Here is a 72089-nt window from a genome sequence, read left to right on the forward strand (position 1 = left end):
CATCTTGTACATTATATCTTCCAACTTTCGAAATCCATCTAAGGGCAGTGGAATCTAATATCCCTCTTTCTTCAGTACTGGGAAGCTGACTACGTCTCTGCACAGAGTCAGAGGTAGGAGTCTTAATCAGAGTTTTATAGAAGGGAGATAGAATGTTAGAGACAGAATCAGTGATTCTTCGACGAACAGAAAGTGGGGTCATAATATTAGCAGAAGCAGTAAATAGAGTAGCAGTTGGGACAGATAGATTAGAAACAGTAGGAGTAGCGGGCGAAACAGCTTGTGAACTAGCAGGTGTGAGCGATACAGGTATAGGTAAAGAAGCCGGCAACCCTGAAAGAGGGGGTGCCGAAGGAACATTAATATTGACCACAGAAGGTACAGGAACTTGATTCAGAGGAGCAGCAACACCAGGTTGTCCAGCAACCGGTACTTGAACATTCGGTATAGGTGGAGCCGTAGCACCCTGTGCATACGGTGGGGGTGATCGTAACAAGTAAGATAACAGGGGATCCTTTTCAGGGTCCTCTACTATCTTAGCTGTACTTGATGGCAAAGCAGGATAGCATTTATCTATCGCCAAATTATGCTCTCTATTGGCCACCTCCATCGCTTTCTCAGACTCATTGAGTTGCAGCTGCTTAGCAGACTGTTCTAAAGTCAACTCTTGTTCTTTCTGTTCTTTTTTCAACTTTTTAATTTCTCTCTGTTTAGATTCTTTTCGCCAATAACGGAAAGAATCAAACATTGCCGGCCGGGCTTTCTTCTTGAACAATTTCGTTTCTAAATTATCAAGAACTTGAGGTTCGAAACTACCATGTAGTGGCCAACTAAGGACACCATCTTTCTCTGTGTAGTGGATCCATACCTCGTTATAAGAGATAGGGCCCACACCAAATTTGCAATATAGATCATAAAGGGGAGTTCCAATCGGAGGAACCAAACACGAGTCCTCCAACTGGGAATCACTGTTGCAACTAAAACAAGACAACATACAATTTTTCCGACTTACCATTTTATAACCCGGAACACAAAACAGACGAAACACAAATTAAAAGAAAGGTGCGCACTTGAACCAAGAACTTAGGCCTACCAGAACAGACAAACGTATCGATACCCGAACTGAACTGAATGATTATCGTAACCAGAATAACCAGCGACAATCTTATAAAACCGAACCAAACCAAGAACTAAAAGGATTAGCAAAACAGAAACAACCCTTACGAAGTAACCAACTATCAACCACTTAATACTTAACTGAGGCACTGAAGACGTCACCAAGGAGAAACCCGTCACGTCTCGCCGTACTAAGGACTGCACCTCGGGTCCAAGACAGGGCGACGGTCAAGGCAACGAACCACTGCAGCCGTCTGAACGGGAACCCTCGTGGAAGAGAACGTCGGGCCACTTTTGCGATATGCCGGGATCGATGAAGTGGGGCGCCTCCCTCTGAAATCTTCACACGAAGCTTCTCGAACTCTTCAGGCTTTTGGACCGGTACCGAATGACGTCGCCCCACGTTGGGCGCCAATTGGAGTTCTGGACTTTTTGGTTCCGTCCAGAGGTGTCAGGGACAACACCCGAAGACCCCAGAGTTCAACCTGTCTCGGTGCACAAACAAACAGAAACACGGGCTTCTCGATGGTGGCGTCAAAGACCAAAGGTTTATTACTGCAGGGACACAGAAGTCACAGAAACTACACATGGGCAGTATCTAGGAGCCTGTTCAATTTGTACAAAGAGGGTTGTTCCTTATATACTGAATATTGGGCTTCAGGCAAATTTCTTTACATGTTAGCACATTCCAAAACCTTTGTATCTTAAACAATAAATATTTGGCGTTGCACAGGAATCGTCATCAATATCTGATGTCAAAACATTACGAACGAGGGGTTCCCACTATTCCATCATAATCCCATGTCAACTTCTCATTCAAGACCCGGACCGCCTCATCGTAAATTTCGTTACCTCCCCCTAATAAAGGCCCAGAAGGAAAGGAGCAGAGCCAGGTGCAGAAGATAGAAAAGTAGGATAAGAGATGTTTGTGGGTCGTAAATGGGCACGGCTACCAGCTTCGGCCGCCTAATCATGATCAGACCAACGAACACGAGAACCAGTATAGCAGGACTGGCCTCAGGCTGGGGAGGCAGCTCTTGCCGAGTCATGCTGCCACAGCGTTGCTGGCCTAAGGTGCACGTGTCACTAGCAAGGTGAATTGCCGGCTAAAGCCTACGTGTCCTTAAATGAAAAAGAGGTCATTGCGTGTCCATTGACTATGTGAGGGCAAGGAATACAAAATGGCTTCCTTGTTCTAAGATGGATGCCACGGGTAGAACAGAAATGTGTTTGTAACAGGAGTGCTCTTGCTCGTAGCATAGCGAAAACACCAGGATATACTAAATGGATCATTTGCGGTTCATTGATACCAAAATTATGTATTTGCGACTATGTTACAAACACGGGTTAAATCGTCACGGAACCTCAAGGCTGTGGAATATTCTTCGGATTCCTGACGCTCCTGTGGAACCAACCTGCAATCCTTACAGAACGTGAAGCCCACGTGGTACGTTCTGCCCGAGCGTCATGGATCTCGAAGCAGTAACTTTGGCAGATTTAGCGGGTATGTTAGGTAGTCTGCAGGTAGAGACACAAACTCTAATGGCAAGGGTAGACACTATTCAGAGGCACCAACCTTCGGGGGCTACAGGTGGGGGAACGCCAGTAGTACAAGTAACCACTCCCCCTATTATTCTGCTGGCACCCCCTGAGAGGTTTGCAGGAGACGCAGCACGATGCGCTGCTTTCCTTAGCCAATGTCAATTACATTTTTCATGTAAAGCCGCCTGTTTTCCCTCAGACCAGGCCAAGGTAGCTTTTGTAATCTCATACCTCAGCGGGTCAGCGGCTGATTGGGCCATTCTATTAGTAGACAGGGATGACCCTTTATTACATAGTTACCCGTCTTTTCGGCGAGAATTCCGCAAACTATTTGACAGACATATGTATACTCATTCAGCTGATACTGAGTTACTAGACCTTAAACAAGGTACCCAAGATTTAGTGTCTTATATAACTAAATTTTGCAGCTTAGTGGTTGAATCCGAATGGCCTGAAGTAAAACAGAGTACTATCTTTTACAGGGGTTTGCGGGATGAATTGAAGGACGCTCTATCTCAAATAGTCGACCTTCCCACCTCCTGTCCGGCATTGATTGATTTGGTAGTAAAGATTGATCATCGCTTCTAAGAAAGAAAGAAAGAGAGAGGGAAGCATGAGTACCGATACGCTGTCACAAAGGAGAAAAAGAGCGCTCCTGAGAAAGCCAGTGAAGACAGTGAACCTATGCAGATAGGTATAGTTAGAGGTCCTTTGACTCCAGAAGAAAGACAGAGGAGAAGAACTCTTAGGCTTTGCCTCTATTGTGGTAAAGCAGGTCATATTTTGCGAGAATGCCCGGTAAAGCCCAAGCCCACACAATCCAAGTTTTCGGGAAACTAGTAAGCCTGGGTTCTTGTGAGACGAGGAACCCAGGTAGATCTGGTCTTACAGTCTCTTCCTCTGACCTTAGCACCACTCCTACGAATCATTTATACATCTCGGCACATCTGACTCAAGGTGCACTTGGTTTACACGTATTGGTAATGATTGATTCTGGGGCGTCAGGAAACGGTATACAACCTTTACCACGCAACTTTTACCACGACCTACCTTTACCACGCAACTTTTACAACGCAGGACCCTTTACCACGCATACCATTACAACGCTGGTATTTACAACGCAGATACCTTTACAACGCATACCATTACAACGTAAGTATTGGTAAGTATATAATTTTATTTAAAATATTTTAGGTTTGGGTTTTGGGTAAATGGGTATTTTTAGGGTTCAGGGTCAGTTTTCAGTTTTTGGGTAAAGGGGTATTTTTAGGGTTCAGGGTCAGTTTTCAGTTTTTGGGTAAAGGGGTATTTTTAGGGTTCAGGGTCAGTTTTCAGTTTTGGGTAAAGGGGTATTTTTAGGGTTCAGGGTCAGTTTTCAGTTTTTGGGGTACAGGGGTATTTTTAGGGTTCAGGGTCAGTTTTCAGTTTTTGGGTACAGGGGTATTTTTAGGGTTCAGGGTCAGTTTTCAGTTTTTGGGGTACAGGGGTATTTTTAGGGTTCAGGGTCAGTTTTCAGTTTTTGGAGTACAGGGGTATTTTTAGGGTTCAGGGCTGGGTTTGGGATTTGGGGTACAGGGGTATTTTTAGGTTTCAGGGTTGGGTTTGGGTGTTGGGGTACAGGGGTATTTTTAGGGTTCAGGGCTGGGTTTGGGTTTTGGGGTTCAGGGGTATTTTTAGGTTTTAGGGCTGGGTTTGGGTTTTGGGGTACAGGGGTATTTTTAACATATATATTTAAAAATTAATAAATAAATATTAATATAAATAATTAAAATATTAAATATTAAAATAATAATTTATTAATTAAAAAAAATATTATTAATAATTACATTATTTTACCATATTATTTACTTACCTATACTTACGTTGTAATGGTATGCGTTGTAATAGTACCTGCGTTGTAAATACCAGCGTTGTAATGGTATGCGTGGTAAAGGGTCCTGCGTTGTAAAAAATGCGTGGTAATGGTCTGCGTGGTAAAAGAACGCGTGGTAACGTCATATATCCTCAGGAAACTACATGGACCAAGAGTGGGCAAAAGAGAATATGATAACCTATACAAAGAAGGAGATAGCCAGTACCGTCACTACTATAGATGGCATTTCTCCTATTTCTGGCCCCGTAACCCAACGTACCACTCCAATTCACATGACTATAGATCCTGATCACCACGAAGAAGTGATGTTCGATTTAATCTGTTCACCACAATTTCCGGTGTTGCTGGGTATCCCGTGGTTGAGGTCTCAAAACCCTATTATCAATTGGGAAACCTCTACAGTGACATTTCCTTCTGTCGTTCCTCCACCCGTAGTGGGGGCAGCTGCAGAAGACTTACGTATAGACAGCGACAGTAGTAAGTCCAGTCCTGCCTTACCGCCCTGTTACCAAGACCTACAGGCAGTCTTTGATGCTAAGGAAGCGGAGGTTCTTCCCCCACACAGAGTATATGACTGCCGTATTGATCTCGAGGCAGGAGCTAGGATTCCTTGCAGCAGAGTCTACGCCCTTACGGAAAAGGAGAATGTTTACTTAAGGGACTATCTGGATTCTATGCTTAAAAAAGGGTTTATCCGACAATCTCGGTCCCCGGCCTCTTCTTCTTCATTTTTTATTCCAAAACGGGAAGGGGGTCTGCGATGCTGCATTGATTATCGGAAGTTAAATGATGTCACAATAAAGAACCGTTACCCCCTACCTCTCATCGCCTCTCTCCTTGACAAGATACGCAATGCCCAATATTTCACTAAGTTAGACTTACGTGGGGCTTACCATCTGGTGCGGGTCAAGGAGGGAGACGAATGGAAGACTGACTTTTGCACCAAATACGGTCTCTTTGAGTATCTTGTAATGCCCTTTGGGCTATGCAATGCCCCTGCGGCGTTTCAATTCTTCATTAATGAAGTATTAAAAGACATGCTTGAGATCTATGTGATTGCCTACATAGATGACTTGTTAATTTTTTCTTGTACCTTGACTGAACACCAACAACATGTACGCAATGTATTAGAACGGTTGTTTGACAATCATCTGTATTGTAAGCTAGAAAAGTGTACTTTTCACACCAGGAAAATACCCTTTTTGGGATATGTTGTATCCCCTAGAGGTCTTAGTATGGATACCTCCAAGGTAGAGGCTGTTTTAGCATGGCCTGCTCCTCGTTCAGTAAAAGAGATCCAGAGCTTTTTGGGTCTAGCCAACTTTTATCGACGGTTCATCCGTGATTTCTCTGCCTTGGTATCACCTGTTACAGCTCTATTAAAGAAAGGTGTTCCCTTTGTATGGTCTGGTGAGGCAGATCTTTCCTTTAGACTCCTGAAGAAGGCGTTCACTAGTGCTCCTGTCTTGCGTTATCCAGATCCTGCATTGCCCTTTCTAGTGGAAGTGGACGCTTCTCAAGTGGCTGTGGGAGGTGTGCTGTCCCAAGCGGATGCAGTGACTGGCGAGTGCCATCCAGTTGCCTACTACTCGCATAAGTTCACCCCTGCTGAATACAACTATGCCGTAGGGGACAAAGAACTTTTAGCCATCAAGAAAGCATTTGAGGAGTGGAGGCAGTATCTCTTGGGGGCTAGATATCCTGCTGTAGTATATACAGACCATCGAAACCTCCAATACCTCAAATCAGCCAAGGCACTATCCATGAGACAGTTACGTTGGTCACAATATTTTAGTGAATTCGACTTCACTGTCCAATACAGACCTGCGAGAAAAAACGGCAAGGCGGATGCCCTGTCAAGATTGGGTTTTGATATCCCTTCAGACCCCATTGAGCAGACCAATATCATTCCCAGAGCTAATATCATAGGAACCATACAGAACGAGGATGAATTCCTAACACTGGTCAGAACTAGTCAAGCCTCGGTAGACATGATGCAAGTGGTAGGGGCACAGGAAATGTCTCTGAGAAGAGGACTTGTACGGGTACAAGGGGGAGTGGTGTTACCGTCAAAGGAGTTACAGGAACAGGTTCTGAAGTGGTACCATTCTCATCCGGTAGCAGGTCATCCTGGGATTAAAAGAACCACAGAAACAGTGCGTGACCGTTTTTGGTGGCCTACTATGCTGAGAGACATTGAACAATTCGTGAAGACATGTTTTGTATGTGCTCAAACCAAGGTGTCACGTCTCAATCCTGTGGGTCTTCTCATGCCATTACCCTCTCCTTCTGGTCCTTGGCATACTGTGTCCCTTGATTTTATAGTGGAACTACCGCTCGTGAAGCTGAAGAACAATACATTGTTAGTGGTAGTAGACCTATTCACTAAGATGGCTCATTTTGTGCCTTTAAAGGGCCTACCTACTGCAGTAGAACTGGCATCCATATTCATGCAACAAATAGTTCGACTGCATGGTTTTCCTTCTGTTCTGGTGTCCGATAGAGGGGCACAATTTGTATCAAGATTCTGGAGGAGTTTATGTTCCCTACTCCAAATAGATGTCCGTTTGTCTTCCAGTCACCATCCACAGTCAGACGGGCAAACAGAGAGGGTTAACCAGTGTTTTGAACAGTACATAAGGAATCAGATGTTGCAAACCCTGGATGATTGGGATGAGTTAGTCTGGTTAGCTGAAATCTCTTACAACCACAGTACAAACTCCTCCATCAAAACCTCTCCTTTCTTTTGCACATATGGTTATCACCCCAGGTTGTTACCCTCCGGTGTTCCTACCAATTGTCCAACCCCTGCTGCTTCAGACAGGGTAGAAAGACTACACGAAGTACAGAAGAGAGCATTAGAGAGTCTTGAAATGGCAAAGGTGAGATACACCGAAGGGGCAAACCTATACAGGAGATTGGAACCCATTTACACACCAGGAGATGAGGTCTGGCTCTCCACTACTCTGGGGGGTCCACGCAAGTTTAACCCCAAATACATAGGTCCCTACAGGGTGGAGAAGGTGATCAATCCTGTTGCCATAAGACTCATCCTTCCTCCCTCATTTAAGATCCATCCAGTCTTCCATGTGTCACTACTCAAACCGGTTGAACCTGGGACTAAAGTTCCTATAAGACCTGCTCCTGTAACTCTGCAAGATTCGGAAGAGTATGAGGTTGAGGCCATCCTAGATTCCCGGAGAGTAAGAAACACATTGCAATACTTGGTTCATTGGAAGGGTTATGGTATGGAAGAATGCACGTGGGAGCCCGCGTCCAATATCCATGCTCCTCGATTGCTGAGAGTGTTTCATCAAAGATATCCTGACAAGCCCAAACCGGGAGGGGAGCATTGTGGAGGGAGTGTACTGTCATGCCTCGGGACTCCCCTACACTGTCCCTTTAAGAAGTGTGCTATTTAAAGCACCGGGAAACAAGGAGCGACGCTTCACGTTCTTGCGTCAAGCTCCCTTTGTTTCCGCTTCCGTCAGTATCCTGTTGCCTGACTTCCGTATTTCCCTGAGGATCTTCCTGTTTGTTCCGTGTTGAGCGTATTCGGCCCCCGCGCTCCAGTGCGGGCTTCGTTTCTACGCATTCTAAAACCGCAGCTATTCGCTGCCATTGGGCGTTCAGTCTAGGGCGCCTATTTTCCCTTTTGCTCTTGAGTCTCGCCCGGTGGCCGGGTTTTACTCCGCCATCCGGCTGGGCTCAGCCTTGCTCCCCGTTAAGGCGGTTTGTTCACGTTACTCGGCGTGAACCTTTCCTTCTCCCCTGGCCCTTGAGTCTCGCCCGGCGGCTGGGTTTTGCTCCGCCATCCGGTGGGACTCATCCTTTCATTTCTCCCTGTTAGAGGTGCTGCATCCGACAGCCGGGCTAGTGCTCCGCTGTCCGGTGTTGCTAATGTCCTTTTTTCCCTCCTGTGTTCCCGTTTAGATAGTTAGTTAGTGGCTTGTTATTCCTGTACCCTACCTCTTTCCTTAATATTCCCCTGTCACCAGTTTTCCTCATTTCACTTACCTTGATTACTGGATTACCCCTCCCTGGCATTTGGTGGTATACTTGCGTGGATCAGGGTGGGTGCATCTATTCTACACTACAGAGAATCACGGTAAGAGCGCCTATGCGCTACTAATCCTTTTATCTCAATTGGCTCCCATATACATGGTATATATATTCCGTTTTGGTTTCTTCATAGATGGTTATAAACATCAGCAGAAGAAGTGGGCTGAAGGTTCTTTTCATACATTAAGTGAATGTTTCTTCAAGGCCTGTTACACGCCAGTTAAAGTAAGAAGAGGACAGTCTAAACCATATTGTTATTAACAGTTTCTAGTCTGCAATTGCTCATCTATCTATTGTGTCATCCCTATCACAGATCCAAAACGATGATCCTTATTTAAGACTCCATATGTTTAAATCAGCGACACATTAAGAACCTGGGGTATGTGATAGGTTTCCTGTACATATATGTTAGAGTATTCCAGTTAAGGTGTTATAGCTAGAGTGTTTACTCACCTTTTTATTACAGCCTACCTGTTATCCGGTTCCCTTCATTGAATCACCACGCATCCACTACTGGAGATCACCATCGACCATCTTTGTTCCCCCCAACCTTTCCTTGTTTTGTCTCCCTGTTTTCCCCTGGCGTGTCTCCTGTACTCTAGTGCTTGATAGAGACGGAAGGCCATAGGGGAAGGCTGTGGAATATTCTTCGGATTCCTGACGCTCCTGTGGAACCAACCTGCAATCCTTACAGGCTTCTTCTCTAGACTCTTCAAGATGAAGCATCACTGCGTGGTAGATGGTGGGTAAAGTAATCTCGGTGCCTTCACGCTCCTCACTGCATATAAAGGGCTCACCGCCAAGGTTCCCTCTAGCCAGAGTAGCAGAGTCTGGCTCAATAGAGAAAGGGCCTAAGGTCGGAGATGCTTCACTCATGGGGGGGTGCAGATTGGTACTCCATCCTCTCTAACTTTACGCACAGTACTTCCCCACCAATGATCGATAAGCTACTGTCTTCATCCTCCAAAAGTCCAGAGCTAGTTAAGCTTTTGTCGTCTGGCCAATCCCCCACTGTACTGTCGACATCGGATGTATTTGATAAATCAGACATTGAGTAAAATTGGCCAGCAGAATCACCAGAGTCTACCTCCATCATTCCTTCAGTCATAGGACCAAAATTTTGACCAATATTATGATGATTTACAATATTATTTTCCACACAGCTTGCTAATGATGACAGAGGCCCTACCTGAAGATTAGTAACAGACACCGTTCTACCCTCAGTGGTTAGATCCTCTCCAGAGCAACCTCCGGTACCTCCTACTATTGCTACATCCTGACTGAAAACAGCATCACGACATGACTCCCCAGGCTGAAGAATGTGGCTTGGCGTCGACATTGCTTTACCACTCTTAATACTGACTGGAGGGGAATCAGTTGAAGATCTTATTGCTGCCGGTAATTTAGTTTTATCTGCTATAGAGTTCACAAGAATACCATCAGTAGTGCTATTATTGCTCTCAGTAGTTACTTCATTTTTTGGTTTCTGTACCTTTTTTTTAAACATGCCCGGGATTTTCCCCTTGACCCCACCGGCTTCCACAGTTCCATCGTCAGGTTGAGCAGGTAACGTCATCTCCGAGAGCTCTGAAACGACCGGAGCAATCGCAGCAATCGCAGCAACCCTGCCATCTCTGCTCTCTGCAGATCTTAGAGCAGGAGCGAGTTCGTGTACCGCAGAAAACTGAAGAGGGTGCACTCGCACTGGCAGCCGCCGTGGTCCTAGCAGCAGCAGAAGTAGCCCGTGTCCTTGGCCCCCTTGTCGAGCCACAACCCGGGTTCTTGGGCGCCTTAGTGCTTAACCTCATGATCCTTGCCTGATATTGCCGGTAGCCTGACAAAACAGCCCGCAATGAGGAGAGCGGTCGATACACACACGGGGGCTGCGGGGAAAGTGTGGAGAACGAGGATAATGGACCATCCAAATACTGCACTGATCCGAGAATGTATCGCGCAGAGGCTCCGCCAGAATACTAGAAGAGACGCCGTCCTCTACCCAGCCCCAGCCGAGAATGCAGCCACCAATGCAGAGGAAGGTCGAAGAGCATACCCCGGAATTCACAGGTATGGTGCCAGCTGCGGTAACACAATAGCAGCGCGATGAAATCCCTCTAGTCTTGAAAGCTGCCACATACAGTAGGAGAGGGAGGTAAAAGGGAGAGAGCTACGCCGCCCGTCTCAGCCGGACACAGTCGTGTCCGCCATCTTGCCCCCTATTCTTGCCCTCACTACTCATTCAATCCAGCAAATATTACTCCAACACAAGCCATAGAATAGAAGGGCAGAGGGATCAAAATATGTTACTCCTCAACTGTAGATCCTTCCCAAAACATATGGGGGGAAATCGACATCCTATTAAGAGATGAACAACCGGAAGTGCGGTTTCTAACTGAAACATGGCTCCACAAGGATTCAGAACCTGATGTAATTCAAGGGTTAACACCAGGTTATCACATAATAAGGCATGATAGGAAATAAAAAAGGGGGAGGTATTGCCATTATTTAAAAAAATAATTTTAGAGGTCGCACAGAACGTGACAAGATTGCGAAAGCATGGAATTTGCAATTACATTTACCGCCACTACGACGCTCTCAGGGATCCTAACTTATCGCCATCTGGGTTCTTGTGGTCAGTTTATTAAATCATTACCAGATGCCGCACCTCAAGCACATCAACCAATCTGACAGTTTTAGGAGACCAGAATGTACATTTTGAAACACCACTTAAAGCGGAGGCAGAGGGCTTGACTCAAGATTTACAAGCCATCCAATTTCTACAAAAGGTCCCCAGTCCAACACATGAGAAGGGCCATACTCTTTACCCGATTCAGAAAGGGGGTGGTGATGGACAGAGCATCTGAGTTAAACAGAACACTCCTACCCAGTCAAAAGATCAGGGCTTGATCCATCACCGTTTTTTAGCTCACTGCACCATCCCAGTTCAGAACCTGGCTACATGCAAATTAGTCTGTCACTGGCCCAGTGCATCATGGGAACAGGGCAGACCAAACTACCAAGCCAATTTTTTTACTGGAAAGAAAACAAGCTTCCGGGGACCGGTTTCTGGCATTGCAGCTGTCTTCGGCCCGGCTTGCTTGAATCCTAATGGTGCAGTGAGCAAGGGACTCACATCTGAGCATACCCTGCCACTCCTATAGTGGCCAAAATGATTCAGAAAGGGGGTGGTGATGGACAGAGCATCTGAGTTAAACAGAACACTCATACCCAGTCAAAAGATCAGGGCTTGATCCATCACCGTTTTTTAGCTCACTGCACCATCCCAGTTCAGAACCTGGCTACATGCAAATTAATCTGTCCCTGGCCCAGTGCATCATGGGAACAGGGCAGACCAAACTACCAAGCCAATTCTTTACTGGAAAGGAAACAAGCTTCCGGGGACCGGTTTCTGGCAGTGCAGCTGTCTTCGGCCCGGCTTGCTTGAATCCTAATGGTGCAGTGAGCAAGGGACTCACATCTGAGCATACCCTGACACTCCTATAGTGGCCAAAACGATTCAGAAAGGGGGTGGTGATGGACAGAGCATCTGAGTTAAACAGAACACTCATACCCAGTCAAAAGATCAGGGCTTGATCCATCATCGTTTTTTAGCTCACTGCACCATCCCAGTTCAGAACCTGGCTACATGCAAATTAGTCTGTCCCTGGCCCAGTGCATCATGGGAACAAGGCAGACCAAACTACCAAGCCAATTCTTTACTGGAAAGGAAACAAGCTTCCAGGGACCGGTTTCTGGCATTGCAGCCGTCGGCCCGGCTTGCTTGAATCCTAATGGTGCAGTGAGCAAGGGACTCGCATCTGAGCATACCCTGACACTCCTATAGTGGCCAAAACGATTCAGAAAGGGGGTGGTGATGGACAGAGCATCTGAGTTAAACAGAACACTCATACCCAGTCAAAAGATCAGGGCTTGATCCATCATCGTTTTTTAGCTCACTGCACCATCCCAGTTCAGAACCTGGATACATGCAAATTAGTCTGTCCCTGGCCCAGTGCATCATGGGAACAGGGCAGACCAAACTACCAAGCCAATTCTTTACTGGAAAGGAAACAAGCTTCCGGGGACCGGTTTCTGGCATTGCAGCTGTCTTCGGCCCGGCTTGCTTGAATCCTAATGGTGCAGTGAGCAAGGGACTCACATCTGAGCATACCCTGCCACTCCTATAGTGGCCAAAACGATTCAGAAAGGGGGTGGTGATGGACAGAGCATCTGAGTTAAACAGAACACTCATACCCAGTCAAAAGATCAGGGCTTGATCCATCACCGTTTTTTAGCTCACCGCACCATCCCAGTTCAGAACCTGGCTACATGCAAATTAGTCTGTCCCTGGCCCAGTGCATCATGGGAACAGGGCAGACCAAACTACCAAGCCAATTCTTTATTGGAAAGGAAACAAGCTTCCGGGGACCGGTTTCTGGCATTGCAGCCGTCTTCGGCCCGGCTTGCTTGAATCCTAATGGTGCAGTGAGCAAGGGACTCACATCTGAGCATACCCTGCCACTCCTATAGTGGCCAAAACGATTCAGAAAGGGGGTGGTGATGGGCAGAGCATCTGAGTTAAACAAAACACTCATACCCAGTCAAAAGATCAGCGCTTGATCCATCACCGTTTTTTAGCTCACTGCACCATCCCAGTTCAGAACCTGGCTACATGCAAATTAGTCTGTCCCTGGCCCAGTGCATCATGGGAACAGGGCAGACCAAACTACCAAGCCAATTCTTTACTGGAAAGGAAACAAGCTTCCGGGGACCGGTTTCTGGCATTGCAGCCGTCTTCGGCCCGGCTTGCTTGAATCCTAATGGTGCAGTGAGCAAGGGACTCACATCTGAGCATACCCTTCCACTCCTATAGTGGCCAAAATGATTCAGAAAGGGGGTGGTGATGGACAGAGCATCTGAGTTAAACAGAGCACTCATACCCAGTCAAAAGAACAGGGCTTGATCCATCACCGTTTTTTAGTTTACTGCACCATCCCAGTTCAGAACCTGGCTACATGCAAATAGTCTGTCAGTGGCCCAGTGCATCATGGGAACAGGGCAGACCAAACTACCAAGCCAATTTTTTTACTGGAAAGAAAACAAGCTTCCAGGGACCGGTTTCTGGCATTGCAGCTGTCTTCGGCCAGGCTTGCTTGAATCCTAATGGTGCAGTGAGCAAGGGACTCACATCTGAGCATACCCTGCCACTCCTATAGTGGCCAAAATGATTCAGAAAGGGGGTGGTGATGGACAGAGCATCTGAGTTAAACAGAACACTCATACCTAGTCAAAAGATCAGGGCTTGATCCATCACCGTTTTTTAGCTCACTGCACCATCCCAGTTCAGAACCTGGCTACATGCAAATTAGTCTGTCACTGGCCCAGTGCATCATGGGAACAGGGCAAACCAAACTATCAAGCCAATTTTTTACTGGAAAGAAAACAAGCTTCCGGGGACCGGTTTCTGGCATTGCAGCCGTCTTCGGCCCGGCTTGCTTGAATCCTAATGGTGCAGTGAGCAAGGGACTCACATCTGAGCATACCCTGCCACTCCTATAGTGGCCAAAACGATTCAGAAAGGGGGTGGTGATGGACAGTGCATCTGAGTTAAACAGAACACTCATACCCAGTCAAAAGATCAGGGCTTGATCCATCATCGTTTTTTAGCTCACTGCACCATCCCAGTTCAGAACCTGGCTACATGCAAATTAGTCTGTCCCTGGCCCAGTGCATCATGGGAACAGGGCAGACCAAACTACCAAGCCAATTCTTTACTGGAAAGGAAACAAGCTTCCGGGGACCGGTTTCTGGCATTGCAGCGGTGTTTGGCCCGGCTTGCTTGAATTCTAATGGTGCAGTGAGCAATAAAAAGAGCCTCCCGGATCAACTGCGTGCAACTGTCAACCATCTATCCTTCTGGAAACTGTTGAAAACGTGGCTTTTACAGAACCTTCCTCAATGAGGTGTTCGTAGGCTTGGTCCTTACTTGTAGTCAAATCCGCGGGGATGCCTAAGGGTATCCAGGCGCTCTACAAATGCTAAATAATAATAATAACTCCGTTCGCTAGGACTGCCATTGAAGTCAATGGGAGCCTGAATACCAAATGAGTTACATAGGCTCCCAAAGCAAGAAGGGGTGGGTGGGGAAAAGCCTGCACCCCACACTGTGCATGCATGGAAAAGTGGGACCCATGGGTACTCTCACAGGACCGATTTGGAGGGCCCTGGGTAAAGTGGGGCCTGCTATAGCCTCCCAAAGTCTGATTTCCACAGCAGTTTTGTCTCTGGAAAACCGAGTCAATACATCTGTCCGAATTGTGCATCCTACTCACTCGTTCGGTAGCGGGCTCCATTGCGCGGCACGATTTGGCTACGAACAAGTCGAACTAACTGGATCGGGTTCCGAAACGATTCGGTCGACACGGATGAAATATTCGCATTGTACTTGATCGTTCGGGCACAATTTGGTCAATAACATGGGCTCCGGATTGGTTTCTGCAATATCGAATCCGATTTGGAGGCCTTCCTAGCAACAGCGTAATCAGCCCATCTGCGCAGCCTGAAATTAATGAAAACTCTCTTCCGCAACAGCAAAAATATAATGACCCCCATAATTTTCCAATGATTTTTAGAGGTTATAGCGCAAGAGTCATGTTTCCGACAAGCAAATACCCATCTGTGAACCAGTTGCCAGCAAAAACATTCCCAGTTCTATGGTATTCATTTTTGTTTTTTCTTCATTTTAAGCTACATGCCTGGATAAATGGAACCATCAAATGAAACTTCACTAATTCCGAATTGCTGGATTTTCTGATTTTCCAAAGATATAAGTTCCAATTTGCGTTCTTTCTTTACTGGTTTACGTGCTAACATTAAATGGAAACCTTCTTATTATGATAACAATATATTCTAACTCCTATTTGCACACCTCCATGTAAGTCATTCTTACACACATGTCCATTGTTGACAATAGTTGCACTTCAGTTGTATTCCAAAATTTGTATCCCAATCCATTCTGCAAGGCAGGTACATTTCTCTAACTCAATGACTGCTGCAAAAATATTTTTTGGGGTCCATAAACTCCTGAAAAGGTTTTCTGCTGTCTGTCATGGCTTATGTTTGCTATGGTGCCATTTTCCATCCCACATATGATATAATCATCTTGAATGAGACTGTTTGCATCCGTCTGTCTATCATTTGCTGGGTAGTAGCCTCATGGATCCAACACTACATGAGGTGTTAAATTTCCCACTTCTCCTTCTGTGGGCCACATACAATCAATCACTTCTTCTATGATGTTAATGCAATAGTTAAGCTTTCTTCCATCAGCACTAGCAATATAGAGGCACTAACCTACATAATTGGTGCTGTTGAGTTTGTAACATCATTTATTTTAATCAATTCACCTTACATCAAGATTGTCTCAGTCATTCTGAAAATTAAGTCTGTTGTGTCCTTTTCTACATGTCTCCTCCAAGTTACACTGGTCATTTTATTAATTGGATCGGTGTCTTCTGCCTGTATTTTGACAACATCTGCACATTCAATAAAAGAAAGCATTGTTGTATATCATTGTTTCACCACTATGTTACTCCTTCATATACTGTCTGAAAAACATAAATATAAATGCTCTACGAAAGAAAAAAAAAGAATAGACTCTAGGAAAATGTGTTAGGTCAAAGGAAAAATATAGATGTTGTGCTTTTTGTATTTGAAATTGTTTCCAGTGATTTGAGAGAGTGGTAAAAATGTCTTTAATATAATTTCTCAAGAAAAAAGAATTACACTTTTTTTTATTTATACATGTGTATTAATGATTTTGGGCTAGTTGTTATTAACTAAGCAATAATAAATATAAATAAATAATAAACAAAAATATGTGTTTTTATATTAGGGTCTATGTTTCTTATGCTACTGCTTTCTTTTATGCCTTGAAAATGTTTCCGTTTCTCTCAGCTACTTCTTATAAGACATGAAGACGTTAATTTTAAGGCGGGCAAGATGGCGGCCGGGTGCTCGGCCGACTAAGCTGGGGTCCCTCATCTGGATGAATCACCCTCTCTAGGTGATATTGTTGCGGGATACTTCCAATCAAGTAACTGAAGAAAATTCAGAATTGAATATCATGTTAAAATTCCCTATTCACCTACCGATTGCTGAGCCCTTGGCGTCTATAGCGCCTGGCGTCCTCCGGTCCTGCATCTACTGGCAGCCCTATGGTGCACGGCTAGCATACGGGGCTCTTGTGGAGCTTGGAGGTGTGTGTTCAGCAACATGGCCCCGAATATTTCCGCCAAAGCGGTGGCGGCAAGGGCTCGGTCTGCCTCTACAGCAGGAGAGTCATCAGCCCCGGTGAGAGCCTGCCAGGTGGGGAGGGGAGGTGAAGTGTTAGCTGAGGGTGGACTGGACGGCAGTCGGACTCTGGAGGCCTCTGGAGGTAGCGGTAAGAATAATCAGACAGTGCCTGCTCTTTTCAAAAAGTCTTCAGCTATAACTAAAATAGCTGCTGATAATGGAGTGAGTAGGGAAGTGCATCTGGAAAATGTGCAAACGGCGGGAGTTGTGCCAGTTGTGCCGAGTCTCACTCAAGTGAACGGCGCACCTTCTGTAGAATTGGGCCGGTATTGGTGTCTCTGGCCGGTCAAGGTCTTCCCCTATGGCAGGGCAATGGCGCGGAACTCGTGTTGAACTTCCGGTTGAAAGGGATTATGGGAGATGCAGTTCATTCGATAGAAAAAGCTGGGAATTCTGTAAACATTCCTCCAGTTGGAAATAATTGCGAGCCTAATGCTATTCGCTCTGTTGACGGCAGCGAATCTCCTAAGGACCATGAAGAGGATACATTTTTTTTCCTCATCGGAACACACTGGGTCATCAATGGATGAAGAGGACGATCAAGCTGCACAATGGACTGATGATGGCAGTGATATTGGAGATTGGCGGTTAAATGAAGTCCTTCGTGAGGAGCTATCGCCTCGTGGTCCTCGCACAGTTCATAAGGCTAATGGCTTAAAGAGAACGGTTGGATGGTCTTGGTCTATTAACTAGTGATAACTCCTTTTCTGGGGAGCAAGGCCCAGGTGGGAGCAGTGCACCCGGGGTCTCCATCAGTTCTCATAGCTAGCCTGATTTGCCACCTGCAGAGATTACTCTCACTGTGATTTATCAGACTATAATGGCGCATCGCGAGGAGTCACAGCAGGAGAGCGTTCGTACACAGGGGATGTGTCGAAGAGTTCAAAACTCCATTCGCAGAGTACCCAAAACCTGCACGGATATTGGAGGAAGAATTGGAGAGGCCGAGGAGAGAATTTCCACTCTGGAGGACACCTTAGTATTATAGAAAGGGGCTACAGACAGGATTGATGCACAAAAAGAAGACATTATGTGGAACCTAACTGACTTAGAAAATAGGGCCAGAAGGAACATTCTTAGGATCTTAGGGGTTCCGGAAGGTCATGAAGGAGGTGATGTGAGGCAATTTTTTATTGAACTTTTCACTTAGGCATTCCCTGAGGTAAATCAGTGGGATTGGCAGCTCGAGGTGCTGCTAGCGCACTGATTCCCCTTTAGGCAGAGGCAAAATGCTGGAGCTTCAGGGGACAAACCTCCGGCTATTTTGATATGCCTCAATAACTTTTTGGCGAGGGAGAGGATTTATGACCTGGCAAGACCGGAGAGAAAGAGACGGGGCAAGGACTGTGAATTCTTTGTCCATCTGGATTTTTGCCCAGCCGCAGTGGAACGGAGGTGGCAGCTCCGCCAGCTGATAGCTCCTTTTCAGGCTTTTTTGCTCATTCCCTCCAAATTGAAAATCATCTATCAGGGGCAGATTAGATTTTTCTCTTCTGAGATCCAGGTCAAGGAGTATTTGGGTACAATATAGTTAAGGAGGGGGTAGCTTCTCTTAGAGTTTTTCTTTTATATTGTATTTTTTCTTGTCTTCTTGATATTAGCCTTGGGAGGGGCCGATGGCTAGAGTAGGGCCAAAGTTTGATTGCACACTGTATTTTCTTTTTTTTTTCTCTCTCTTTTGCGGGATGTTTTTGAAGGGTAATCATCTTTGGCCTCTAATTGTTAGTCATGAGGGGGGTGAGGTGATCCGGGTGACAGTGAACACCCACCTTATTCCATCACAAGGACCCAGGTCTTGTTGCCACTTAAGGGTGCTGGAAGGGTTGGGTGGGGGAGGGGTGTTGGGTTCCTTGAAGGAATGGAGGAGATTGTTGGAGGGGAAGGGGAGGGTTCACGTATATGTATATGTTGGTTTTAGATATTTGCAGCAGTTGTGGCATTAAAATTTGATCAATTTTGGTATTTATTAACTCCCATGTTTAAAAATATTGAAGAGGTACAGCAGAGATTAAAAGTGCTTAGTAGTCTCAATGGGGCAGGGTAAACTTGTTTTAAGCACATGTAATATCTTTGGGCTCAATGACGCAAAAAAGAGGGCACTATCCTCTAAAATTGTACATACTATGCAATTAGATGTACTATGCATACAGGAGACACATATACCGTGGGGAAAGCGGGAGTGTTTGAAGCTGCCCGGGTAGGATCTGATAGGCTGTTATAGACAGACCTCGACGATTAGAGGTGTGGCAATCTTACTGAAGCAGGGAGTTGGGGTCTGCACAAAGGTACGAGAGGATAGAATGGGCAGATGGATTATTGCAGAAATATTAGTTGAAAATAGCCATTCACTATATGTACTATCTATGGGACAAATATAGATGACCTGAAATTTTTAAACACTTGAATGTAGAATTAGCTACCTGGTGCTATCCATTGTTTGTCTGCGGGGATATGAACATTAATTTGCTTAGTAATTTTAATTTGGCGGGGTACCATAACTATTGTGGTAGGAAACCTAGAGTGATCAAGGCCCTTTGGACCTTAGTGCAAGAACATGGAGTGTTGGATTTGTGGTATCGGCATAATAAATAGGATGATGGGTATACATAATACTCCGATCCCCACAATAAAATGGTCTGGCTTGACTATTTTTTTGTCTCGGAGCAGGCGGCTGAAATATCCTCCATCTCTGCCCCTCCTAAGAACCTATCGGATCATAATCCATTGATTGTAGAATGTTCATGGCATCGCCTAGGCAGAGCCCCTAGAGGGTGGTCTTTTGAGAGGAAGCTTTTGTGGAGGAGGATTATCAAATTCATTTGAAAAAATGGCTTGTAGAATTTCTAGATATTAATAGGTGAACTGCTTCTGATCATATTGTTTGGGACGCCCTAAAGGCTGCAGTCCATGAAGAGACCAAGAGCTTTTCTTCCTTTCGTTGGACGGCAGGTCAAGCGTTGGTGAAGGGTCGGATCTCGCTGCTTCTAATAAATCCAAAGAAATGTTTAGGATCGTGAATGAGCTCTGCAGCAATGATAGAATTTCACCCTGTCAGGCTCCTACTCAAAAGCAATGTAATCAGCTGAACAATTTTTTCGTGGAAAGAATTGAAACAATCAGGGCTAGTATTTCTACCACTTCTTTGGTTAAACCCCAGGACAACAATCCTAACAACCCCTTGACTATTAATCATTTTAAAGCGTTCTGTCCCGAATCCTTACTTGAATTAATGTCGCAAGTGAAATCAGGATCTCCTAAGGATTGCTGCCCCTCTTCGGTCCTAAAGGTTACCTTTGCAGCTTTACCCCATAGTATTTTCCCTCTCCTTTATGAATCTTTAAGGAAGGGAGAAGTACCTAAAACCTTCAAGAACGCCACATTAGTCCCGCTCCTTAAGAAACCTGGAGCAGACCCCTCCAACCTTTCTAATTATCACCCTATATCCCTTCTCCCATCTTTTGCAAAAATCCTGGAGGCCCACGTGGCAAAGTGCCTCTCTAAATTTATTGAAGATGCAGACTACTTGGAGCCGAACCAAGCTGGCTTTCGGATGCCGGGGCACTCCACTGAGTAAGTCATCCTGGACGGGATGGACACCCTGAGGGCTAACGCTGACTTAGGAATTCCTCAAGCACTTGTGCTCCTGGACCTATCGGCAGCGTTCGACACGGTCAACCACACCATCTTGTTGAACCGTGTCGAACAACCTGGTATTCGGGGTGCCGCCTTCCAGTGGATAAAGTCCTTTCTTACGGAAAGAACTCAGGCAGTACGCCTTGGGAGTTATACTGCTCCGAATCAATCTATGTCTTGTGTGGTACCAAAGGGCTCCTCCCTCTCCCCACTTCTGTTCAACCTTTACATCAGGCCTCTGATTCACTCTTTCAAAGCCAGGGGAAACACTGTCTTCAATTATACTGACAATCTGCAGCTTGTGTTCTCGCTGAAGTCTGCTAGTGCTGCTGCTGAATTTCAATCCACAATGCGTCACATCCAGCATTGTATGGGGGTGAATCAGTTGAAACTTAACCCTGGCAAGACAGAGCTGGTGCTACCTGGAAAGAGCTCCGCACACTGGGAATCTCATTTCTGGCCGGCTGAATTAGGCTCACGCCCAGTCCCCTCACTATCTGTGAAGAGCCTTGGGGTAACTATTGATTCCGATCTTACTCTGAGAGGACAGGTGGGCAGCTTGGTCTCGACCAGCTTCTTCCAGCTGCGAAAAATTTGGAAATTCTCACACTTGTTATCCTACTCAGCTCTGGTTCAAGTGATCATTGCCCTTGTTCTGTCACGCCTAGACTTTTCTAATTCTCTGTACACTGGCCTCCCTCAGGTCCTGCTTAACCGCCTCCAAATGGTACAGAATCAGGCGGCAAGACTGATCTATAAACAGCTGAAATGGCAATTGACCAGGCCTTTACTGGTCAAACTACACTGGCTGCCTATAGTACATCGTGCCACTTTTAAGACAGGCTGCATAGTCTACAAAACCCTGCATGGTACGAGCCACAAACTTCTTAACAGTCGGATCACCAAACATGCCCCCACCCATAACCGCCGATCTGCACACCTGCATCTTCTTACCACCCCCACCATAGACTAAAGAGGCAGGGTGGTCGTAGGTTTTCCTATTTAGCACCAAGGCTGTGGAACTCATTCCCACTCCCAGTCAGGAACTGCAACAACTTGCTGGGCTTCAGAAAAGCCTTGAAGACATGGCTTTTCGTGCAACCCTATTAATCTCTGGATGGTGCCCTCAACACTCATTCAATTAGCGCCATGAAACCTTTGGTGACCGTGCGCTTTATAAATCCTTCCTATCATAACATAACATCGAGCAACTTAGGCTTGCAGAGTTAGAGCTAATCTCTAAAATCAAGGATGGCGGAAATATAGAGGAATCACAGAAGTCCGTTGCGATATTAAAGGGTAAACTCTTGGAGTCTTTTGGGCATGATCTTGCCATTAAGTACATCCAATATCGTACAATGATGTTCGAATTCGGGGAGAATTCGGGAAAGGTACTTGCGAAGAGGCTCCAACAGAGAACTGTACAGAGTTGTATTACTAAAATCCAGGATGAAAATGGGATGCTGCAAGATACACAGGAGGGAGTGAATGATGTGTTTCAAAGGTATTATACCATGCTATATACTGAAGGACTCCAGGAGTTGGAGAGTGAGAGTGAGGTCCTTCTATTGGGCCTTGATACCTCTAAGGTTTCATGCAAGCAGAATGCTTTACTTTCGGCCCCTATTACGTGGGAGGAGGTTGAGCTAGCTGTTAAAACCTTAGCTAATGGGAAGGCTACTGGGCCGGATGCCGTGCCATTGGAATTTTATAAGATATTTTTAGGGGTGATCAGACAGTATTCCTTAACCCTTCTTAGGGCTGCACAGAGAGGTACAGTTCCCAATTCGTGGCGCCAGGCTACAATTGTTTTGTTTAAAAAGAAGGGTAAACCTGATCTGAACTCATCATCTTTTCGACCAATTTCCCTTAATAATAGCGATTCCAAAATATTTTCTAAAATCCTGGCAACTAGGCTGACGGAGGTGATGTCTCCATTGTTTTCCCTCCGCCAACATGGGTTTATCCCGGGCAGGGACACAGCGGACCATGTTTGGCGTGTTATTGCTTTACTGGATTGGGCCCAGGTCACTTCCTCTCCCCTTGGGGTGATCCTGTTGGACGCCGAGAAGGCGTTTGACAGGGTATCCTGGGGTTCTTGTGGGCCGTGCTCCGGTGGAAGGGTTTTAGTACTGAATACATCCAGTCGATCCAGGCATTGTATATATTTCCAGAAGCAGCACTTCGCATTTCAGGTCAGGAGACTGGGTATTTCAAAATTAGTAGGGGCACCAGGCAAGGGTGTCCTTGCTCACCCTTTCTTTTTGCACTTTACATTGACCCATTTTTGAGTAAAATCGAGGGGCATGCGAGTATTGTACCGATAAGGGTCAACGGGCCCTGGCCTATGTGGATGATATCGTCGTGCTAACATCTGACGTTTCCTCTGCATTCCGTGCACTCGAGGCCTTAGCCAAACATTTTGTCTCAGTATCAGGATATAAGTTAAATGTGGCAAAAACTAAAGTCATTCAAACATCCAATATGACACATTCTGATGCCCCAGTCGTCAGGCAAGCAACGTATCTGGGAGTTAAGATCTCTGCAGTGGTCAAAACTATTCTGGATTCGAATATTCTTCCGGTATTCGATGCAGTTAATACTAAGCTAGAGCAGATACATCACCTACATCTTTATCTTTATGGCCGTTGTAGTGCCCTCAAAATGTTGGTGCTTCTGAAGTTTTTATATAATTTTAGGATGATTCCAATGAATATGTCACAAAGCAGCTTTGCAAAGGCGGATAGGATCTGCCATAGGTTCCTTTGGGGGTATCGCCGTCTGCGCAGATCTTCTAAGTGGATGCGTCTTCATCGGGATTGAGGTGGTTGGTTGGTACCCAACCTTATGGTATACTATTGGTCTACGATGGTGCAATCTTTGGGAGTGCCACTGTTTGGGGATAGGGTGGATGTGCCACTATGTAACAGACCTACTAATTTTGAGATCGGGTTGGGCACGGCGACTAAGGGCATTTTGCTGGAGGTGCTGGAGCCGAGCTAGTTCAAGAGAACCAGATTCAAGGTGATTATGGCTATGTTTTTAATATGGCAGAAAATTCGGCGGATAATATCTATTCCTGATGTTAATATACACACTCGATTCAAAGCTGCTTGACTCCTAACCTTTATCTTTCAGGATCAGACAATGTTTAGATGGCAGGAAGTTGGTTTACATTCTATAGGGGACTTAGAGTGGGTGGGCAAATATTTTCTTTTGAGTCTTTGTGGGATAAGTTTCATTTGAACATTCACGATTTTTTAAAATATCTTCAGGTTAGAAGTTTTATCCAAAAACGCTTAGTGAGATGCCCACAATGTTAAATAAACTAGTTATATTAGATCTGATCCAGAAGAAAGCCAGAATAGGGATTGTATATCAGCACTTAGTGGCAAGGCTCCCGGATGATTTAGAGGTGCCAAACCTTAAGTGGGAAGGGAAATTTGGGAAGACTGGGGTTGATTTAAGGATAGTAATGGAATTAGCTATTGAGGTTTTGGTCTCCGGTAGCCTTCGGACCCAAAGTTACATGGCAGAGTTTGACCTTTACTAGAATAGCGAAATGGGGTGGTTACAAGGGTGCTCAGTGTGCGAGCTGCGGGCTGTACGCAGCCAATGCTATTCATATGTTTTACTCTTGCCCTTGTCTGTCTGACTTTTTATCCGATGTGGAGCGGTTTCTTAACTCTGTGCTCAATATATCATGTAATTTGAGCTCAGAGATGGTGATAATGGGTTTTGAAAGATCCCGGGCAAACTTAAATTCGAAGTACGTCTTCGCATTTTTTTATTGCAATGTGTATGATTTAGCATTGTATAACCTCACAATGGCTTTCTCCTGATGAACCTACATTTATGAATTGGAGAGCTAGGTTGTTAGCTATTTATAATTTGGAATTTTCAGTATTTACAGAGGCGGAGGATGGCGTCAAAGATTTGGTCTTCGATTGAAGAATGGATAAAACTGTAATGCTGCTCATTGTTTTTTTTGTTTAAATGTTTTCTCTTGTTGTATCTCTTTGTTTGTTTGTTTTCTCTTGTTTTTCTTTCTTTGCGGACTCCGCTGTACTAATTAAGTTTGTTCTGTTTTCTTTTTTTTTTTTATATATGAAATTTGATGATTATCTGTTTTTGATTATCACAATGTTGCTGTAAAGTCTCAAATAAAAAAAAATAAAAAATAAAAGACTTTAATATTAATGTGTTGGAAACAACATTATGAAGTATTCTCTTCTCTTCATTAAGCGCCTCCTGAATTTAATTTGAATACTCTAAGAGAACTATCTTCCACAAGATTGAAAATAATGATCTCCACAATTTGACATTGATTTTTACAGAATTTAGAGTAGGAGTCATGATTCCAACAAGCAAATACTCATCTGAAACCGTCTTAACAGCAAATACATTCACCGTTCTCTTGAATTCATGTTTTCCCTTAATTGTAAGGCAGTCTACCTGGCTGCACAAATTAAATAATCAACTCTAACCTCACCTGATGAATTCCTAATTGCTGGATTCTCTGATTTTCCAAAGTTGGAAGTTCTAATTGGTATTGTTTTTATTCTAGTTTTCCTGACATTGACTCAAAACCTTCTTAACATGGTAATAATATATTCTGACCCCTGTCTGAACACAGCCATATATGTCTTTCTGTTGGATAAGTACATTTCTTTAACTCAATGTCTGTTGCAAATATATTTATTTGGGTCCATGATCTCCAAAGAATTTCCTCTGCTTTCTGTCATGTCCATCTTCCATCTATTACATTACAGTTTCATAACAAATTGCACTGTTTCCATCTGTCTGTCTATCGCATACTGTGTGTTAGCATCCTAAATTCAATACCACACATGGTGTTAATATCCCAGCTCTTCTTCTGTTTGCCACATACAATCAATCACTTCTTCCATGATGTTACTGTTAATCCAGCACTACCAATAGATATGCCTGGTTCATTTTAATTGGAATCACTGTGTATCTAATGTCATTCACTTTGATCATTACATCTTACATTATGATCATCTAGATCATTCTGACAATTGAACCTGTTGCAGGCAGTTGGAAGGCCTTTTCTATGTGTACTGTCCACATTCCATGGCATATTATCTCTCACTTTGTCCACCTTCATAAATTCCTTAATGTCTCCATTGATACTATATCCATACTAAACATGCCGTGCACCCCGGACGTGCAGAGATGGCACGCTGATTCTAACCTCTACTTGAGAGGATAGTCCATCTTCCATGTTCTAATGCCTTGTTTGCAGAGATAACTAATGCACCTCCCTTAGACCGCTTGACGTTACCATGGCTACTGCCTGCCCTGAAACGACCCTGGTAGAGTCCGTTATTAGTGTTTAGCATGGAACCGACTCTGAATCTAAGATGGGTAGTCTGTTCTCGCTGTCCTGGATCCTGCGTGTTCCGAATAGAGCGAGATACACTAGTCCTTTACCCATGTTGATGAAACCCCAGCTGACATGGGTTTAGCAATGAAAAACCTTGGCGTTTTTTCCCTTTAAAAGCAAGGAGAGAAGTGTTTGTTTCTCCTAACGTCCTTTTACGGATCCCTACATGGCATGGCGACCATTTGAATTCCCAACTGAAATTTAATTGGTAAGTTTGACGATGGTGCTCGCCACCCCGCGTTAAGGAGATCTTGCCTCCCGACTATGGCTATTCAATACGTCATCCACACAGACTCTGACATATATAGCCGAGGAGCACTAAGCCTGCCTTTATCTCTCCCCTAGATTACATCCCCACGGCTTTGTGCGGGGGGGTGAAATAGAGAAGAGGAACCCTGGACCATCGGCTTCCCTTCTATTTCGGAAAAGAACCCCAGGCTGTACAACGCATACAGGTAATTTATGGCTTCGGTGCAGGATTAAATAGAACCTTGGTGCCTGCAATCCGTAGTTAAGGAGACGATGAATTTGCGAAATGGCTTTTTAGTATGTCAACCGTCCTAAATTTGACGCACTCTGCCCTGTAACGCTAAGCCTGCATTTGCTATCTTTCTCGTAGATCACATTACCCCTCCTACCGGGAAAAAAAGATAAAAAGAGAAGAAGAAATATTGGACTAACGGCCCTTTCACCCCAGACAGCCCTTCTCAGTAGTGCATTTCAAACAGGTAACCCTCGTTCGCCGTTCACATTTAGAGATTTTATCGGGCGATGGGCCCCAGGACCTTGAATTTACCTGGTGGTTTAGAGGTGGGGAAGGATAGAGTTGCCCACTATACCGACAAATTAACATAGAATGTGGTTCTATTACAGAACCCGCGACGGCCGGACATATGATCTTTGAAACCCCTTCTTCAGCCAGTGACAAAGGATCCTGATAAAGCTACAGATTCACAGATCGAAAGCTCTATACTTAAAGGTACTGCACTTCAGGAATGGAGAAGTTGTAGAATGTAAACGTATGGAACCCATATAATATGATGCTTTTATTAACTTATCTTTTCCTCATTTCTACCAGAAAGCCTCGATGAAGCTTTGAAGCTGGGCCAGCCCAGCCTGCCCTATTCAGAGTATACCTGTGCTCCCCTGAGGATAGGCCCAGAGGAAAACGTCCATCTATAGGTAAACGTATAGTGTAACCATAGGCATTAAGTAGCTACTCTCACTATTCTGGTGAGGGAAGACCATATTAGTTACTCCAGAGACCCTCCCAATTGTGGTTGACCTAGAGCCCAGTTAAACCCTGGTGCCCCACCTGATGAGGCACCCCCCAACTAAGAAATCCAAGAAGAATGTTCTCGGACGAGATTTTGCCACTTGTCCTAAACCTGTGGGAGTGAGATGGAAACGAATGAAAGCTTGAGAATTGCTGTGATGTGAATGATGAAATCCCTAATTCCCTGTACTCTTCCATGAGGTTTTTTGTAACCCTGAGTAAATTCCTTTGATTAATTCATGATGAAGCACCCTAGGGGACCACCTGTGTTCGACATTCTATATATATAAAAAATGGTACCATATAGAATTAACTTAAGTTAGGACATACTGCCCAACAAGTAAGATAACTGAATGTTGCTCGAAACTTGTATGTTTTTTGTATTATAGTGTTGTCCCTCACCCCACGGTACCTCTTCGTCCTGACGAAGGTGTGGCCTGACCTGGCCTTCTCACCGAAACGCGTGTAGGCGTTACAAGCATTGGAGACAGCGATCCTCCTTCCATCATCTAGGATCATCATTTGCCATCTGATCTCCCCCTATCCATTGAAAGAAGCAATCTCCACCCTGTCTTCTTTTCGGGCTGTTTATGTACTCTGATGTTATTGTATTTATATGCATGCAAGAGAAGTATGAATGATGATAAATGAATGGAATGTGACTGAGAGTTTACGAGGAATGTGTGGGCTATGAGTTGGGCCTTACTGTAGTGAAGCAAGACTCAGAATAAGAAATACAGCTTTATATGAAATAATTTATATCCAATTATTTTGAAGAAACTATATGTACATGTTTTAAAATTTATACCTAAGAAAAAGATAAAAACGAATTAAAATAAAAGTAAAAAAATATAACAACTATGTTGTGATTTTCTATTAGGCTGTGAACACTGGGCTACCAGGGTTCAAGTTCAAGTTCAAGTTCATGCATTTGTAGAGCGCACTACTCACCCAGAGGGTCTCAAGGCGCTGGAGGGAGGGGTTTACTTTTTATCGAATAGCCATGTTTTCAGTTCTTTTCTGAAGGAGATGTGATTCTGAGTAAGGCGGAGGTGGGTGGGGAGTGAGTTCTAGGTCTTGGCAGCCAGGAAGGAGAAGGATCTGCCACCCCTGGTGGTATTTCGGATGTGCGGGACTGCGGCGAGGGCTTGATTAAATGATCTTAGTTGGCGGGTGGGATAGTAGAAGGACAGTCGGGTGTTGAGGCATTCGGGTCCTAGATTATAAAGGGCCTTGTGTGCGTGGGTAAGAAGGCGGAAAGTAATTCTTTTGTTGACGGGAAGCCAGTGGAGGTTTTTCAAGTGACCAGTGATGTGCTCTTGGCGCGGGATGTCTAATATGAGTCTCGCTGATGCGTTTTGGATGCGCTGGAGCTTTTTCTGCAATTTTGTTGTAATTCCGGCGTAGAGTATGTTGCCATAGTCCAGTCGACTCGTGACCAGAGCATGGGTGTCAGTCTTTCTTGTTTCGAGGGGGATCCAGCGGAAGATCTTTTTGAGGATGCGAAGGACGTTGAAGCAGGAGGACGATACGGCGTTGACTTGTCTGGACATTGAGAGGGAGGAGTCTAGAATGAAGCCAAGGTTACGTGCATGGTCTGTGGGTGTGGGCGCAGACCCCAAAGCGGAAGGCCACCAGGAGTCGTCCCAAGCTGAGGGGGAGGATCCTAGGATGAGCACCTCCGTCTTGTCTGAGTTGAGTTTTAAGCGGCTCTGTTTCATCCATTCGGCTACTTCTTTCATGCCTTCGTGAAGGTTGTTTTTGGCGGTGTTGGGGTCTTTGGTGAGGGAAAGGATTAGCTGGGTGTCGTCGGCGTAGGAGATGATGTTGAGGTTGTGTTGACGTGCGATGGAGGCGAGGGGACTCATGTAGACGTTGAAGAGGGTGGGACTGAGTGAGGAGCCTTGAGGTACGCCGCAGATGACTTCGGTGGGCTCTGAGTAGAATGGGGGGAGTCGGACTCTCTGTGTTCTCCCGGCTAGGAATGAGATGATCCAGTCCAAGGCTTTTCCTTGTATGCCGATGTTGTTGAGGCGTTGTAAGAGGGTGTTGTGACAGACAGTGTCGAAGGCGGCGGAGAGGTCGAGTAGAATGAGGGCCACTGTTTCACCGTTGTCCAGGAGTGCTTGGATGTCGTCGGTCGCCGCAATGAGGGCGGTTTCGGTGCTGTGTTTGGCTCGAAAGCCGTTCTGTGAGGGATCCAGGGAGTTGTTGGATTCATGGAAGGCTGCTAGTTGGCTATTGACGGCTTTCTCGATGACTTTGGCCGGGAAAGGGAGGAGGGAAATGGGTCGGTAGTTTTTCAGATCTGAGGGGTCTGCTGTTGGTTTTTTCAGAAGGGCACTGAGTTTGGCGTGTTTCCATATTTCTGGAAAGGTGGCGGAGTTGAAGGAGCAGTTGATGACATCGCGGAGTTGGGGAGCGATGATGGAGTCAGCTTTGTTGAAGATGTAGTGGGGGCAGGGGTCAGAAGGTGAGCCAGAGTGGATTGAGTTCATGAGGCGAATGGTGTCTTCAATGGTGATTGGGTTCCAGGAGTTGAGGTTCGTTAGTTGGAGGGGTGGGATCTGAAGGGGGTGGGGTGAGTTGGTCATTGGGAGTATTCTTGAAGCTGTTGTGGATGTCGGCAATTTTGTTGTAGAAGAAGGAGAATAGCGATTCGCAGAGGTCTTGGGAGTTAGTGATGTTGTTGGATACTGCGGGAGGGTTGGTGAATTCTTTGACGATATTGAAGAGTTCCTTGCTGTTATGAGAATTGTTGTCGAGACGGTCCTTAAGTGCTGATTTCTTGGCGGATCGGATCAGTTGGTGGTGTTTGCGGGTGGCTGTCTTGAGGGAGGCCATGTTGTCTGAGGTTGGTTCTTTTCTCCGATTCTTCTCCAGGGTGCGGCATGTCTTCTTGGATTTTTTAAGGTCATCGTTGAACCAGGGAGCTTTTTTGCTGGATGATTTCGACTGGTGTTTTTTCAGGGGTGCTAATTCGTCCGCACTGTGGGTAATCCATTGCCTGAGGTTGGTGGCCGCTAGGTCTGGGTCCGTTGCCAGGGTGGGAGTGTTTTGGCTGAGTGATGTGAGGAGATTTTCGGTGGTGATTTTGTTCCATTTTCTTCGGGGAATGGGTTGTGGACGGTTGTGGGTCAGGGTTGTTTTGTAGCTGAAGTGAACACAGCTATGATCCGTCCAGTGGAGGGCTGTAGTATGATCGAAGGAGATGTGCTTGCTGGAGGTGAAGATAGGGTCGAGCGTGTGTCCGGCTATGTGAGTGGGGGTGTCAACAAGTTGTTTGAGTCCGAGATTGGACAGGTTGTCCAGAAGGGTGGTGGTGTTGTTGTCGAGAGTGTTGTCAAGGTGGTAGTTGAGGTCTCCTAGAAGAATGTAGTCCTCGGAGGCGAGGGCGTGCGGGCTGACGAAGTCAGTGATGTCGTCGCTGAATTGAGATCGGGTGCCTGGGGGCCTGTAAATGAGGGTTCCTCTAAGTGTGGTCCTGGGGTCGGTGTGGATCTGGAAGTGGAGGTGTTCGGCGGTTGCAAGATTGACGTCAGAGCTGGTTGTAATTTTTATGGTGTTTCTATGGACGATGGCGATGCCTCCTCCAGTTTTTTTATTGGTGCGGTCTTTTCGAATGATCTTGTAAGTGTCCGGTATGGCTATGGCGATGTCGGGGGCAGAAGATGCATTCATCCAAGTTTCAGTAAGGAAGGCGATGTCAGGTGACGCAGTGTCGATTAGGTCCCAGAGTTCGGTTGCATGTCTGTGGACCGAGCGGGTGTTCAGTAGGATGCATTTCAAGTCGTTGGGTTCGGAGCTGTGTGTGGAGGAAGTGTGTTTGGTGAGGGTCCTGACGCAGTTGAACTTACAAGAGAGGCAGGAGAATGGGCCGTGGGTACGTCCTGGGGTAGCTTCGCAGCAAAGTGGGGTGTGTCCGGCGTTGAGGGCGAGGAGAGTAGCGGCATCATAAGTTACTCTGGGGGGTTGGGAGCGGCATAGAGCAGGGGGACGGGCGCTGGGCGCGGTCCAGGCGTGGACGGGCGCAGACGGGCTTACCTTTGGTGCACCTTCGGCGCGAATGGGGCGCGCTCGCTGCGCGTGAACGCTGCGCGTTAAGGCATCTGTCATAAATGGATAGTGAAAGGGGAGGGGCGAGGGCGGGGCAGCTGGGAGGCGGGAGCGGGGTCGAGGGCCGGTCTGGGAGGCACAGTAAACAAACAAGCAACAAGATGGCTGCAAGCCACGGTAGGGAACAGGATGAGATTGGGCACGATGTAGCAGGCGATCGACTGGGCAGCACAATCAGGCAACAAATTGCAAAGCGAGTGTCAGAGCAATATGATAAGGCACAAAATAAATTAAATGACGGTCTGTTCAGCAAGATCTAGTGCGCTCAGATCTAGTAAATTGCAAAGCGCGCATCACAACAGTCTAATAATGCACAATCCACAGTAAATACGCTGCGCTCGGATCTAGAAATAATTGTTGCTATGGCAGTGCAGTCTAGGCGCTACGATACCACGTGTGGGGTAGAGCAGGGAGCAGTGAGGGAGCGACCGCTTCAGAGAGCCTCCTGACGGTCACAGCGCTACAGCTGCCGTGGTGGAGCCTACACTCTCTGTGGGAGGGCGGGGCAGCTGGGAGGCGGGAGCGGGGTCGAGGGCCGGTCTGGGAGGCACAGTAAACAAACAAGCAACAAGATGGCTGCAAGCCACGGTAGGGAACAGGATGAGATTGGGCACAATGTAGCAGGCGATCGACTGGGCAGCACAATCAGGCAACAAATTGCAAAGCGAGTGTCAGAGCAATATGATAAGGCACAAAATAAATTAAATGACGGTCTGTTCAGCAAGATCTAGTGCGCTCAGATCTAGTAAATTGCAAAGCGCGCATCACAACAGTCTAATAATGCACAATCCACAGTAAATACGCTGCGCTCGGATCTAGAAATAATTGTTGCTATGGCAGTGCAGTCTAGGCGCTACGATACCACGTGTGGGGTAGAGCAGGGAGCAGTGAGGGAGCGACCGCTTCAGAGAGCCTCCTGACGGTCACAGCGCTACAGCTGCCGTGGTGGAGCCTACACTCTCTGTGGGAGGGCGGGGCAGCTGGGAGGCGGGAGCGGGGTCGAGGGCCGGTCTGGGAGGCACAGTAAACAAACAAGCAACAAGATGGCTGCAAGCCACGGTAGGGAACAGGATGAGATTGGGCACAATGTAGCAGGCGATCGACTGGGCAGCACAATCAGGCAACAAATTGCAAAGCGAGTGTCAGAGCAATATGATAAGGCACAAAATAAATTAAATGACGGTCTGTTCAGCAAGATCTAGTGCGCTCAGATCTAGTAAATTGCAAAGCGCGCGTCACAACAGTCTAATAATGCACAATCCACAGTAAATACGCTGCGCTCGGATCTAGAAATAATTGTTGCTATGGCAGTGCAGTCTAGGTGCTACGATACCACGTGTGGGGTAGAGCAGGGAGCAGTGAGGGAGCGACCGCTTCAGAGAGCCTCCTGACGGTGTGTGTATATATATTAAGGACCCTCTACAGGGCCACTTGAAAAGTGGCTGGGTTTGCTTTTCTTTTGTTGTTCCATGGCATATTATTCAGTTGATCTCTGTCTTCTATATATATTCAGCCAACATTGCATATTCAACAAAAGAAAGCAAAGTGTTGCCATTGTTGTATATCGTTGTTACTCCACTATGTAACCCTATCATAGACAATCTGAACAATACAGAATGTAAAAATGTTTGACAAAAGAAAAAAATATAACATAGGAAAACATAGTAGGTCAACAGAAAAAAAATTACACTGGTTCAATTTAAAATTGTATCCAGTGATGCGTGAAGAGCTAAAAATACCTTTACAAGCAAGTTCATATGAAAAAAAGGGATTCACAAATTCATGTCAACATGTCAGGATGATATGAACAGATTGTAAAGTATTTTTCAAACAAAATAAATATGCAAATACATTTTCTATTTCTTGTTTCAGAAATTACTGTACGATCTATTTGTAATGGTTTCTAAATGCATTTCTTGAAAAATGTATGACCATGTAAATCAACTCAAGGACTCCAGGACATGTTGTGTGAACTCTATACTGCCCTAGCATGAAATGAGCCCCTTTTGCTTTTTCTCCTTTTTTCTATGTACTTGTAGTCATTATTTCTCCCCTGATCTCTCTAGATCCAACTGCTTGATCTTACTTTCCTAAGGAAGATATAACCATTTCAGGATGGCACCCACACTTTTTTCATGTTAATAATATTCTTGAATGAGGTACTGTCTTCTTTTTTTCTTTAAATAAGATATTAACACTTATATCAACTCATGCTTTGGGCTACATGATTATTTTTTTAATACGACCACAATGAGATTGCATTTGACTAGTTTCACTTCTGGTTTAACATATGTAAGAATTAACCTGTGTGTAGACAATAACATCTGGACCAAAGGCATTGGTATTTTTATTGTTTCATCCATGATCATAGTACACATACTTTAAGTAATTGTTAGTTTCTATAACTGTTATTGACAGCAAGATAGGTTTTTTGTTATTATGCTTTCATTTGCACAACCATTCTAAGATGGCACTGGCAATATTTTGTCTAAAGCGATTCCTGCTTGCCCTGCGCCGGGCTTTCAGGTGTTCGGGATTAACTTTCACTATATATTAGGGATGTAGATGGCAGTCTGGTCTTCTACTGAAGCAGACGCCACACTTGCAATCTTGGAAGGGGCACATGTACTTTATAAGTACTATGTTGTGCTATGTTGATGTGCTACAAGTTATTAGTCACTTGCGTATTGGTGAATTATACTTTATAAACTAATCATTTTTAAAAATACCCTCTGCATAAATAACTGAAATGATGCTTTAAAACTATTTTTTGCAAAACAGGCGAGCTTAACACCATATTAACATTTTTATGGATTGTAACAGCGTCAATATGGCTCTATCATTACATCCTATTTTATTTGCGCAACCACTCCAAGATGGCGCCAGCAATATTCTGTCAAAAGCAATTGCTGAACACCCTGCGCTGAGTTCTGAGGTGTTTGGTGTTCATTTTTAGCATACATTGAGGGTGTAGATGGTGGTCTGGTCATCTACTGAAGCAGAAGCCACACTTGTATTATAGGAAGAGGCACACAAACTCCATTAAGTACTATGTTGTATTATGTTGATGCGCTAAAAGTTAATGGTCTCTTGAGTACGGGTAAACTAATGTCCATAAAATAATTATCTTTTGGAAATACCAACTACATAAATAATTAAGATGACATTTTAATTTACTGTTGCTTGTCTTCTGTTAGACAGACAAGTTAGACACCATACTAACTTGGTATGAGCTAAACATTGTCAATATGGATCTTACATTACACTCCAGTTTTTGTACAAATGCTTGATACTGATGCAGTGTACTGTCACCTATTGCATCATAATTTGGGGTGAGCGGAATTTGCGTAGTCGCACTAAGCAAAGCTCAGCGAAACGGTAAAGAATCTCCGCCAGCACGCAAAAGTTCTGCGAACACGCGGAATGGCTTGTTCCGCCCAATCACAATGTTTTTTTCCTGTTTGCGAACGCTGTTTGGGTGCTCGGGGAGAAATATCTCATGAACACGCACTTTGAAAGCACGAACCAGCAAAGAATTCCGCGGAACGGCAGATCGTGGAATTTTGGGCAATTCCGTGTTTTCCGCAGAACGCAAAATTACCCAAATTCCGCAAATTCTGTGAGCGGAACCAAATTTACCACCCAGGCCTAATCATAATGTTCGTTTGTGCTTTCAGAGTAAATGAACAACATGTTCATTCCTTTCACATGTAGCAGAATAGATAACAAGTCCATCTTAATGATAGCCTCCTCCTTTGTGGTAAGTGGAAGAGTATGACATTGGCACACTATGCATTATATGACCCTTTCAAAAAGGGTGCACATGTTAAACCATTATGCTTAGATAGTAAATGCCTAATAAAATGATACTTATTGATGCTTGACATTTATTATTGAGGTTTTTTTTCTGAAATTAAGTAATATGGGAGTGTATGATACCAGCATGCTGTGCACCAGTTGACCCCTCTTTAACTGACAAACATTTGCTGTACTGCTATGTTGATATTTGGCATAGAATAAATAATTACTAATAAGCTTTAGTGAAATACCGTTTTCTTGGGGTTAACTCTAAACAATGCCCCTTCCTCTTATTACTATACGATGTCACACATTTTTAGAAATTTCAATTGGGTATTTCATGAAGTCTTTACAGAATCACCGGCAAATGACAAGTTGATAATAACTCTGATACACAATTTTTAAGTTTGTCAAACCTTGATGTACTAGTGATGCTCACATACAATCTAGAGGTATGCCCACTTGTATGGCTTTCCTGTTAATCAAACAGGAACAATTTTTAGTGATGAATCACATCACTAAAAATTGCACATAATCGTTGACTCTTGGGAAGTCTCACAAAGCTTAAAAATAACTATTTGTATCAGAAGAACCTAATGTTTGGATTGATAAAACATTGAATGCTTGTAAGTCCAAAGCTCCTTTTGCAAATGAATTAAAACTATTCATATGTGGGGAATATATATAATTAACTTATGAGTATGGTGAAAATAAGATGATGAGAATACTAGTTTGAATTACTGTACAAGACATATTGTTAACAAACTAATATGTATAATTGATGTAAGGTGGTTTGCATAACATCGTAGTAACAATCTATTACATTTTCTTAATTGTAATTTGTAAATATAGAATGTTTTTAGCTTGTATACTTTGTAAATATGTTTTGGTTTTCTGCACACAATTCTTGTAGCCCTGAGGAAATCATTGTTGGACAAAACGTGTTGGCTACTGTTCATTGACCTGCTATTAGGAAGAAAAAAGACAAATAATGTTTTAGTGTCTCAAATGCTATACTGCCATGCATCTGTTTGTTATATACTGTGTGGGAACTCAATCCATTAAGATAAATGCCTCTTATTACACATTTCCACTAACTTTGTGTGCTGAACCACACATTTTTAAATATTTTATTGTTGTAATCTAATGTTCTCCGGTTCTTCGGCATACCATAGCATACCAGGAGACCTTCATAGAAAGGATGTCTGTTTCAATAGTGAGAATCCATTTCTCAAATCTGTTTAAGCAGAATTTTCCTGATGAAATTGCCTTTTGTATGCTGTTTTAGGTGGAAATATCATTATTCTTGAAAAACCGGTTATTTCACAAGCTGATGACTCTTATTATATCAAAAACAGTTCTTATAGACCATACCATAGACCCTCCTTCAAGTTTTTCTTTGACTCTATTACTCTCTCACATTCTTTCTCGTTCTGTCCTAATTCTTCTGCTTCCCCAATTATTTTTTGATGGCGTCACTCCTGTCCATTGTTCTTTTAACTAGTGTCCTCCTTCCATAACATTGCTTCATTAATTGTGGCTTCCCATTCCTTGCACTCATTCTTTCCCTACTCTTCTTTCATTTGCCTCGGGTTAGAAGGAAATACATAAGGAAGAACAGAATGTGAAAGGAGTTGAAGAAAAGAAAGAAGACCAAGAGAATGAAGAAACATGCATTTTGACACGAAGTAAGGAGAAAGTAAAATATAAAAAAATGGAAGATGGAAAAAAGAAGTTAGTAAATGACAATGGAAGGAAAGAAAGAATGGAAGAGGAGTGGAAAGTAGGAAGGAAAGATGGAAAGAAGGAAATTAAAAATTAAGCTAAAAGGCATCAGTGGAATAAAAGAATATAATCTTCAAGTTAAGAAAAATAGTAATAAGGAAAGGAAGCAAGAAACAAGAGGAAAAAAAGAAGGGAAGGATGGAAAAATAAATGAAGAGAGAAAGAAAGAAAGAAAGAAAGAAAGAAAGAAAGAAAGAAAGAAAGAAAGAAAGAAAGAAAGAAAGAAAGAAAGAAAGAGAGAAAGAAAGATAATATAGGAGGGATGAAGTATGGAAGAAAAGGAAGAAAAATAACATGGAGAAGAGAAAGGGATGTGAAAAGGAAGGAATGGAAAAAAGAACGGAAAAGAGAAAGATCAAAAGAAAGAGAAAGTACAAGCTTTGAGTGGCAAGTGTATGAATTTGTAATTGTCCACTCCGCATATGCCATTTACGTTTTAAGATGTTACCTGTCATCTCTGATGAAAGGTTTACATTCAGCAGACAAGAGTATCCAGGCTGTGTCCTACCTGCCACATAGTGTTCCACAGATAGATGGCTTGACATTCATATGCATCAGTAGTATACACATGAAAGTGCTTTTTCATGTGATTTAAAGAAAACAACATGTTTGTCCCAGTCCTAAAGATGATGGTATAGAAGGCTTTTCTGAATTGTAAATATGCTTATGCATAAGAGGCATGGTAAAAATCCTGTTCATTCCAATAATTTTCAAATTTGTAACCTAAGGCGGTCGCTTCTATGAATAATTGAGAATGAATTAGGTTGTGGATATCTGTATCAATCAATCAATCAATCAAGCATTTATATAGCGCACTACTCACCCGGAGGGTCTCAAGGCGCTGGGGGGGAGCGGGTCCGCTACTGCTCGAACAGCCAGGTCTTGAGCTGCTTCCTGAAGGCGAGGTGGTCCTGGGTCAGGCGGAGGTGGGTCGGAAGGAAGTTCCAAGTCTTGGCGGCCAGGTAGGAGAAGGACCTTCCTCCTGTTGTGGCTCTTCGGATGCGGGGGACGGTGGCGAGGGCGTGGCCGGTCGATCGAAGCTGGCGTTTGGGAGCGTAGAGGTTGAGGCGGCTGTTGAGGTATCCTGGGCCTTGGTTGTGTAGGGCTTTGAGTGCGTGGGTGAGGAGCCGGAAGGTGATTCTTTTGTTGACCGGGAGCCAGTGCAGGTCTCTCAGGTGTCCGGAGATGTGGCTGCGGCGGGGGATGTCCAGGATGAGTCGTGCTGAGGTGTTCTGGATCCGCTGTAGTTTCTTCTGGAGCTTGGCGGTGGTTCCGGCGTAGAGGGAGTTGCCGTAGTCCAGACGGCTGGTGATGAGGGCCTGGGTGACCGTCTTCCTGGTCTCGGTGGGGATCCATCGGAAGATCTTACGTAGCATGCGCAGTATGTTGAAGCACGACGAGGAGACAGCGTTGACTTGTCTGGTCATGGAGAGGGAGGAGTCCAGGATGAAGCCCAGGTTGCGTGCGTGGTCTGTGGGTTTGGGTGCACTGCCTAGGGCGGGGGGCCACCAGGAGTCGTCCCAGGCGGAGGGTGATGATCCCAGGATGAGGACTTCCGTCTTGTCCGAGTTCAGTTTCAGGCGGCTGTTCGACATCCATTTGGCTACGTCTGTCATCCCTTCGTGCAGGTTGGCTCTGGCGGTGGCGGGGTCGTTGGTGAGGGAGAGGATCAGCTGGGTGTCGTCGGCGTAGGTGATGATGTTGAGGTTGTGCTGGCGTGCGATGGCTGTGAGGGGGCTCATGTAGACGTTGAAGAGTGTTGGGCTGAGCGAGGAGCCTAGAGGAACGCCGCAGATGACTTCGGTGGCCTCTGATCTGAACGGGGGGAGGCGGACTCTCTGTGTCCTTCCGGCGAGGAAGGAGATGATCCACTCCAGTGCCTTCTCCTGGATTCCGACGTTGCTGAGGCGCTGTACTAGGGTACGGTGGCAGACAGTGTCGAAGGCCGCGGAGAGGTCCAGGAGGATGAGGGCCGCTGTTTCTCCGTTGTCGAGCAGGGTTTGGATGTCATCGGTAGCTGCGATCAGGGCGGTCTCGGTGCTGTGGTTGGCCCGGAAGCCAGACTGCGAGAGGTCGAGGGAACCGTTCGTCTCGAGGAAGGCGGCCAGTTGCTTGTTGACGGTCTTCTCGATGACTTTTGCCAGAAACGGGAGCAGCGAGATGGGGCGGTAGTTCTTGAGGTCGGTGGGGTCGGCTGATGGTTTCTTGAGTAGAGCGCTGAGTTCGGCGTGCTTCCAGCTCTCCGGGAAGGTCGCGGGGTCGAAGGAGGTGTTGATGATGTCCCGCAGGTGGGGTGCGATGACAGCGTCGGCCTTGTTGAAGACGTGGTGAGGGCAGGGGTCTGTCGGAGATCCGGAGTGGATGGAGTTCATCGTGTGGCCGGTGTCTTTGGTGCTGATCGGGGTCCAGGCGTGGAGGGTGGTTGTGGGGGGCGGTGGGTCGGTCGTGGCGTACGTCGGTTGAGTGCTGAAGCTGTTGTGTATGTCCGCGATCTTGTTGTGGAAGTAGGAGGCAAGGGAGTTGCAGAGGTCTTGTGAAGGGGTGATGTCGTTGTTTCCGGCGTTGGGGTTGGAGAGCTCTTTCACCATGTTGAAGAGTTCCTTGCTGTTGTGTGCGTTGTTGTCCAGTCGTTCCTTGAATGCGGTTTTCTTGGTGGTGTGGATCAGTTGGTGGTGTTTTCGGGTGGCGAGCTTGAGGGCAGTCATGTTGTCTGGTGTTAGGTTTCTGCGCCAGGTTTTCTCGAGTGCTCTGCAGTTCTTCTTGGAGCTCTTGAGTTCGTCGTTAAACCATGGGGCTTTCTTGCTGCCGGGTCTGCTGGGCAGGGTCTTCAGAGGGGCGAGGTCGTCTGCGCAGTCGCTGATCCATTTCGTGAGGTTGGTGGCCGCTTGGCTGGGGTTCGTTGTGCTGGTGGGAGGGTTCTTGGTCAGGGAGGTAGCGAGCTGGTCTGCAGTGATCTTGTTCCAGCTTCTGCGGGGGACCTGTTGCTGGTGATGGTGGAACGTGGTCCTTCTGAAGCTGAAGTGGATGCAGCTGTGGTCCGTCCAGTGGAGTCCCGTGGCGTGGCTGAAGGCGATGTCCTTGGTGGAAGAGAAGACCGGGTCGAGCGTATGTCCAGCGTAGTGGGTGGGGGTGTTGACCAGCTGCTTGAGTCCGAGGTTGGCGAGGTTTTCCAGCAGGATGATGGTGTTGCGGTCGTTGTTGTTCTCCAGGTGGAAGTTGAGGTCCCCGAGGAGGATGTAGTCGGAGGAGGGGAGGGCGTGTGGGCTGATGAAGTCGGCGATGTCTTCGCTGAATTGTGTGCGTGGTCCCGGGGGTCTGTAGATGAGGGTGCCTCTGAGGGTGGTCTTGGGGTTGACGTGGATCTGGAAGTGCAGGTGTTCGGTGGGTGCGAGGGTATCGTCGGTGTCGGTCGTGATGCGGATGGTGTTCCTGTGGATGATGGCGATGCCTCCTCCTGTCTGGTTGACGCGGTCCCTCCGGATGATCTTGTAGCCGTCCGGGATGGCGATGTCGGGCGCTGAGGAGGCGTTCATCCAGGTTTCCGTGAGGAAGGCGACGTCTGGGGCTGTGGTGTCGAGCTGGTTCCAGAGCTCGACGGCGTGTCTGTGGACGGAGCGGGTGTTGAGCAGGATGCACTTCAGGTGGGTGGTGCTGGAGTTCGGCCTGGTGGGTGCTGGTGTAGCGTGGGTCCGGTTGCAGGTGAACTTGCAGGAGTGGCAGCTGAAGGGTCCGTGGGTGCGTCTCGGTGTGGCTCGGTAGCAGCCCGGGGTTCGGCCGGTGTTGAGAGCGTTGAGTTCGGTGGCGTCGTAGGTCTGTAGTGACATAAGAGGTATTAGGATTATTCTCCATATTCTGTATGGCAAAGAAGGGTTTAAGGGGTGTCAAGCGCTCATGTTTGGTTTGAAGAAGCTTAATATAGTGATCTCCTGATGTCTTCACGGTACACAGGTCATGTCCGTATGAAACCGCGGAAACACTCTATTCTCTTTCGATTTAAAGAACACCTACTATCACATTCAACTGAACCAGATTCATTGTATGCAGTGAGTATGAGCTATTTACCGATTCTGACCTTTTTCTACATGATGACCCTTGATTCTTCACAAAGGCCCACAAGTAGGATTATTACACTAGCCGATGGTCATGCTCGACACGTATCTAAATGACTGTTTAGTCCAGACTCCTTAAGGTCTGGCAATCATGAGATTCAAATAGAGAGAGTGGGCAGTCATAGAGTATAACTATTTCCTCCTCAAGTACCAGATGGTGCAACTATTACCACCTTTGTGCCTATACTGTATTGGGGGCTACGTTCTTCTTGTATATTGCCAGCATCTGACTTTTTTTTTTTTAGGTTGAGCCTCGGCAGTGCTTGCGCTGTCTGCAAGATCTGTTGAATTTTATTTTATGTGTATTAAAAATGTAAATGATGTTGATTGGCTGTTACCTGTGCCATTAAGAAATGCAGGCTTTTTATTGGTGCAGTTTTGCAAGTGTCCCTCCCTTGTGTGCTTGTGGCGATTTCACTTAGTGAACATGTTGTTTGGCCATCACACTGAGTAGTGTATGATGGCCCCTTCTTTATCCTTTTATTCTGTTTATGGGGACATCTGGTAACAATTATCCCGATCGCAACTACAGTACGACTTCTACATTTTTTTCTTCTATCTTTACCGTGTTGTTTGTTTTCCCTTTCCCATAACAGGGATGTGCATCTGGAAGCAATCATCCCAATTATCTGTTTGGCCATCACAATGTCTAGCATGTGATGGTCCCTCCTCGTCTTCATTTCCCTTTATGGGGATGTGCATCTGTTAAAAATCATCCCAATCGGAACTACAGTGTGACTTCTTAATTTGTATTCCTCTTCCCGGTTCGTCTTCCCTTTGCCATTATGAAGATGGGCATCTGTTAAAAATCTATTGCACCCCCTTCCACTCCCCCTTGATTTTTCTGGTGCACGGCCTCAGGCAGCACAACGACCCCTGCTGTTTATTTAGGTATGTTGAATCTGCCCAGAGAAGCCGCTGGTTTAATCTGTAGTAATATTTCAAGGAAGGGGATGCAGCACTGCGCTTTATCTGTTGGAGTGGCGGATGGAGCTGACATGCTAGGCCTGTCAGCTCTTTACAGGATGAGTTGCACACAGTAAGGCTGTGGACAAGGTGAGACTATTAGCTTTTCCTTTTTAGGTCTCGCGCCTAGGCGGAAACACTGCGCTCCGGGTTTTCAAAATGGACCTGGAAATTCCACGCGCTTGTGCGTGTGCATGTCCTATGGTCCATTTTGATTTGGCTTTGCGTGCGTGTTGTTTTTTAACAGAACATGCAATAGGCCATTGGCGGTTGCGTAGCTCAGCCTGTGGCCTTTTGGTGTATGTTACTCGCACCAAAGCCCATATGCTTTCAATTATCGGGCCCAGACATGGGCGCGATAATTGAAAAGATATGCTCGCTGTGGCGCGCACGCACCACTCAGGAGTTTTTTTTAACAATAGCGATCGCGAAAGCGATCGCTTCTAGCGCTATCACTGCAGGCAGTGGTGTAGGCAATCTGTCAATATTCCTCATCATAACAACCTACTGTCTGTGATGTATTCCTATAGGTTCTGTATCGATCCCCCTATTCCTGACCCTGTTCTGGTTAACAATTAACTAGCAGCCATCCCATGATGCAAAAACCGTTATCTGATTAAGCCACACCACGGCACAGGAACGCGTTATCTGATTAGGTCATAACGCTTGCCATCTAATTAGGCAAGCAATATTCCTCCAGCCCCTGATAAGGCATACGGAGTTCTCAAAACAAATCAAACCTATGACAACCTGGGAAAATCCCTTCGGCCATTGTTTTGATTTCACCGAGAACTTCAGTAAAGAATGTGCTAACGACCAGTTCGTATGACATCCTTATTGACGTATCTATGTCCATCCTTACGTCAATCTCGGCACCTTACAGGTATAAATATTACCGACATTGCCTTAAGCAAACACACGCGGTGGTGACGAGATCGGAGCAGCAAGACTTGCCGAAGAGGCCAGCACAGAGCGGACCCCGCTGGCGCTGCCCCGCCTTCCTGACGCGCTGAGAACGAGACGCTGCTTTCTCCTGCCGAGAAATCCAGCTCCGGCGCTTCCAAGCAGCCCTTGCAGGCAGCCTGGAATATCGAGACCAAAGACGAGAGATACCAGCCCTCAACCATTCTAGATCTCAGGTACAGAACTGAATAACCCCTTGCAGAGAATTCTTGAGTCAGTCAGTTGGCAAAACAAACTTAACTTAAACTGTTACTTATCTACTCCCGCCCACGTATTAGGCTTAGGTCAGGTACACTGGGGTAGGCGTAGTTAGAAGCACCAGTTGAGTACGATTAGTCAAATGTATATATGTATGTATCTATTTTATCCATTTTAAATAACATATGGCTTAGAAACCATATCAATGCTTTCACAGTATTATTTTATACTTCTGCTTTTATTGTATGCACTTTACTTAACCATAAGTATTGCAATAATATCGATTCATTTCTCTTGTACGAGAAAAGAGACTGATCAATAAATAACATCTTTTATTGAACACGCCAGTCTCTTCCTTTTCTCTACAATCTGGTGAAACTAAGAATGCACTGAACTGACTGAGTAAAATAAGTTGTCTTTTGTTTTCACACGACTCTGGAGATACACTCTTGATTAGGGGAGAGCAAAGTTGTCATGTTCTATGGTTGTCAGAAACTAAAATCCCTTCTTGTCTATCCAGGGAGGTTAAACTCCTCCTTGCCTATTCGAGAAAGTTTCTAGTGAACTCTGAGCTAGCTGGCAAACCCAAAACTTAAGTCTAATATCGTCAGTAGAAGACCTAGTTAACCTCTGTCCTAGGTCTATACTATTGAAGGTATTATTCCAATGCGCAGAGCCTATTGGGATATTAGGAACTACACTACATGGCGCCCAAACGTTTGGAAAGGCGATAAAACTAACGCAAGACATTAGAGTAAATCAGTCGTGCTTTTTAACACAGAACCCCTTTTTTCTCATAATACTCCAAAGTCGTCTGGAGTGGGTGAAAGGTCATATCCGCCAAACCTCGCAGGAGGAGACTCCTATGTATGGTTCTTGGTTTAGTTAACGTTGAAGGATACACTGTTCCAAAATATTGTGCATCTAATCTTTGTTTCCATAAGAAACCTGATCTGCAAACAAACGGAATAACCTTCCTGTCGGTAAAATGGTAGACAGTGAAGAAAGAGAGACAGCTAGAATAGCAGCTGAACTAGTAGCAGCTGATAATACTATGCAAGAAGCAGACCCGGATATAATACTCATCCCGGTCAACATAAGAAAATCTGTAACTTTAAAGCTTATAGAAAATGGACTGACACCTAGAGGTGGCACAGTCATATTCGTAATTGAGGCACACGAATATCGGCAGACAGAGGTATTCTATTCATGGATAAACTTTCCAGCAGCTAATGCTGTAACAAAGGTCTTCCACTATTACAAAACAGAGGAACCTCCTAATGAGTACACTCCTTTCGAGGAGGTGGAAGTACCACTTAAATTCCAAGAGCACCTGCTCTTGTTTAATGGCACCCTAAAACATAATAATCACATCACCAGGCTCGGTCCACTAGGTAGACCAGGAGCAACGTGGCCGGTCCTAGCCGGATACACACCACATCCAGACATTGAAGAAATGCCTGCACCAGAACTTTTAGTACAACTAAAACAATTAATAAAAGTACATAGAAAATTAGTCCAATATGTAATGCGGACTTCAACAATCCAACCGGCCATCAAAATTCCACAGCTGACCCCTCATCAGGGGAACACAAATAAAATTACACCACAGAACATACAGTCCTATCTAGGTAAAGTACCCGCAAAACGGGAACAAATACCTTTCTGGCTAGCACAAAAAATCACTCAAATAGAGGCGGTGTTTCCAGACACCACTCCTCTTGAGAAACACAGGATTCTGACTATCTGTCTTCCAATGGGAATCACACCACACGTGGAGGACTGTGACACTTGGGGTACAGTCTTTGCTTCCATCTACACAAAAACACATGGTGTACCATCCATGTCAGTAATACCAGATGTGCTAAAACAAATTCAAGATGAATATGGTCCAGAACCCGCTTTAACTCTTGGTATGAAATTACTGAAAGACTTCAAGCAGGTCTCGGCTATATTATTAGCCAACATAAAGGGAGAAGCAGCAAACGTGGCGATCCGCCAAAGGTTAAAAGAAACAGATATAGCAGACCAACCTGCTGAAATTGCCAGAATCATAGAAAAATCCTATGAAGAACTAGGAAGAGATAGTCTGGGTAGAATACCGGTGAAACCACAACTGATTGAAAGTCCTGAAAAAATATTTATTAAAAATAATTTAACAACACAAAAAAAGAGCTGGGAAGGAAATAAACAATCCTACCCTAAAGAAAAAAGATTCCAGACCAGAGGAAGGTCTCCTCGGCGGAGAGAAAGATCTCCTGACCAAGGACGCAAGTCTCCCCAAAGGGAGCCCTCTGTGAAAAAATACAACCTTAGAAATAGGGATAATATAAAGAAATCTGATAGATATCAAGATAATGATACACGTCCCTCTCAATCTTTTCAGACTTCCTCGCAGAAATCGGAAAGAAGAGGACGATCAGAACACAGGGAAGAGCACGTCAAGTCCAAAGACAAGGAACCTGCTCATCCAAATAAAAAATTACAATTTCGAAAAAAGAAGGTAGCCAGCATTAAAGTAATCAATAATGCCGAGAATACTGAGGACACAACTGAAAAACGGAGAATGGGCTCAGACAATGCTAGACAGCGCAGCAGAAGTGAGCATAGCTCGCAAAGTCCTTATGAATCATCTGGAGACAGTGGACACGAATGAATATATTCAAGTGGAAACTGCAGACACCAGAGTTAGCAAACCTCACAAAATATATGAAATAACATTACGTATAGAGGGGGATAAGACTAGAAAAATAAGGGGTCTATTTTGGGATAATCTCTCCCAGGGCTATGACATCCTTCTAGCTGAACGAGACTGGCCACCCGAGTTTGTCAGGGAGTGCCCTCATGGCGAAGAAATAATGATGCCTGCCTTCTCAAATCATATTCCAATTCATAAAAAATATACGCTTGCAAGAAAGTGGGCAGTAGCTCTAGCTCCTGCTTTATATAAAAATCATGTAGGATGGGATAAGGACTCTCCTCCTCATAAAATCCAGTTAAAATCACAACCTACTGCACAAAGGCAGTACCCAATTAAGCAAGAAGCTAAAAAACAGGTAAAAGAGATCCTAGATCAACTTGAATACCAGGGGGTGATTGAAACTTGCACCTCACAAATGAACAACCCTTTGTTTCCTGTCTCCAAACCAGACAACTCATATTGTCTAGTTTTAGATTACAGACACCTTAACTCATGTTGCAAAACTTTTGCAGTGCAAAACTCGCATAGTGCTGCACTAATGAATAACATAGTGCACAAAAAATACAAAACAACATTAGACATTTCTAATGGATTCTTTTTTCAGAATATAGCACCAGAGAGCAGATATTTGACTGCGTTCTCGGTAAATGGCTCGCAAAAAAGTTTCTGCCGTTTACCCCAGGGGCACAAGAACAGCCCAGGATTATTCTCAGCGAGAGTAACAGAATTACTACAAACATATGATGACGAGGCATTATCCCATGTCGACGACATTTACCTAACAGATGATGACTTGGATACTCACTTGAAGAGAGTGAACACCATAATACTTGGGTTCGCAGCAGAGGGTTACAAATTCAACTTTAAAAAGTCAAGAATTGCCCATCTGACAGTCCTGTTTTTAGGATATGAATTATCAAGTGAAGGCAAAAGCCTGGCTGACAATTTCCTAGAGAAATGTGCTGTACTCCAAGCACCTAGAACACTAAAAAACCTACAATCAATTCTAGGCTTCCTAAATTTCGGAAGAACATACATTGCAAATTACGCAGAAAGGGTAAAACCCCTTTATGATCTAATAAAACCAGATTTTAAAAGAATCAATTGGACTCAAATACACACAGAAATTTTGAGATCCTTACAAACAGACATGTTAATTAAAACAAAATTAGAAACACATGATAACACACGCAATCTTGTAATTCGAGTCATCCCAGGAAGATGCGGATTCACATACCTGACCTCTAATGAATTGCATACAAATCACACTTGTACACGAAAGCTGAAATGAAATTTAGTCCAACGGAAAAAATTCTGACCGCGGTACAGACTGCTGTAGCAAAGGAACGGGCCCTAGCACAAGGTAAACGAATAATCATCGTGACACCAATACCAGCCCTGGAGGGGGTAACAAAGGCAAGCATTCCGAATGCTAAAGCACTCCATCCAAGGTGGATACAGTGGGCTAATTCTCTTGCTGCAACAGACGTGGTATACGAATTTGATCCCAACTTAAAAACACAAGAATTTCTCCAATACGAATTCGAATGTCCTCCGCCGACCGAAATTCTGCCTCTAGAACATTACGGCTGTATAATATATACAGACGGATCAGCACAACCCGCAGTGGGGGGGTAAACAAGCTTACAGTGCTGCGTGCGCGATTGTTAAAGGTCGCTGGCACAAAGGGAAATTTAAACCAGCGGTCACTAAAACTCAATCTCTAGGAGATTGTACAGCTCAGCGAGCTGAACTACTGGCATTCAAGATGGCGCTTGAAAATACCGATCGAGAATTCCCCACACTCATAGTGTGCGATTCGTATTATTGCGTTCAGTCTTACAATGAATACTTGCAGATCTGGCTTCAGAATGGTTTTAAGGATGCAAAAGGAGGCACAATCAAGCATAAAATGCTCTGGGAACAAGTAGTTCTTTTACAAAAAGAACTACTGAAGACTCACGTGATACATACACTGAGTCATCAACGTGATGGCGTTCACGTTGCAGGGAATTCATTGGCTGATGAGGCCGCGAAGGCAGCTGTGCAAACGGCTTCCGTAGCTGCCATCACACGGTCAAAAACAAAAATAGACAGCGATATATTACAAGCTGTCAGCGTTACAGAAAAAGATTCGATAGAAACACTCCCGAAAGGCTTTCCAGTGAAGTACTCATACATAACTGATGCAAACAATGTTCCGTTTACTCGAATCCCTGGAGTGGGGGATAGGGCAATTCCAAACATGGAACATAGGTTAGGACTAATCATAGCGGCACATGAAGGGCTTGCTTCCGTACATGCTGGCGTCTCAGCCACAGTATCGTTATTAAAACAGAGATACTGGTGGCCACAAATGAGAAGACAAACACGGAACTATGTTCTAGAATGTGAAATATGTCAAAAAACTGAAAGTATCAACAGTGAGACGACCAGCGCAGACGCCCCTTCTTATCTCGGATAAACCATTAGCCTGTGTTTAGCTGGACCACTGTGGTCCCTTACAAAGGGATGGTAACTATAAATATATCTTGGTTGCAGTGGATTCATGCACGAGATTCATATGGATGTGGCCCCAGCGATCGGCTGACGCCAGAACTGTTATAAAAGATTTGCGAGTCTTTATCGGCACATACGCAATTGGCATGCTGCATTCTGACCAGGGTCCTGCTTTTAGCTCTAGAGCTTATAAGGAGGCCATGACCAGCATGGGCATTGCATTGCGGTATTCTTGTCCATTTCATCCTGAGGGAAACGGAATTGTAGAAAGAAAAAACCATGACATAAAGCAATCTATAACAGCGAAGGTATTAGGTTCGGGAGCTGGGTGGGTCATACATCTAATAAGTGTCCAACGTAGTCTAAACAACCTGCCAAGAAATTCTCTGAGGGGATTCAGTCCGTACGAATTATTGTTTGGGACTAGAATGATGGTCTTAGATCTTGACAGTCAGACTTCAGTGGTTAAAGAAAAAAGCTTTGATATCAAAGATCGTTTGGCTATTTTACAGGACTTAAACGAAACAAGGAAGGACCTGAGCAACATAAAGTTGAAACAACAGCCAACAACCACTGAAGAAAAACCACCTGTCCCAGCAAGACCTGTCTGGATTCCAAAAGTCGGGGATCTAGTCAGAGAAAAGATCGCGGTAAAGAAGGAATTTGGGCCTTCTTACAGAAAAGCAGTTCCTGTCTTGTCTATCAACGGGACAAGATCACTAGTACTACCGCCCCTTGCTGGTAAAAAGGAATACAGAGTTGTATCAATCGACCTGGTAAAACCACAATCATGTGGCCGATAACAAACAGTAGGCCAAGTGGACTCCCGATAAGTAGTAGAACACCAAGGTTTGCTACAAACACAGAGGTTCAATCTAAGAGGCTACTAACATTTGAAATGCCTACAGAACAACGACAAGGACTATGCAACAATGCTATGGAACTTAGACCTCTAAAAACCCAAATAAAAACATTTAGCAGAGACACACCAATCTACAATGAAGTAACAAATGACTATGCTGCTGCAACAAAACACACTAATAAAGCAAACAGTAATCCTGAAGCAATTAGAACAATAGACAGAACGGCATCCGGCTACTTCATCAACTTCAATGACTCATCTGAAAATCTGAGTGAATCAAAGGAACAGACATCAACAAAAACGTTTAAAGATAAAGCTAAGAAACTTTTTAAAGAACTAAAATAAACCTATCTGATTTCTCCATGGATTGAATTCTGGGTGGCCTTAGGTGCACTTATCCTCATACTTTGGCTCATCATGGTACTATGTTTGGGACATTTCATTGAGGGAAAATATGCTAAAATGGACACAGCAAGCCAGAAAATCAACTTGGTCCTCAAACCACACACGTCTTCACACGTCGAGAAAAGAGAACTTTCTTCAGTCAACTTCACAGCCAATCCTATACCCGGTGGGGTAGCATGGGACAATACTGATTATGAAATCTATGGTCCGGTTGAAATCCTGAAGTATCCACATCAAATCAAGATCTCATTGAGTGACTTTGTAAAACCAAGCTCAGTTGCTGATGATTGGGACTTTGAAAGTATTAATGATATGATGTCTGACCTAGTAATGTCTGCTAAATTTACAAAACATGATTATTTGCAGGGTTCGTCTAATTATGATAAGATGTTCTGCTATAATCCCTTTGGTAACCATTATCTGCATAAACCTGCACAACCTAGAAATGTTTTAAATTATAATCAATGGGAACACTGTGCAACCCCTCCAAAAGGTAGCTCAAGAACTTTTTATGACAAATATTCATATTTTTCAGGGTTCAACACAAGTAATGCAGAAACATTTTATTTCAAATTGTCAAATAAGACAGGTACAAAGACCATGCTTACAAACACTAAATTGATATATTCAGACTAATTTTTTAAGCAAATGAGTACATTTGGTTTTGATTATTGGGACAAAAATGTTGAAGTAAAAAGTGTTTGGGGTACAAAAGAATGGCAAGTACAAGGTATAGAATCATTGTTTAGAGCCTGCATGATCCCAGAACAAATTATATTTTTGAATGACACTATTCAACAAACTACCTGTCTTGGCCTAGCCAAAATCAAAGACTTAAACAAACCGTCTATTCCAAAGCCAACAATGAACAGTAATAGCTCCATAGATGAGGAGATAGACGTAAACCATATATTAAGCCAAAACAGAACACATCCTGATTGGAAACAGTGGTTGATCTGGCCCACAGATACTAATAACTGTCAAGACAGATTCCTGAACAAAATAGAGGGGTTCACATTGACCAGGCCAGACCCTAGATATTCCCAAAGACAACACCCAGGGATAATTACCACGTACAGTGTGGGCAAGCTCTGCCTTCAATGGCTACAAACATCCACACTGGCAGAAATTAAGCAACACCTAACTTTACTTACTGATGGTGCTGACTTGCGTGATTTCATTATGGGACCGCGCAAACAGCGTCAGAAACGCTTCATAGCAGCCTCTGTATATGCAGCTTATAACGAAGCCTGGAAAATAACTCAAATTGAAACGTCAGAGAGAATACGGGAAATTGACCGTATTAATTTGGAAAAATCACTTTCTGTAGTGGACAATGGGTTAATGACTCTGTCCTCCAGAATATACTCTTTGGACAGCATTGTGTCTTCAGCAATCGACATAATATCGCAAGACTTACTGTTGTTACAACACGGTCAGTCCCAATTGCGTTCTATTGTACAGCTTGGCTGGACGTTACAAAATCTGCGTTCAGGCTATGTGCCTTGGCGTTTAATCAACACAACGTCACTATTCAATATCTTTAACCTTACTGATAAACAAATCAGTATGGCACAGAAGGGTGCTGATTATACAATCCTGAGCATTGAGAAACTCGAGAGATTACCATTGACAATGTCAGAACGACCTGTCAGTGAATGGAAAATACATGGGATAATTAATATTGCAATATCTACTTTCAGGTTTCAATACTGCCAAAAATATATACAGGCTGGCATGTACGAAAAATTGGGAAAAGGGTACATTAAGTCAACATGGAACTTGCCCTATTCACATGCATGTGTCAGTAATAAAGGCCAGAAAGTGTTTCTTAGTGGCAATAATTGTGCGATGTCACTAAGCGGTACACTTCTGTGTAATGGAATTAGTTTACACGGAGCCTGTGAAGGGTCCTCAAATAACCTTTCATGCCACCAGCTAGGCACACCTGCAACACAAATAGAACCATTCTTTAGGAGACTATCGAATGGGAGTTACATTGTAATTGTAGACCGCAGATGTTGTAGTTTGGTGCCCGGAATACCTTATCTCATAACTACGACTGCGAAGGTCATGTGCTGTGAACTAGTATTGTTCCCCAGCGCTAAGCATGAGCGCAAAATCCGCTCCGATCGCGGATTTTGCGGATTTTCGGTAAATCCGCGATCCGCGAACTCTCGCGAATTTACCGAGAATCCGCAATCCGCGATCGGAGCGGATTTTGCGGTCAAAAGTTCAAGCCTAATGCATAATTTACGATGGCGCCGGCAAGCTGCCAGCGCCATCCTCAAATGGTTACTTAATTAGCTTCGACAGGAAGCTCTAACAGATAAGATAAAGCAGGGGCTCGAGCGCCTGCTTTATTTTATCAGTTGGAGCTTCCTGTTGAAGCTAATTAAGTAACTTTTGCAGGATGGCGCTGGCAGCTTGCCGGCGCCATCGTAAATTATTTACATGGTAAATTATTTACACTCAGTTTGCAGCTTTGGTCAGGTTAGATGTACTGAATATGTAAGTGGCCCCTAGTGAGACATTTGTATAGTAAGTTTTGAATATAAAATACTTGATGTATCTTGTCACTGCTTCCAGTGGTATCATGGAGTGAAAACAGTAGGAACCAGAAACTGAGCTCCAGAAGACATGTTTTATAATATAGTAGAGGCACACTTATATAAATTATGAAGGGTCCTGTTTTCGAGTGAATCGTTGTGCACGCGTCACACAAACTATTTTATACTGGAAGGTAGAAAGGACACTGCTAATAGAATGGTCTTACACTTTGACCCAAGACGAAATCATTAATTGTGGTGAAATAAATGTGTTTGGGTTCTTCTGAATGCATCTGTGTTATAATGTGAAAATAGATGAAATGTGGTACATAATTTTCTTTTCATTGCATAATATGCTGCATATTTTCATTGTGTGCTGCATAAGCAGGGCCACTGGAATTATGTTGCAGCGGAGGACCACATTATGTACCGTCTTCCCGCCATTTACCCACTATGATGGCCATTTCACTCCAGGGACCCCTGCGCACTTCGGCGCGATTGCATAGTAACACACACTTGGTCGCTGGAACTAGTTGAAGCGCAAATGCAGTGACTCATTCATCAGCCCCAAAAAAATCGTGAGCGTTGTGGAGGCTGGGCAGATGTGCCTTCTTCACAAATATACCATCGACAATACGCTGTGATGCTGGCCAGAGGCATTTGCATCTTTGACTTTCACGAGCGCAATCCCCGTGCTGTTCCTGTGACCAGGGGCTTCTGTCTCTTAATCTGCTGCTCTGATCGGTCTCTGACCTTTTATACACACAAGAGGCATGTGCGCTCGCATGGAAGCCCCGTCCGTTTGGCCCCGCCCACACACTCGAGGAAGCCCCGCCCCCAAATCCGCAGATCCGCTAAATCCGCGGATTTTGCGGATCCACGATCCGTGAATCCGCAAATTCGTGAATCGTGGATCCGCAAAATCCGCCCATGCTTCTTACCCAGCGCAATGCCAGACAGGGAGGCAAGGTTATGGCCGAATTTGAAAATTGCTTCTATTCGAATTGATACTTTAAGCAGAATGAAAACAGTGCTCCTTCAGACGCCGACCAGGCTCACGTCATCAAAAGAAACGTATGATCTCCAAGTTGCAAGGACAACGGCAGAGATTCATTCATTGTTATCAACTAATTCCCCCATACATTTCGCAGAAATCCTGAACGAAATCTTAAATATTTCTGATACCAGTGGAGTCTCAAATGTATTTAAGACAGTGTTTTCGGGGGCTTTAACACCATTTAAAGCCATTCTGGGTATTTTTCCGGACTTCGTCCATTCCATCTTTGGTGGACTTTCTCTCCTTTTGGGACTAGTGGCAGGAATCCTATTTTTGATCCTGTTATTTAGCTATGGCAGACCGTGTCACAGACAAAACACCTGCAACAAGGGAAGAAACAATCCTAGCCATTGGATACCGGGACCGGATATCTAAGATCCTTGGACTATCCCGGCTTAGAGACCTGAACATGACTTGGTTTCTTTCATTTAGACCAATGTGGCAAAGATGTGTTTTACCTGTATTAAGGTGCTTGCTATACGGAGAAGAATGCGTGTTGGACACCTGTCTGACGCTACAATCGGATGCGCCAATGGATGCAGAAACTTTGTTGGGTCCGGTCACGGCTCATGCATTGTGCTGTCCCCAGCGGCTACCAATCCTGATGACGGCATTCGTGGAAACTTCACCACTACGATTGAGGGGTAGTGAGGTTCAAGATGAAAGCAGCATCGATCAGGTACGACCTTCTGTCAGCTATGCTGATCAAAACATCAATGGAGGCAATCATGCTCATGAATGCATGGTGACCACTTTTTCAGAGTTAGTGGAACTTTCACAGGAAGCTGTTGACAGCTTTTTCGACAGTCTAAATGATATGATGTTCTCACCAGAGCAGAAATAATGACTTTTTGAGCAAGCTAGCACACGGCGCTCCAACCACCATGAATTTGGCCTTCAACTTTAATGATAAAGTAACGTGAACAATTTTTTCTCCAGTCTACGGACAGCAGATTTTTTCACAACCCCCAAAATATTTTTATGGTTTTTTCGGAACACTTATCTTCTGCTTAAAGTAGAAACTATTCTTAGAGAACTAAATTTCGATTTTAGGAACTTTAGAGACATTAGCTGTCTTCTGGCATGTTCATGGATATTTTATTTTGTGATGAAATGGTCTCGCATTTTTTCTTCTGTATTAAGAGCCATTTCATGTGTTATTTTCATATCTTATTAATAATGATGTATAAATATGCGTGATTAATTTAGCATTCCTCTAATGCTTAGGTGCATATAGTGCATATGATTATATTTTTCTCGTGTATTACATAATTTCGAAATGCATATGGATGTATTTTTGGGTGGTACGGTATACACATACGTCACTGTATATTTACTATGCCTAGATTTGTAAACATGGACATAGTCTGCGTGGAGTGGGTGTGATGTATTCCTATAGGTTCTGTATCGATCCCCCTATTCCTGACCCTGTTCTGGTTAACAATTAACTAGCAGCCATCCCATGATGCAAAAACCGTTATCTGATTAAGCCACACCACGGCACAGGAACGCGTTATCTAATTAGGTCATAACGCTTGCCATCTAATTAGGCAAGCAATATTCCTCCTGCCCCTGATAAGGCATACGGAGTTCTCAAAACAAATCAAACCTATGACAACCTGGGAAAATCCCTGCGGCCATTGTTTTGATTTCACTGAGAACTTCAGTAAAGAATGTGCTAACGACCAGTTCGTATGACATCCTTATTGACGTATCTATGTCCATCCTTACGTCAATCTCGGCACCTTACAGGTATAAATATTACCGACATTGCCTTAAGCAAACACACGCGGTGGTGACGAGATCGGAGCAGCAAGACTTGCCGAAGAGGCCAGCACAGAGCGGACCCCGCTGGCGCTGCCCCGCCTTCCTGACGCGCTGAGAACGAGACGCTGCTTTCTCCTGCCGAGAAATCCAGCTCCGGCGCTTCCAAGCAGCCCTTGCAGGCAGCCTGGAATATCGAGACCAAAGACGAGAGATGCCAGCCCTCAACCATTCTAGATCTCAGGTACAGAACTGAATAACCCCTTGCAGAGAATTCTTGAGTCAGTCACTTGGCAAAACAAACTTAACTTAAACTGTTACTTATCTACTCCCGCCCACGTATTAGGCTTAGGTCAGGTACACTGGGGTAGGCGTAGTTAGAAGCACCAGTTGAGTACAATTAGTCAAATGTATATATGTATGTATCTATTTTATCCATTTTAAATAACATATGGCTTAGAAACCATATCAATGCTTTCACAGTATTATTTTATACTTCTGCTTTTATTGTATGCACTTTACTTAACCATAAGTATTGCAATAATATCGATTCATTTCTCTTGTACGAGAAAAGAGACTGATCAATAAATAACATCTTTTATTGAACACGCCAGTCTCTTCCCTTTCTCTACAATCTGGTGAAACTAAGAATGCACTGAACTGACTGAGTAAAATAAGTTGTCTTTTGTTTTCACACGACTCTGGAGATACACTCTTGATTAGGGGAGAGCAAAGTTGTCATGTTCTATGGTTGTCAGAAACTAAAATCCCTTCTTGTCTATCCAGGGAGGTTAAACTCCTCCTTGCCTATTCGAGAAAGTTTCTAGTGAACTCTGAGCTAGCTGGCAAACCCAAAACTTAAGTCTAATATCGTCAGTAGAAGACCTAGTTAACCTCCGTCCTAGGTCTATACTATTGAAGGTATTATTCCAATGCGCAGAGCCTATTGGGATAATAGGAACTACACTACATGTCGCGACACCGCCTGCTTGGAACCTTTCCGCCCCAGACCAGTCGCTGTCACCACCAAAGCGGTGATTTGTAAAGGCTGTTGTCCGTTTGCATATTTCTGGTTTGGTTTCTTTTTTGTGGCTGGGAAGAAACACTTTAAAAATAAGAATATTGAGATGATTAACGACTCAAGGTGTTTTTGGCACCATGAACTCCCATATTTTCACTTTTCACTACATGTGCCTCGAATGAAAGCGCCTGGCTTCTAATGGCTATATCAGGAAGTGTACAAGCCATATTTCTCTGGACTATGAAATCCTGTTCAGGGCAGAAACTGAATATCTCAATAATCCTCAAAAGCATGTGAATGTCCCTCCACACATTGTCGGTGTCTCTTTGTGGTGTGAAGCTCCCATGAGTTTCATGCATGCTTTGCAGTGCACTGCCACACACTGCCAGTGTCTCAAAAAGAAGCTGAACATGTTTCTTCAGTGGACTGCAGCGTGCTGTATCTCTGTCTATCTCAAGTCACAAAAAGCCAGTGGCCACACCCTTTTTCACCCTTGCATGGCAGTGCAGCTCCCCGCACTTCCAGTAGTGAGGCGTACTCGTGTACCTCTCGTTAGTTGCAGCATTGCACCCCCTTGCCTGTATATTGCTTCAGTATGAATCCCTGCCCCTGTCGTCACATTCACTGCAAGAAAACAACAAGGGTTTTGGCTTTAAGCACAGTAAGGCTGCGCCAAGAATAGAGTAAACAAAAGCTGGTTGCCAGTACTGTGCAACAATTTAAACCTTTTCGAAATGCATGAGCCAGCAATTGCTCATCCTAAAAGACCACTCTTTCAGTCATATATCTTGTAAATATATATCAATTTAATTTTACAGTTCAAAAGACATGACTCATTTTATCTTTTTTACTTTTCATTTGTTTTTTATCGATCTACATAAAACTAAGTGAACATTTAGGGAATATAGTACAATGGAGGAGGGTGACTTAGATACTTGTCTCTGGGGGAACGATCTCACAAGGACATACGACGTTGTGATGGACAACATAAATTGACATAAACACTAGACACACATGAATTGATGGTATGGGGAAATTTAGAGGTGGGATTGGTTGGGGAGATGAAAGGTTGTGGTGGTTTTTTTTTGAGTGAGAGAACTTTTTATTCAGTTCTTCGAACAAATTCATTGAAATATTAAGTCTTCATTGAATGTATTAGGCTTCAAATGCAATTAGAATTTGGACTACTAAGTAGCCTTTCTTCGAAGAACTGAATAAAAAGTTCTCTCACTCAAAAAAACCCACCACAGATAGACTGCAGTCTACGTCCACTCACTGCCTGTATCCCCGAAGCTCTGCATCGGTTTCCTATATGCGCTGCAGTATACCTCCACTCACTGCCCGTATCAGCTGCAGTGTGGCACTCTGCATCGGTTCCCTAGTTTATTTTGAGACATGGAGAGATTATGCAATTTGCCCAGAATCACAAGATGTTGAGCGGAGCTGAGAGACGAACATGTTGTCCTTGTTCCAAAATCGGCAGCTCTGTTCGTTAGGCCATACTCCCCCGTTCAGTTGCTCCTCCTTTTGTCTGTCTGGAAATGCTTACAAACCTTACAGAAATGTCGGACTTCAGATTACAAGCAGAAAAAGTGCCTTGAATCCGTGGGCATTAGATAAAATAGTTTTGCCAAGAGCCGCAAATAATATATTCTTAAGCAGGGATAGGAAAGGCACTGCGAGGGCTTTCTGAAAGTTATGCCTGGCGTGAGCGCATGCTGTTTGTACGGTAATCGATACTTAGCCGGTAGCAAAACTAAGGTCAGGAGACGGGGGTCATTCACTGTACTAAGGCAGTTTATCAGCCTTGCTAGGCGCTTCGCCCCAGCACCACGTCACCTCTGAACCTCTGTCTCCTATTTTTAAGGTAGCTTTCATATAGTGCAAAGTACTAAACTAAGGACATTAGAGCTGTTTACATGAGCCCCAGACTACATTAATTTTTTTTTTATTTTGAGACATGGAGAGATTACGCCGTTTGCCCAGAATCACAAGATGTTCAGCGGAGCCGAGTGTCTAACATGCTGTACCAGTTCCAAAGTCGGCAGCTCTGCTCATTAGGCCATACTCCCTCGTTCAGTGTCTCCTCCTTTTATCTATCTGGAAATGCTTACAAACCTTACAGAAATGTCAGACTTCAGACTACAAGCAGAAAAAGTGCCTTGAATGCTTGGGCATTAGATAAAATAGTTCAGCAACTTTGAAAGTAAGCGTACTTCATTTACCACGATGCAATGGGGTGAACTGTGCTGGGATGAGAGGCAGTGTGCTCCCTCCCCCCTGTGTTCAGAAGGCTCCCTTGAGCCAACAAGCTGACGAGCTCTCCTGGGATGCACCTGTGTGCCTGTGAAGAGGTACTGTGACCTGTGAAGTCACCATTTCAGCAACCCCTGATCCTGACAGAAGCATGTCCTAATCTAATCACTCTGCTGAAACATAAGCACTTATAAACATATCTTCCTGTCAACTACTAGTACTCTAGGAACCCAGTCACTGTCTATGCACTTGCAGAATGACTCAGGCATTGAGACAAGTAGTGGTACAGTCAAATGTGCACAATGTATGCGTGAAGTTACCAAATGCTTCTCTCACAATAGTTGCCCAAATGCAGACAGACTCACAGTGTGATTCTAGACAAGCAACATCATTCCTTGGACTTTACCAAAGCACACTCACTTGTCTGGAATGGGTAAGGTGACTGCACATATTCTACATATTTAACTACTGAACTCTAGTGTGAATTCCTGACTCATTCTGCGAATGCATAAGCAGTGACTGGCTTCTAATACTACTAAAAGTTGACAACAGGATAGGTTTTTAAGGCACAAAATGGCTGCCAACACTTTCTGGTTTGGAGTGGTGACAGCCAATTAGCATTCATCTCATGATCGAGAGGGTGCGCACAGGGTGCGCATAGGGTGCGCGGATTCACCGCTGCCATGGATATATATGTGTTTTTAGTTTTTATTTTCTCAGCAACTACTGAACAGATTTACACCATTTAACAAAAAGGCACAGTCTGAACCAAGGGCTACGTCTTTGACAAATTAGCTGTAATTCTGTTCTGCAGTTCGAGCTGTAACTGCGGCTAAAGTTACCAATGGGAAATTGCATGGGGAAGACACGTTTTGGGAACCCCCTTTTTTCTCGGGCCCCACCTCACAAATCACCATTAAAGTTTTAGGATAGGAGCGGACGGCAGCTTACCATAAATTCTGATAATTTCACAAAGATTCGTCAATCAGCGCCAAACTTATTGGGAACAGAATGTTGTGGATTTCCTATGGAAAATAGATCCTAACTATAACTACCTACTGGCGACCGCCAATAGGTAATACTTAACACTTAACATTTTAAACTAAAAAACTGTGGAATTCAACAGTTATAGCTATCTGAATTAACTATGACTAGAGTCAATGGAATTATGCAGCACAGAAGCACCAAGGTATGTGGCAGAGGTCACTGATTTATGCAGCAAGAAAAGCCAAATATTTGGCATAATGTGGTGCATATTTTGATAGAATTGCTTGATTATCTTGTCATTTTTGGCAAATGTTAGTGCTGTCTGAGCAAATATTTCACTTCATTTACAACAATTTAACAATCAAATTCCTACATTAGCAACTCCAAGATGACCAATATTTGCATAGGGCCTTCCACTGTACAAGAGCACATGTTGTCACATTTTTGTAACTGTTGATCCATTTGATCTAGAAACTATTTTTGGGTTAAAATCTAGAAATGATGCGACAGATTATGCTTTAAGTGACAAATCCACAGTTATGTGAAAATAGCCGCCCCGCAGAATCGTTTAATATCAGTGGCCCTGCTATTACTTGCGCCCCAGCCATGCAATGCTTATGATCTCATGTACTACATAACTCGTTACATGCTCAAAGACATGATTGATGACATCACTGATGACATCTCAAATTATATTTTTGATCACTGACAACATCGTCCACCATAGTGCTGTTCAGTTTACTGTACCAACCAGTACAGCATTCAAAATATGATAATAAGTAGGAAATGGCACATAATCATGTAAAGCATAAATTGCATGTGGTCTCATCTGCTTAAATGCTTACCTTCATATGAAGAAGGGAGCATGCCATTTATTGCAGGGCATCTCTCACAGATCTGTCTGCTGATGGAATAATTACTGAGGGAGTGTGTAAAATGTAAACCAGCTATGTCAGATCCACTGTGTGGTACAAAAGGGGGAGGTGATGGACAGAGCATCTGAATCAATCAAACACTCACATCCAGTCAAAAGATCTGGGTTTAATCCATCACCGTTCTTTAGCCCACTCTGCCACCCCAGTTCAGACATGGCTATATGCCCATCTATGAGACAGAGAAGAAAAGCATTGGTGTGCTATACACACCACATTCATGCACGCACCTGGTAGGGTCTAGACATTGTTTTACAGCTGGATATCAAAGTAACTGTGTAGTCCCCTGACCTCCACTACCGAACATAATATAGCATTTAATCATATCATTTTCAAGCTCTCACTTTTATCAAACCTTACAAGTCAGACGACTCAAACAAGTGGAGAGCAATTTCCCATTCACCCAATATCCCCAATGGTATCACATACATATCCAGTACTTTGCATAACATCTACATCAGATGTGCCAATCTTAACTCCAAACTTCCCTCTCTCTCTTCCCCTCCACCTTCCACTCCAAAAATTGAGTCATGGTTCCAGTGCTATTATATGCATTGTTGATGTATCCCGTTCTTATTATTTCATTTTAGACTATGCCATGTACCCTCTTAATTACTCTCCTGTGATGCAACCACTCCTGTATCTTCAGGTACTTGTGTTCCTGACCCGTGTTCATCCCTAAGATCTGATTCAAATGTGTGTTTCTTGGATCTCAAGATTCACAATCACATAAGCACTCGAAAAGTGAAGTTCATTCAAATTCGGAATAAAGGTGTTCACATCTTATTCATGTATCATTTTCATTTATTTTCCATCATTATGGAAACAAGAAACAACGTAGGGAGACTGAGACGCCGCAGGTCATAATCGCACGTTTTGGGCTCGAGTAAGCATAAGAACTGCCCAGACGAAAAGTCCCCTGAGGAAGAGCTGTGAGCTCGAAATGCATCGGGCACATTGATTGTAAAATGAATTACGAAAATGATGAAAGTTATGATGAGTGAATAACGACATAATGATGGAAAATAAATGAAAATGATACATGAATAAGATGTGAACACCTTTATTCCGAATTTGAATGAACTTCACTTTTCGAGTGCTTATGTGATTGTGAATCTTGAGATCCAAGAAACACACATTTGAATCAGTACTTTTACCCCCAACCAGCTCAGTGGGAGATTCACATGAAGCACCAATCACACTGCTGAAAACAATACAGACTATTACCAGACAATTGAAAATGAGTGCGGAGCCACATCCCGTTTGGCCTTCATCCCTAAGATCTGCCATCATTTGAGACAATGCCTGCAGGTCTTCTTCCACTTTTAATCCTTACATACCATCTTCATTAGCACCCTCTCTGCCGTCACCCATTTGCATATATATTTCATCCACTCCTCCACCGGCTGGGGCCTGGTTCTGAGACATGCTATAAAAATGCATCTTTTTGCTAATAAAAGTCCCAATGAGAGAAAACACCTACTTATTGTTTTACCTGTTGGCCTAGGTAAGAGCTCCGATATTACTTGTTGGAGTTGTTTAGGTATCTCCCATCATGTGGCTCTCTGAAAATGTATTATTACCTCATCCCAATAGGGGGATAGCATGGGTCATGTCCAAACCATATGGATGAAGTCAGCCACCAGTGCCTTACATCTCAGACATTCAGCACTTTGGGTGGGATATATTTATGTAGTGAGCATGAAAGCAGGTATACCGGGTACGGACCGTTTCCTGAATCCTTCTCCACTTTCTGTCAGACAGTGGTGCCTCCAGCACAGCATTGGTAGAAGGCCTCAAGGCGGGTTGTCCCTCAGGGCTCTGTAAATGTGGGAGACCATTCGTCCACACAGTGCCATATATAACATTACGTTTAATGTATGATACTAGGTATTCTTCAGGGAACGCCAGACATATTTCTTGGGTCGGGACACACTGGAGATTTTCCCCTGAGCGAGAAATTGTCCTGTCCCCAGATTAAAGGTGTCTGTTGCTTCCTCCCATGTCAAACATGTACCATTCATATAGGTTTCCCAATGTCTGGCAGCCCTTTTACTTCCACTTTCTTATGGACATTGCGTCTCCTGTAGGAGCGTAGGGTCAAAGTGCCCACAGAGGCATACCTGCTAGGATATTCCTCCTCCAATTCTCATTGGTGTTTATCCAATGCACTGCATGCTGTAGCTGGGAGGCCATGGAGTAGCTATTTGCAAGGAACCTCCAACCCTGCCCAGCTCCATGTACTATGTAGCTTCATTAGCCATACCCGTTTTTGTTTGATGCCCCATAAAAGGTCTGTGAGAAGTTGATGAAGTGTTCAAAAGTAGGACCGGGCGTAAGATAAAGTGAGTGTTGCATTGTGTACAAGCATCTAGGAAGGATAATCATTCTGATTACAGTGATATGGTCTTTGAGGAACAACGGCAAGTCCCGTCAGAACCTTATAGAGCCTTGTAGTCCCTCAATCACTCTGCCAATATTGATCTTTAAAAAAATGGATGGTGAGCTTGCCAACCTTATACCTAGGTATCTTTCCCCCTCTCCCTCCAATGGTAGTTCATATGTAGAGAGTTCTACCTGTGGCATCCTCACTAATTTCACAATGGGAATTAGTTTGGATTTCCCCAGGGTAATCAGGAGTCCAGATACCACTCCAAACCTCTTCAGCTCTGCAGGCAGCAGTGGCACTAATGTTGCTGGTTGTTGGTGTTAGACCAGTGTATCATGAGCATATAGGGACACCCTATGATTAGTGTCACCTAGCCAGACTCCCTACCCTCCTAGCCCCCTCCACAAAGCTACTGCTAGTGGTTTCATGGGTATCACAAACAGTAGCGGTGAAAGCGGGCATCCATGTTGGGTACCTCTACACAGTTCTACCTGTCTGGATACTAAGCTCCCAACTGTGATCCACACCACAGGGGCTTGGTAAAGCAACTGCACCCATTTAAGAAACTCTCCCTGAGCCCCTATTTTCCAGAGGACGTGCAACAAATTGGGCCATTCCACAGAGTCAAAAGCCATTCTATGTAAGTGCGTAGTCATCTTCCATCAAGCATGGGGAGTGCCAGATATGTGCTAGTCTCCTTAAATTATGACTAATGATACATTTAAGGACAAATCCCACCTGGTCTGGGTGAACAATATGGGGGATTCAGGGGAGAAATCGGGCAGCCATGACCCCAATAAATATTTTAACTTCACATTAAATAGTGATATGGGTCTCTAAGAGTTGAACAACAGACGTTCCCTGACTGTTTTTGGTATCATGGCCACTAAGGAAAATGCATACTACTTAATATAACGTTTACCTATACTTGTATGTGCAGAGTTCTCTGCCCCTACTGCAGATTCTCTGCACATTTAAGTATACATTTTAATCACAAATGTGGGAGGGGCACAAGAGAGTGGGTGTACAAAAGGGCAAATATACTACCAAATGGAATGGGATTGGAGGTAAGTGGGGTTACACAAGAGTAACTCACTAGCATTACTCTGGAGGTAGAGACATGTAACTTACACATTTCATAGTAATTGTGTCAGAATTTGTGAGTAGAATATTTAAAGTAGCAAACTGAATACACAGTGTAAAGGTACTCAAATAGGAATCAGGCCCTTTAGAGAGATGAATAATGTTTACTCAAGTCTGCAAATAACTTTAGTAGAACAAGGAATAGTGACTTCTGGAAACTAGTTAAGAAACAAGGTTCAGCAGCTAGTGATAAAGATACAAAGAGCTTTGTAACTGCGACTCAGGCTCATGCAGAATGGAAAATGTGTGTGGATAACACAGAATGCACAACATGTGTTTCTACATTTCTATAAATAGGAGTGATTGGCTTACAGTCTAACAACAGTGATTATCGATGAGGTTCCAAGATGGATGATACAATAAAATGCCATTTAATGAATTATCTTTTTTGAGCAAATAAGGTCTATTGTATGTATTGAATGATAAGACAATGTTTTCCTTTGTTACCTGTATTTCCCCTGCCCCAGTACTGTATACTTGCAGTGGGTCCATTTAATATAATGTATGTCACAATATCGAGGTCAAAGATATTGACCCACAAATGTATCATTTGCACAATATCAAGTACCAACATTTTGGGGCAGAACATATTGAAGCTATGGCTTCTTAATTATTCAAAGAGATTTTAATGGAAACATAGCGTCAATGAATAGGAAGTTGGAAAGCCAAAACTTATCCAATCAAATTTGACAAATTCTATACCCCAGCATACCAAAACATTGAAAATAAAAGTTGGGTTTATGACGTGATATCTGTGCTCATGGACTCAAATGATAATTTATAAATGTTTAATGCACACGTAACAATTGACTTTTCTATCCATTTAAATTACTGCTTGCTAGATCGGAGTATTGTTTTTGATTACACCTTATCTTTATTACTCTTTCAGAAGTGGATACAATTTGGTATACTTCAAAGGTTAGAGACAGATCGATTTCTGCAGTAAATAATCAAGTCCCTAGATCTGAAGTATAGTCACTCCAGTTTATTGGAATGCTTGGAGCAATTAAAAAGTCAAAAACACTGTTAGATGTGTACCATCCTTATATGGGTAGAGAAGGACCAGTACTACCATTGTAGGGTAGCCGTGTTTTACCCCAAGCATACACGATGAACCGTGGGGATTGTGTCCCTAGGGCCTAATCAGTCCGGGAAACCATGTGGCCCCCTCCCTTTTAATAAAATAAAACTGTAGTGGAGGATGGGGTCCTGAGGGCCAAACTCTATGGTCAATCTCCCCACTGCACACTGCACTGGCTATGTGGGAGAACGTTGGCTGCGCGGCCTGGCCATGTGTAGCTGGGGTTGCGTTTACTTCTGATAATAATTATAAATTTACATTAAAAATATCCTAGAAAATCACTGAAAAAAACAAAGGTTAAATATAGTTAAGTGCATTTATCAGCATGAACATTAATATTTTGAAAAAAAAACACAGAAATTCTCCAGTTATAGTTAACAGCATTAACTATAACTTGCACCCTTACCATGCACTGATTATGACCTCACAAATTGTTCATAGCCACACATTATATAGTGACAGAATGAAAAAAGGCAAATGTCAATATGGATTAAATGTTATTGGACAGAAACTTTTATTGGAGACAATACATGTGTTTCATGTTTGAAACCACAGTTTATTGGCCTGATATATGAGTTGATAATATATGTGCACGTTTTTATATATATGTGAAAGAATGGAATGAATGAGATAGTGAGATTGTGAGTTGGATAGATCTCAGTGAAGAGGTTATAGTGGTTTTACATAATTGTTGTGTTGAATTCTGTGGATTATTACTGAATAGATAATGTATCTGATTTTGATTTATGTACTAATAAAGTTAAAAATGTACTCAATAAAATGCCATTTAATGAATTATATTTTTTGGAGCAAATAAGGTCTATTGTATGAATTGAATGATAAGACAATTTTGTTTCCTTTGTTAACTGTATTTTCCCTGCCACAGTACTGTATACTTGCAGCAGGTCCATTTAATATAATTGTTGTTATGACCTCGCATATGACATACTCATGACAGCACTGAAGGCATCTCAAATGACATAATTGGTTACATCAGTGATGACATCATCCAATCTTTCTTTTCGCACATACTGCTGTATAACTTGCTAGGGCTTTACACATAGCATAGTTCACATTAACAATCAGCCACAAATATATCAGAAACCTTCTTTGAGTATGGTGTTTAATCTGATACAAACATTCAGAGAAAACCAAAATATTAAATGCTAATTCCAAAACAAATAGCTTACTTCGGACAGCTACTAAGAGCAGTGTACATTCGATCCATCAGTTGTCAAAAAATACACTATTTGCTCAAAATAACCAAGATCTGAAGGTGCTAAAAATCACACTACCTGTACCCTTCATACTGTGGTGAAAACTTCATAGAAAGCCCTTCATCTGAAGCAAAACAAGTGTGTATGCACAGGTTACTACCTGGTGCACACACACTTCCATATTAGGTATAATTTATCATGCTGACATGACTCTCTCTAATAACTCAAGGCAGCTTACAAAAATAGTATCTACTTCATAGAATGTTTGTCCTGTTGGAATTTTTTTTTTGCAAAACCAAAAAATTGTATGGAGAATAATGAATACAATTAAACTGTCACTTTCACACAGAGTTACTCATGAATGCAAACATATATAACATTTTCAATACCTCTACACAGCTATGGTACATTAGGAGAAAACACGTTTTTTAAACACTTACACTGATGAGCTGCCCCCATGCTGTACAAAATTAGGTGGTATGGTATGATATGGTAGATAACTGCCACTATGTGAACTTTAAAAAAAAAAACTACCAAACTCATTAGATGATGACATCAAATCATCATCATTTGCGATGTCATACATTTTTTCATAGAACATGTCATAAGTGATGTCATAAGCAATGAATGGCTGAGGTACAATTATAGCTAGTGCTGCTAACTATACTGGTGACTTTCTTTATTGATTTAGTTTGCCAAGCGCAGAGTATCGCGAGGCGCGCACTTAGGACCCGGCACCTCCGGGCCCCGCCCCCCCCCAGTTATGGTTGGGCGACCGGGCGGCCAATCGGCGGCCGCTCCCCCCCCCCCCTTTTTGACTTCCGGGTCACGGGCGGCGACGCACGTCCGGAGTGGTGAGGGGCGGAGACCTTTGGCCTATTTAGGGTCAGGCACCAGTGACCGGGGTCTCTGTTCCCTCCACCACTCCGAGACTGCGTGCTGCCCCGTTGCTGCCCTCTCCGCGAGGCACGGCCTTTGAATTTAACTACCAACCTCGTGTTCTCCACGGCAGCGGATTCGGGGCAGCCGGCGCGGATGAGTCCAGCGATGGGATGCCAGGACTGAATTTAAAATGGAAGTTTTGAAACGAGCGGCCGGCTCGGGAGGTGAGGTGTCGGGTGTCCCTGGGGGCCTCGGGCAGCCGTGGGTAGCGGGGGGGGGCCAGGGAGTAGATCCCAACCATCCCCTGCCGCCTGCGGCTGTCGGGGGTTTTGTTCCGGAAAATAGTTTTGGCACACTCCGGCATTTCAGCTCCCGACCCAGAGCTCGGGGGAGGTGAGCGGAAACGCTGCGGGCCTCATTGTAAGGAGCAATGGGGGCTTTGGGGGTGTTTGGAACAGCTGTAGTAGCGGGATTAGCAGCGCATTGCGTAACAGGATGCCCTCAGGCTTCAGCACGGGCTAGAACAACCATGGGACAGCGCTCTAGATAGGAACACGCTCTGGCAAAGTGTCCCAATATGGCTGAATTTTACGTTCTTCAACATTGTCGGTGGGTGGAAATTATGCGTTCCCGCCCATAATTCTGTGCCAATAATTGAAAGAGGTAGATTTATTTCAAAAGTCGGGGCGGTATTACACGATGCCGAATGTTTTTTACAAGCGCGTGGAATAGGTTGAAAGGCTGATGAATTGGGAGGTCTTCCTTTCTGTCTTGCCATTTGAGCAGTTGTCGCCTCGGTGCAAACAGCCCAGCCAGGTAGAAAAGGTCAGAGAGTTGACGCCCCTGGGTAGAGATCTGTGTATAGTCATATGTACTTAATCCTGTTCCCGCCTAAAAAATTGGTAATGTGTTAAAACCACATCTGCGGAGTCCGAGTACAACAATGCAGACCATAGGTCCGTAATCCGTTTGTGATTGTAGCAAATTCATGCACCTTTTATCGGGATAGGTGCCCCAACAGGCCATGCGTTTTTAATCACGATAAAATAGCCCGGTGTACTGAAGACTAACTGCTTTACATGTTGTGAGGTTTGTAGGTAAAGTAGCTAAGAGGGCGTTAGAAAGTAGCGGACACATAAGCGTTTGAGCAGGCTAAATGGTGCGGGAATTTGGCTGTGATTAAAAGGGCGTGCATATACTTACGGCATTTAGAGGCTATATTTAGTGCGTAATAAGCCTCGCGTTAAATGTGCAGTTCCGCAAATTGAAGAATAGCTAAACATGAGGTGCTTTTGTTAATTAGCAGGGGTATTTTGCCAAAACTGCCTTTAGTATGGCAAGTGGTTGATTAATTTGTGCACCGTAAGCCATTGAGCTTGAACTATTGAGGCCGGTGTAGAGGGCGCTTTCAGGACATTGAATGAATACGATGTGGTGTAGGTTAGGGGAAGTGCACTACCTAACCAGTGACATGGCGGATTACATTTAGATTTCGGAATGCGAATACATGTGTTCCACTCCCGCGTTGGCATGCAAGCAACAAGCGTGGGAGTCTAGGCGAATTTGTTTCTCTTCCTCCACCTCAAACTTTGGATTTGTATATGGAAAAAGAGTACACTCTTCCTACTGAAGCTCCTCTTTGCAGTCGGGCCTCAACGGGCTAGTCTTACCTCACTTCAACGGCACAAAAAATTGCCTTTTGGAAAACCGGCTTGGGGGCCTTGTACCGAGTTATGCAAGAGGCCGGGAGTATTCGTGGGAGCATCTAGACTAGAGTCCTAAACCGGGATATGGTTTGCAGCACTCATCTTGATAGTGATCCAGCGGGCTATAGAAAATATATCATAAACTACGCTACCCAACTTCATAACCTATAAACAAAATTCTAAACTAAATATGGACCCATTTATAAACCTGATATATTTTGGGCCTACTGAATCAGGTGGTCAGAATAAATCTATATACACATTATCTACAAACTATATACATATTTATACTTTTGCAGAAAGAATATTGTCATTAGAATAAAACCCAACCATTTAAATGACCACCATAGGCGACGTGATCTAGCTAATAGTAACCTACACTTCTGAATAACCAAGACCAGCTTGTTTGTCAAAAGTAAGATTTTATTTACTAAATTATGGTATATAAGTTGAAAGTTTTATAAATGAATTTTATTAGCATTAAAGCAAGCATGATTGTAATGAAATATGAGAAAAATACAATTTAAGCAAGTGAATCAAATTTAAAGAAAATATATAAAGTTTAGCATTTCTAAACCTAATTCCCTAACTAAGCTAAATAGATAGAAATTAAAGTAAAGTTCTTTGAGGATTCTTACGTGCTCCACGCAAAGTCCAGCAGCACATCACCCTCATCGGAAAGTCAGAAAGCAGCAGCCAGCCCAACCCTAAGGGCATGACTTTTTATACCTTTCTACGCTAACTAAACTAGCAAAGGAAAGTTTTCAGAAATCCTCGACGTCCCATTGGCTGAGAGTGACAAGTGACATGTCACCCGTTTCTCAAAAAGTTCCACTAAATCTTATTTCATAGAGACCATTGTTCCTTCCACGTGAAGCCAGAAGCTTCCTGCGTTTGCAACTATGTAATAAGTCATCCTCGCAGCTTCCATAGACTTTCATTACACTTCCGCGGATGCCAAGTTAAGGATTGACAAAATGTTCACTTTCGACCTTGGCCATATCCGACAGAATGATGTCAACTCATCAGTTTTTGCTTTGTGAATGCAGCTTCAATAAACGTTTTAATTCAGAATGGGCGTCTCGTGACTTTCTGCAGAATTATATGTCAGCTCTTTTTCTACGGTTCAAATGACTAGGCCCAAAAGCAGGCAACTTATGATTTCTAATATAAAACAAACACAAGAAAAGTATTAATGTAAGAAATAAAGTAGATTCTGTATCCACCCCATGGTTTACTAATTAATTAACCCACCCGATTAATCAAAATGTTACCTAGCCATTGCAAACAAATAAAGCAGCGTTTATATTCACCAGTCTCCGTTTTTCCATGAGACCCATATGCACCTAGAATAGTAGAAATGACATCACACAGACAAGGAAAAGCAAAACAAGCACATGCTTCTTTTAAGTTTGCAGCAATTAGTAATGACAAAAACGAAAACAATAAATTATTTTATTATTTTGTACGAACAAAAAGATGCAACATTTATGCACGTTTATGAGCACACATGTTAGTCCCCCCACGTGTAAAGTTTAATCTAAGTTGTATTAGCACGACATATCACAAATCATTAATAATTTTATTCATGTTATGGAAATGTGACTTTGCGAGTTTAAACAAAATTTTGTTTTCTATCTCGCTCCATCAACTCCCTCATCTGGTGATTAACAAATCACCACACCAGCACTCAAAATTTTGGTAAATTAAATTTTTAAGAAATCGATTCAAATTCATTTGTATCAGTAAACCTAAAAGTCTGTTTCAGCATAATCTTTGCAATTAACATGACGCTCTCTATGTAACTCCTGTAATTCGATCTCCCTTTCTTCTTCTTTTCTGAGTTTATAGATTCTTTTCTTTTCTCTCAACTGTTTCTTTCTTTTATGTAACAAACAACCTAATTTGGTCAAAATAAAAATGAATACTATTATAATCAAAGGTGCCAGAATCTTGCCAAGAATTGAACTTCCGATATTATGAAACCAGTTTTTAATTGCTTGAAACCTTTTTGAAAGTTTCCCAGTAAAATCTTCTTCTTCTAAAGGAATTATCTCTGATTGCATTTGTGTAATATTCTTAATATACATTTCAATATTCTTACTTTCATCAGGTATATATGTACAGCAATGTTGGACATGTAAAATGCCACAGACTCCTCCCTCTTTTGCTAGGAGTATGTCTAGAGCAAGACGATCTTGAATTACCATGGATCTAATTGCAATAACTTCAACATTCACTAATTGAAATCCATCAGCAGTGTCAGTTGATAATCTATCAACTATAGTGGACAATTTTCTGATTCTCCCTGCATTTAGGGTTATACCAACAAAAGGTATTACAGCTTGAAAAATATCTCCCAGAACTTCGGTAAAAGTTTCTCTTTTAGCTCTATTTACATAATTATGAATTTTAAACAATCCTTCTGAATCTCTGTCAACATGAAACACTTTAGGAAAAACAATTCCCACATAACAAGTTCCATACCAATGGTCTGGAAGGTTGTAGTAGGCTTTGTCACCACAAACAAAATAAATCCCAGGAAAGATAGGATCTTTTCCACCTTTAAATCCCCAACCTCCCATAATCTGATAAGTATCTTCACAGTTACTTGCACCTACAAAATCATTATCAAAAAGTGTATTATCTCTTCTAATGCAAAGCTTTCCACTAACTGGTTTGTCTATGTGAATTGCAATATTTTCAAGCATTTTGCCATTTAATTTCTCATCCTCTTTTTGCCAGAAGGCTGACTTAGTCTGCTTGACTAATTCATTTCTTTTATAAATTGCTCTTCTCTCCTCAACCATATTCAAAAATTTCTTTCCTTCCGCACTTAATTTACATGTTAGATTATTCTTGTAAGCATACTCGTAAGTGAGTTCGTTAGTAACAAGGAAATATTCTCTCAATTGTTTTGCTTTCTTATGCTTATTTAAAGCATTGTCAATCTTAACATTAGCAAAAATTTCATCATAATTTGAATAGTAATATTCTAAACGACCAGTTTGATAAAATAAACTAGTTAATACACTACATGTTACAGCATAAGTGAGAGGAAGCATATTATATGTTACTCCCCCAGAAACAGAAGCAGGTAACTTAACACAGACATAGCAGTCTTTTGCATCCATTACCTTTACATATTCACTCAATAGCTTTGTGAATGTATTACTTGAAAAATCACCTATTGATTTATCTTGATGAATGTTAGGCTGATGATCAATAACTTTTGCAGTTGTACTATGTTTAGTTTGGCTAACCAGAGCTTTGCTTGTTATGTTAACTTTGTGTAATTCTCTATTCATTTCTAAAGGGATAATCACAGCTAGTACCAACCAGAGCAGAACTAGAATGAGCAGACATACCAGAGTCATCTTACAGCATCTTTTAAAAACAGAACACTTTGAAGTGCTCTCCTTAACATAAGGCATTTTTAGGT

The sequence above is a fragment of the Lissotriton helveticus genome, chromosome 7, assembly GCF_964261635.1.
Source record: "Lissotriton helveticus chromosome 7, aLisHel1.1, whole genome shotgun sequence".
In the NCBI taxonomy this organism is placed as follows: domain Eukaryota; kingdom Metazoa; phylum Chordata; class Amphibia; order Caudata; family Salamandridae; genus Lissotriton; species Lissotriton helveticus.